Raw genomic sequence first — 50,496 nt, 5'->3', positions numbered from 1 at the left:
ACACACACACACACACACACACACACACACACACACACACACACACAAATATGTCTCCTATTGGTTCAAGTTTTCTCTGGAGAACTGTAATACATCTAAACCTAAAAGTAATAACATTTTGTTAATGGATTAAATATTTCATATAAATGATTGTCAGTCTAGATTAAAAACAACTGTATGTTACTTAGAAAAGCATATCTTAAAAACATGCAAAAGGGGGCACCTGGGTGGCTCAGTCAGTTAAGCGTCTGACTCTTGATCTCAGCTCAGGTCTTGATTTCAGAGTCATGAATTCAAGCCCCATGTTGGGCCCCATGTTGGGCTCAACACTGGGTATGGAGCCTACTTAAAGAAAAAAATTAAAAACATGCAAAAAGCAAGGCACCTGGGTGGCTCAGTTGGTTAAGTGTCTGTGTTTGGCTCAGGTCATGATCCCAGAGTCCTGGGATCGAGCCCCGCATCAGGCTCCTTGCTCAGCGGGAAGCCTGCTTCTCCCTCTGCCTGCCACTCCCCCCACTTGTGGTCTTTCTCGTTCTCTGTCAAATAAATAAATACATACATACATAAATAAATAATTTTTTTTTAAAAAACATGCAAAAAGCTTGAAGGCAAAAGTTTGGAAAAAGACACACTTTGTAAACACTACCCTAGAGAAAGCTGGTAAAGCATTTAAGCAAAATAAAAACTACTAAAGATAAAAGGCTCACTTAATTAATTATGAAGGTGTAAAAACTGTATATTTGTATATATCTAATAACAAAGTCTTAAAATACATGAGGTAACATTTGACAGTTCTACAAACAAATCCACATTCTTGTGAAATTTTTTTTTTTTAAAGATTTTATTTATTTGTCACAGAGAGAGAGAGAGACAAAGACAGAGACAGAGAGAGGGAGAGCAAAAGCAGGGGGAGCAGCAGGCAGAGGGAGAGGGAGAAGCAGGCTCCCCACTGAGCAGGGAGCCCAACATGGGGCTCAATCCCCGGACCCCAGGATCATGACCTGGGTCAAAGGCGGACACTTAACTGACAGCCACCCAGGCGTCCCTTGTTGAGAAATTATTTTTTTAAATTTTTAAAAAAAATTTTATTATATTATGTTATGTTAGTCACCATACATTACATCATTAGTTTTAGATGAAGTGTTCCATGATTCATTGTTTGCGTATAACACCCAGTGCTCCATGCAGTACATGTCCTCCTTAATACCCATCACCAAGCTAACCCATCCCCCCACTCCCCTCCCCTCTAGAAACTTCAGTTTGTTTCTCAGAGTCCATAGTCCCTCATGGTTCATCTCCCCCTGTTGTGAAATTCTTTTTTTTTTTTTTTTAAGATTTTATTTATTTATTTGAGAGAGAGAGTGAGAGACAGAGAGCATGAGAGGGAGGAGGGTCAGAGGGAGAAGCAGACTCCCTGCCGAACAGGGAGCCCGATGTGGGACTCGATCCTGGGACTCCAGGATCATGACCTGAGCCGAAGGCAGTCGCTTAACCAACTGAGCCACCCAGGCGCCCCCTGTTGTGAAATTCTTAACACATCTCTCACAGTAATTAATATAACAAGACACAGAAAATAAGAAAAGAAAAGGTTTGAACTTTCTATTTTGTCAAGCATTTTTATTATTTTTGGGGGGGGGCATTTATCTGATTTACCTCTTCTGTCATTACCAGAAGCTATACACTTTCCATTAGGGGAAGGACACGACATCTCAACGGCTGCCAATAGTAAATATCTGGGCCAAGCAAAGATATTTCAAGATGAGAAAGTTTTTAAAGCCTATTAGAAAGTGAGGGTAGGGAACAATGATATTGGACAGGAAGATGGTAAGCAGAGACTAAGGTCTCTCAAAAAAACCCAGAGTGAATAGTAGAAATTGGGCCTTAGCATTAGGAGGAAGGTAGAAAATTCTCTTTGGGAATGCAAATAAATTTGGTGGAAAATAAGACATTGTAACAACAACAACAACAAAATGCAATGGATTTGAAATCATCCTGGATCTTCCTTTTACTAACTCTATACTCTTGGACCAGTTATTGACATTTTGAACCTCAGGTTTCTTGTCCATAAAATAAAGATCATTCTATCTAACCCTATAAGGGTTAAATTTTCCTATTATAGGCTCTCAGAGCACTGTGTCTATTTTCCTTCAAGCAATTTATTACTGAGAGTCTACATTGTGTTAGGAGCCCACACAATGGTGAACAAAATAGATCAGGTTTATCATTATCTTCCTAGGACCTGGCAAGCTTAGCAGATAGTAAATATTCAACAGATATTTCTTAAACGATGAGCTTATATAAAAACAAAAACAAAGCCCATAATGAGTGCAAAAGTATTCAGTAAATGGCAAGAGGCTTTCTACAATAAAATACAGGTTATTATTACTTTTTAAGTAGTGTTCTTGATGCAGGAAAAAATATCATACTAAAGAAACATCCATTTAAAGGTGAATTACTGGGGTGCCTCAGCGGCTCAGTCGGTTAAGTGTCTGCCTTTGGCTCAGGTCATGACCTCAGGGTCCTGGGATTGAGCCCTGCATCAGGCTCCCTGCTCCTCGGGAAGCCTACTTCTTCCTCGCCCACTTCCCCTGCTTGTGTTCCCTCTCTCACTGTGTCTCTCTCTGTCAAATAAATAAATACTTTTGGGGTGCCTGGGTGGCTCAGTCGGTTAAGCGTCTGCTTTCGGCTCAGGTCATGATCCCAGGATCTAGGGATCAAGCCCCGCATCGGGCTCCCTGCTCAGCGGGAAGTCTGCTTTTCCCTCTCCCTCTCCCACTCCCCTGCTTGTGACTTCTCTCTCTCTCTAATAACTAAATAAAATCTTTAAAATAAATAAATAAATAAATAAATAAATAAAATCTTTTAAAAAAATAAAGGTGAATTACTTAGATAAGTAATTTCAAAAACCAAAAATCATAGGTTAAATGACAAAATCAAATATTCTAGATGTTAAACGAAAAAATATTTTTTCCTCCATTTTATTTTCTATCACATAGAATTAGATTTATGTATTATGTATAGCTTCAAACTTATAAAAAGAATTTAAACAGTATACAATTAACAACCTTATGCCCTTCATCTAGATTTCCTAATTATTAAAATTTTTGCCACATTTGTTTCCTCAATTATTAACATTTTGCTACACTTACTTTAGTGATTTGTAACATATTGCCACATTTGTTCTCCCCATCCAAGCCATTTGAAAGTAAATTGCAGACAGAAAGATACTTCACTTCTAAGAACCTCAGCAAGTATGTCCTAAGAACCAAGACATTCGACATAACCATGATACAACATTCCAGATATTTAACACTGGTACAATAAAGCAATCTAATTTACAGTCAGATTTCCCAATTGTCTCAAATTTCCCAACTGTTCATTTAGTAGCTTTTTTTGATCCAGAATCCAAACAATCACACGAAATTTAGTTTTCAATCCCTTTAGTGATCTTTATTTCAGAACTGCTCTACTACTTTTACTTTTATGATACTGCCTTTTTTTGCAGAATCTAGAGCTTTTGTTTTGTTGAATGCCCTACAATTGTCTGATTGTTTTCTCATGATGAGATTTGGGTTAAACATTCTTGGCATTTTGGCAGGTGACGTGTCCTTCTCAAATGCATCAGATCAGAAGGCATAGATCTCCTTTTTAAAGATAACTCCATTATTAAATTTTTTCTTAAGACAAAGAAAAACTCATTCACTTCAACTATCACATTAGTTTTTGGCTAGTACAACTGCTCTTTACAAGTATTCACCTGTATTCACAAAGGTGGGCCAGTGGGCACTAGTGGACACAAGGCAGGTGGCATAGTGGGAAAGACACTGGAATGAGATCTTAGGTTCAGTGTCAATTTGGCCAATAATTAGTTGTGGGTCCCTGGATACATTTCTAAAAATCTTCATTGAGAGAGAGATAGAGGACTGCGCCATATTTCCAAAGATCCTTTGAATTCTAAAATTCTATTGACTGTGAATGAAGTTATAGTAGAGACAGAGCTGGACTTGGAATCAGGAGACCTGGATTTGAGCACCGGTTCTGCCACATACCAGCTATGTGAACATGCACAAGCCATTTAATCTCTCTAAGCCTCGCATAGATTTACCCCACAGAGTTCAGAAGGATTAAGAGGGTTATTGCATGTCAAAGCACATTATAAACTGTAAAGAACTACCAGAATGTCAAGTATTATTTCATTATGTCCAGTTTTTCTTCTTTTCATCTAATCAGTCAATCAGAAAAAACGACATAAAGGGAGACAGACCTCATCAATTTAAATTTTAAAACCAGAAAATGACAGTATAATTAATTGTGCGTCATAATCAGTGTATGGAATTTATAGAATTGTTTTATTCCATAAATGCTTATGCTTCGTAAATAATGCTGACTAAAGTTACGAATAAGGTACTCACTTGTACAGGCCGGTCCTTCCTAAGAAGATGGTAATTGTTCTTGGGATCCCAAATTTTGCGGGGGCAAAACAGTGAACACAGTGTATGAAAATGGAAACAAGTATTTAGAAACTTCCTCATTCCGCGATCAATTTCGTGTTGCGCCCCCAGGTCCACCTGAGGGGTTGGCAAACTGAGGCCAATGCAGAGGGGAAGTTGTCCTGGTTTTCCAGCGAGCGGGGACAGCCCTGGGATAAACTAAGCCTCTTTGGGCTCAAGGCATGTTTTCCCCTGAGCCAGCTAGTGGGACCTGTCACCCAGGCCAGCCCTTTATATTCTTATAACTCTTAGAGTTTATATTCTTTATTTTCTAAAACTGCCCTACGGTTTCTTTCTGGCCTTTTGATTGGAACTCGGGAAACCTAGTTCGCTAGCGCACACTGGCCACATTTTTTTCGATTATTCAGCAGGACTGATAAAATATCTCCCTGGAAGAGGTTCAAGGCGCGCACACGCCCCTCGGTTTGTGTTGAGTAACGCACGAACTATCTATGCTGTGAAGTGCCTGACACTGTTGTTGCTCAAGACTCCAGGCACTGCCAGGAAATGGCTAACGAAGCAGCGGGAGAACGGCGGCGCAGAGGACGTTGGTGCGGTTGGACGTGCCTGACCTCCCAGCCCACGCAAGGGGTCGCGCCGCCCAGGTGGCCGCGGCCGGCTCCGCGGAGCGCGCCGGGCGCCGTCCCCCGCGCCAGTGCGCACGCGCGCCCGTCATCCGGGTGCTGGCTGCGGCTGCAGGTTGCGCTGGGGTGGCGGACAGGGGGCGGGGCCAGCGGCTCATTGTGCGCAGCGCTGCGCGGCGCCGGCGGCCGCCGAGGCCTGGGTCGAAGTTGGCGCTGCTGCCGCCGCCCTGCAACCCACTCGCTGCCTCGGCAGCGCGCTGCTCTTCTAAAATGGCTGCCGCTACCGGTGCTGTGGCACCCTCGGCCGCCTCGGGTCAGGCGGAAGGTAAAAAGATCACTGATCTGCGGGTCATCGATCTCAAGTCCGAGCTGAAGCGGCGGAACTTAGACATCACCGGAGTGAAGACTGTGCTCGTTTCCCGACTCAAGCAGGTGAGGCCCGGCGAGGTCCGGGAAGGGGAGCTTAGGCCGCGCCTCGGAGCGCCCACTTCCGCCGCAGCCCCCGGCCGCCCGCAGCCGCCGGGGCCCGTGGGGCTGCGCGGTGGGGAGGCCCCGGGCGGCGCCCGCGCGCGCGAGGAGGGTGAGGACCCTCCCGCGGCGCCTCCGCCCCCGCGAGCCTAGCTGGGCCTGCGAGGGGCCCGCGAGCCGCCCGGGACTGGCCGTCGCAGCTGAGGGCGCCCCTGCCTCCCCCGGGACGTCCCCGCCAGGCTGCGAGGGCTGCCCACGGCCGACGCGGCCTCCCAAGGGCGATCGTGGAGACCCGGGAGGCGCTCGGTCCCCAGTCTTTAGCGGTGGTGAGCGCGTGCATTTCTTGGCCTCGGAGGGACTGGTTACTTTGGTGACTTCTGCGAAGTTACCGTTTAATTGTGCCCAACCGTTTCCTCCCCATCTTGGGGGGGAATTGGTAGTGGGAGTTGACGGGTGGGTAAGAGAGAGGGTTTGTTTTCCGCTGGGTTTTCAGTTTTTGCATTAGAGCAGTAATCTGCTTTTTCATCCCTGATTATCTTTCTGATTTGAGTGAGCGTTGGAATTGTAGTAGAGGAGAAATAAGTTTGCATTCTAGAAATCAGGAAAACTCTTTTTAGTTATTTACTTTCATAGCTAGCAACTTTTCTGCAGTTGAGAATATTTACTTTTGTTCAGTATGATAATATGTGATATTTAATTATCTCGACTCGGTAGAATTTAAAACTCCAATGTGATTTTCATACCTAATGATATTTCCCCGTGAAAGTTTCTTTCACTCGTGTAGTTTAATTGCTCTTTTTGAAGTCGGTTTATGAAATGACTGGCAATTCTAATGTCTTGAGGCTTGAGGTTTGCTAATTTTTTTTTTCATTTTTATAAAATAAGTTTAGATAGATTGTGTAGCATATTAACTTCTCTTTCTAATGTAGGCTATTGAAGAGGAAGGAGGCGATCCAGATAATATTGAATTAACTGTTTCAACTGATACTCCAAACAAGAAACCAACCAAAGGCAAAGGTTGTTACGAGTTATGAACATATTTTAAAATATATTTTGGTTATATAACTTGCCTCTGCTCTTGTGCCACTTGCCCTGTTTATATAGTGCTACTCTTTGCTATTTCCCTCTGGCACTCTGCCTTCTTGGGTCAAGGAAGAAAAGTTACTGTTGCCAGGCTCTGGGTAACTTGTAACCCTTAAGATTTGGCTGAAGCTGACCTGAAAGAGACCAGTTCTTTATTGCTTCCAAAAAAAATCACAAAGTCCAGTTTCATAATGTTTCTTCCTTCATAGAGCGAAGACCTGAAGAATAAAATACAGTTTAATACATGTCTACCTTGCCCCATAATTGGCAGAGTATTGATGGAATTCCTTCCGAATCTTTCACCTTGGCTCCTGCTGTTTTTTCTAGTATATTAAAATTTTATAACCTTTATGTTTAGTATTTTGTTTTACTTGGTGAACTTAATTTCCATTTATGCTATTATACATTCTAATTTTCAGTGAAATTCAAAAAGACCTCACCAATCATACTAACAAGGTAGGGAAAATCCATGATTAATTTAGCTTTAAAAAAATTATAGGGATATGTTAAAGATTTTAATTTTATAATTTTTAAACTAGGCCAGAATATATTCCTAGGATATGGTGATTTAATGAATAGGGGAAAGTGGTTTTAAATTAACATTTTGACAATATAAATGGGACTTAGATATTTTTTTAAATGTTCTGGTAATTGAATTCTTGACTTGAATAATTATAAATTTCTCCCACCCTCTCATAAGGACAGTGGCAGAGGGTGGACATGATGTGGGTATCTGGATCCTGGTACCTATTTACAAGTTCCATGTAGAGTGTGTCATGGACAGCTGCAGAATTTTTAAAAATCTAACTTTCCTTACTACTTTAAGTATCCAAATACTGCTCTGCCTGCCGTGGACCAGATTGATTGTAACTAGGTAAAATGATCGAATGGATTAACCTTGAAAAGATGGGAATATTAACATTTGATCTTAAGCAATCTGTAGGTATTAGGACCAGGCAGATCTCGATGCCATTTCACTATTTGAGTCTTCAGAGGTTTGCAAGAGTCCCCCTTTTGTGCCAGAGGAAATTGAACAGGGCTAAGGAGTATTTCCTGGGTGGGATGGGAATGACAGAGGTGGACATGGAGTTTAGAGGAATAACAAAGTTATCTTGAAGATCTGTGTCTTACTTAATGTAACTCTGACTCAGTGTATCACTTTGAGAGATACATTTCCCTGGGTTGAGAGAAGCTTGTGCTGAGAAGCCTATGCTGACAAACCAGAGGTTATTTCAAAATGAAGCATAGAAATTCTGGAAATAAATATATCAGGAATTAACCATTTCTTGTAGTGATTTTGATTCATGTCATTTATTTAGCACATTGAGATAGTTTAACAGATGCTGTGTATTAATCATAGTACCAGATTATTCAAGCTGATTATCAATTTTAGCATTGAAAGTAAACCTCATCTGATATCGTCACTCTCACCTATTTTTAATTTCTCTCTTTTTCAGTTATTAGGAACTTCATTTGTCTTACCCTTAGAAATAATTTCAGCAACATAAAATTTTAAGAAGTTTTTTCTTTTCTTTATCTATATACAATGTGTGTGTGTATATATATAATCAGTTAATTTTTTTCTTTTACGTGGATTATTAGGATACTTGAACTTTAATTTTTCCATAACACTGATATTAAGGTGTCTTGTGGTCTTTAGAAGTTGTAACATTTAATCATTCGTTGGTAGCAGATTACTACTGAGTACTTCATGAGACTCATTCTAGGACATGCACGATAAATAGCTCTTGTCTCCTTAAATTCCATTTATCATTGTTCTGAAAATTCTATGAATTACAAAGAACATGCTGTAAATCCCAAACTGAGAACCTGGTTTGAATTAACATGCAATTAAAGATGCTTATATATAAGATTATTTTAAATTAAGTTTAAAAGTAATGTTAAAAAATAAAAATTATAAAAATAGTAAAAATCAAATTTGAATATGGAAATTTAAAAATAACTAAATTTTAAAACCAAGCATTCAAGAAATTAAATATTATTTTAATGTGATGTCAGTTTTTTAGTCTAATTGCTGAATTACTACATTCCAAATCTTATTTTGCTCAACAGTATCGACCTTGAAAATAACTTCATCTTGGTCATACCACCTTTCCTTCAGTGGTCTGTTTCCTTTTTTTGTAAAATTGGAATTTTTACTAGATCATCTGTAGGACTCTTAGTTCTGAAATTTAATGATTATATATGGTTGGGAGTCAGAAGAAAAATGCTTTCTGTTCAACTAAAATAGATGTATAAGGAAGGAACTGTAAAACTCAGGTGCTCAGTCAGTATAAATATTCTTTAGGACAGATTATTAGAAAAGGAAAACAAAGAAAGGGATTACTTAGAGGTGGTCATGCTGACATCAGCAAGATACGGCATATAATAGCTTGTCAGGAAAATAATTCTTATGGTAATCTTAAGGTATCAAGTAAAAGTTAAGTGATGTTAAGAAAGCAAGAGAGAAGCTTAATGGGTCTGGATAAATTACTTAGGTGAAATATTAACCTTATTCTCTTATAAATGCTGGGTCACTATTCTTTAAAAAATTTATGTTACAGTATTTGTGTTTAGAATAGAGGAAAAGGGATCTGTATTCTTAACTATATTTTAGAATATTTTTTAAAACAAGTTTGTGCTTATAATGTTGATAGTGTTATAGTTCTAATATTGTTTATAAAATCTGTTTGCATGCGGTTAATATGATGAAACAGTTTGTAGCTTATATTGGTTGTCTATTCTGAGTCTTTTTACAGCTTTCTTTGCTATGAACTTTTTTTTTTTTGCTATGAACTTTCTAATAAGTAGCATAGAAGAAAGCTTTATACCGGGAAGATTTACTGTCGTATTATTTGGGTGTGTGTTAAGAAAGCAGTTAAACAGGTAGAGCTAACTCCTCATTAACTTGTTTTAGAGATTATAGATTTAAGGTTTCTTTTGCTTTACCTGATGATGGCATATCATATTCTTTTGATTTTCAACCTTTAGAGTCACCTGTAAACTTCAGCAAAAGTTATTTTATGTGGTTAATCAGTATAGTATTCGGAATTACATATGACGCAGTACTTATTGATGTTGAAATGTGTGCAGTATATGCAAGCTTAGTAAGGTTCAAACCACTACATGAAATCTGATTTTTTTCCTCCTGTAGGAACAAGTATAATTTGGGGTTATAGGTTTATCCAAACATCTAATGCCTAATTTTATGTGGAAAATACCTCTGACAATGTAATTAATTGTATGTTTACTGTATAAAGCTTCCTAAAATTTGTGTCTGGTAAGGATATAGTAAACCACATAAAATGCATTTAACATAATACATTATTTTAATGGACTTTAATTCTTGCCTTTTTTTTTAACTTGGGTGTTAAGGAAACTAATCAGATTGTGGCATTGAGAAGAGCTTTGGGGACAGAATTGTCATAAATATTTTTGGATACCCACTAGGCTAGAAAGTTTGTGAGAGTAAGGACATAGTCTTTTGTTTACATTAGTCTCTGTAATGCTTAGCACGGTGCTAGGCACATATTAGGTACTCAGAAAATATTTGTTGAATGAATCCTAAGGGCCATATGATGGCTTTCTTAACTGCTTTTAAAAATACATCTTTTGGTGCTTATTTTAATTGCTTATTTCTTTGTTGGAAGCTCGTATATCAGAGATTAATAGTCTGTTATCTTCTAGAGTACCTTTCTCAATGGCACTCGTGGCTCCTCCTTAGGCACTGATGTGTAAAGCATCCTCACTCTTAGAACACAGAACACGTGAAGCATTGCAACATCCTTTTATTCTTTACCACTTTGTTGCTGGGTTGGAAATCCTCATAACTTTTGCTGGAATATTACCCAGCCTCATTTTCACATTACCAAATCAGACCTTTCACCTCTGCCATTAAAACCTGAAGCTTGTTTTCTGCAGTTTATCTGGTGGAGTATATTTATCATCAAAGCACTCATGTACTTTTTTCAGCTGTTTTATTGTGTCAAATGTGATGTGTGTCAGGGTAGGGAAAATTTTCTAGTACTTTAAGACAGTGCGCTTCTACCAAGTTAGTCCTCTTCTAGGCTTTCTGAATTAGGAGCAGAGGGCTTCAGACTATCACCTCTTTCACAAACTCATGTAAAATAAGGTATGAATTGTCCAGGAATTAGGGGAAAAAGAAATATTAGTTGGTGGCATCAGAAATGACTTTAATGAAGAGGTTGAAAAATGGTTTAGGGTATAAGGGTGGAATTTACTGGTTAATTAATCAACTATGCTATAGTTCTCACATATATGTCATATAAAAGGGCCTCAAGGTTCTGCGGTTCTAGGAGTTAAATACTCACATCCTGAACTCCACAGCCTGAGTTGGTCTTACGTAGCAGATCTGGTACCCTGGAATAGTAGTTTGCATGATGGCTTTACAATGTTGTTTCCAGATTATAAAAGGGAAATACATTCATTAAAAAATTTCATAATCCAGAAAGGCACTTTAGGTGAAAATTGCCCGTAATTCCATCACCCTGAATCTATCACATGTGTTATTTGTTGATCTAAGTTGTATATGTACATGTGCATGTACTCATAGGAGATTTATGTTTACGGATTTTTTTTTCCCCCTTTTCAGCAACTAAAACAGGTTCACATCATACATGGTGTTTTGTTAAAGGCAGATAGAATTGAAATTTTCTCTAGTCTGGAGAAGCTGAAAACAATAATCTTCCTTGTACTTTCTTTTCATTCTACCCTCGTAGTTATTTATGCTCAGTCATCCTAGTGGTTCTCTATGGTAGAGTCACTTGAGTTCTTAAAAATACAGGTACCAGGCTCCTGCCTCCCCAGAGGTTTGGTTTTGGCTGCTCTGTTGGGGGCACAGGCTTCATTATTTTCTAACAGTTCCCCAGGTGATTCTCACGCAGGTAGAGTTAAGAACCACTGACAGCTCTAGACTGGCATCATTTTCATTCATTTCTTTCTGCTTGTCAGTTTGCAAATTGTTTCGTATACTTTACATTTTCCAAAAAACTTTCACATTGCTTTATTTGATTCTGACAATGAGGCTTAGGGTCAGCTGGTAGTATTTTCTTTCTGTTGATGGAATAGAAGAATAACCCATTAAAAACTGAGTTACAGTTTTGCTGCCTTTTAAATTAAAATCTTGTGTGTACACGCGTGCATGTATTTTGTGTGTGTGTGTGTGTCTTTGTTGAGTTTGGTTATCTTTAGACAACAAAGTTAACAGATTTTTTGAAATATACTTTTGGGGGGTGCCTGGGTGGCTCAGTCATTAAGTGTCTGCCTTCGGCTCAGGTCGTGATCCCAGGGTCCTGGGATAGAGCCCCACATCGGGCTCCATGCTCAGCGGGAAGCCTGCTTCTCCCTCTCCCACTCCCCCTGCTTGTGTTCCCTCTCTCGCTGTGTCTCTCTCTGTCAAATAAATAAATAAAATCTTTAAAAAATAAAAAATACATACTTTGTATTTTCTAGATTTATTACAATGAGTGTGAATTATCTGCAGTAGATTTTAAAAAATATAATAAAACGATCTATTGGATGATTGCAATGTTTAAGACAACATACAAGGTCATTTAGAAAGATTTCAGTAGTAAAACATCAGTTTAATAGAAGAGATGCTAAAACCACATGCAGTTGTATGCAGACAACACAAAGCATAGTCTGATTATTTTAAGATACTGCATGCAGTTGGGGAGAGGTTGTTGCTGGAAACATTCATGTTCAGTTTGGCTTATATTCTGAATCTTCCCCCCTCCCCCCGCCCCCCTTCTCAAACAGCAATTTTTTTGGTGTTGTTACTATTATTCTTTAAATTTTATTTTATTATGTTAATCACCATACATTACATCATTAGTTTTTGATGTAGCGTTCCATGATTCATTGTTTGTGTATAACACCCAGTGCTCCATGCAGAATGTGCCCTCTTTAATACCCATCACCAGGCTAACCCCTCCCCCCACCCACGTCCCCTCCAGAACCCTCAGTTTGTTTCTCAGAGTCCATAGTCTCTCATGGTTCGTCTCCCCCTCCGATTTCCCCCCCTTCATTTTCCCCTTCCTACTATCTTTTTTTTTTAACATATAATGTATTATTTGTCAAACAGCAATTTTATGACTAAACATTTTGTACAGTTTATAGCTTTGTAAATGTTTATGGGGAAGAGTTAATCAAGTCACAAAGTTTTTGGGCAAAATTACTTTAAATCTGCTTTTTGAGTGGAGTTTTTTGTTTTGTTTTTGTTTTGGACATATTTCTGAACTTGAAAAGGAAAATTGCAAATCCTTAGAAGGACCTTTTGCCTTTGGAGGAGAAAACCAGTTTATGACCTAGAATCCTTTATTCATAATTCTGAAATACAAAAGTTCTGAAAATTGAAAGTTTTTTCTTAAGTTTGTTGGCAAAAGTGAGGCTATTTATGGTCTTGATTTATTTATAGTCTTGATTTATCTCATTTGGCGTGAATATGCATGTTTCATTGCACAAATATTTCTGTGATTGATTGAGAGACCCTGTTCCAGAAGCCACTGGGAAATTTAGATTAATAAATGGTGTATATACCGTCATACTCTTCTAAAATCTGAAAATTCTGAATTATCTTTAATTCTAAAAATTAAATACTTGTGGACATGTACACATTTATGTTGCATAAATAAGGAAGTGTTTCTAGCATCATCTTCCTTTGGTGTATACATTTTTGCTTTGCCATTTTACTTTAGACCCTAAAATCACGCAGAGTATTGCAGTATTTTTATGTGGAGTTACGTAATTTCAAAAATAGCCATGTGTTACTACTGTGATAGTTTAAAATGTGATAAGTTAATTTTGCTTCCATTTGTATTTTGTTATTCAGACTATCTTTACTGCTCAGTTTATTTTCTAGTTTTGTTTCTCAAAGCATTAAAGTTAGGCTTCAGGGGTGACTGGCTGGTTCAGTCGGTGGAACATGCGACTCTTGATCTCAGTGTTGTGAGTTCGAGCCCCATGTCGAGTATAGATGTTGCTTAAAAATTAAAAAAAAAAAAAGTTAGGCTTTGGTTACATTAAACTTTTAAGTTAGCACCCTCATCCTGGTCTTACCACTTTCCTATGCACCAACTCACATTCCTGTGGCACATGCCTGAGTCCTTGAAGGACTGAAGATTAGTTGATTGATTTGCTGTAGGAGTTTTGATAGCACAGGCTTAAATGGGAGCTGGAAATAGAAATGGTTACTGACTGTACAAAAAAGAGCCAAAGGTGGTTGGTGTTGCTTGTTGGAGTTTAAGGGGGATTTGGTTTTTCTTTTAAGTTATTTCTCATCTGTGACATAAGTTGGGAATCCATGGAGGTACTCTAGCATCATTGAAGTTGGGAGTTTACAGACTTAGTACTGAGAGGATGGGGCTGCACATGGTGCTAGTTTGGCTGGCATGTCACCTCTTCTTGTCCCATTGAGGGCTGAATAGAAATCCAGACCTTGTTATATCCAACCTAGGGACTTACTCCATTATCAGTCAGGAAATCTGTCTGCTCATTTTATAACATTGTACTAGGTTCTGGGCTAGATGATGATCATCCGAATTTTTTAAAACATGAGTTATATTTTATATGGGGGAAGGATGATACTTTTTTCATAAAAGAAGAAATTACAACATAGGTTCTAATTCAACAGGTATAAATTTAAGCCCAAATTTACAGATTATGAAAGCAGTCAAAAGCTAGAGTGTAAAATTTCAGGGGTTTTTTGTTTGTTTTTTAGAATGATCAAAGACGTCTTTATAAAGTTTGTTCATGACTTCATTCTAAATATGCAGAATAAAATATGGTGTCAGCTCATTCCTGAGACACCAATCAGAATTTTCTTATACTCTCTCAAAATTTAAAGATCAGTTTCTGAAGAGGGTAAAATTTCAGTTTTCTTAAACACTATGTACCTAACAAATTATTACTACAGTTTCATCACTGTATGTTTGAAAATCTTGTCCTCATGGTTTTTATGTTTACAAGCTGATACATTAAATGTCCAGTGCTTTCGTGTGATACGGCTGTTTATAAGAGTAAGGCATAGCACAGTTGCACCTTTTTGTGCACTTCTGCCTCTTGTGGTCTGTTTGTCATGGGGCAGGTCACATAATCTTGGAGGCTTACCTTTAAACATTTTATAGATGTGACTTTTGGAGCCTCTGTTTACATTGAAAGAGATAGCATTAACAACTGGCACGTTGTAGCCACTCACAGATCTAATGGCTTTGTGGATTTTGAGAGGTGGGAATAGGCCTGGGTTTAAATTGAAACACTGCTGGGATGCCTGGGTGGCTGCCTGGGTGGCTCAGTCAGTCAAGCATCTGCCTTCAGCTCAGGTCATGATCCCAGGGTCCTGGGATGGAGTCCTGGAGTCGGGCTCCCTGCTCAGCGGGAAGCCTGCTTCTCCCTCTCCCTCTGCCTGCTACTACCTCTGCTTGTGTGCTTGCGCTCTCTCTCTGACAAACACATAAAATCTTTAAAAAATAAAAATAAAAATAAATTGAAGCACTGCCTTTACTAGCTTGTAATCTGATTAGCTTTTGAGCAACAGTTTCCTTTTTTATAGACTGGGGATAATAGTTTCAGAGTAGTTAGGACGATAAACTAAATAAATACATTACTGTATATAAAACGTTTATCCTAGTGCCTGGACCATGGAAGCCACTTAAGCAGTGATTGTGACTGCCAGTGTTGTTTTTGTTGCCGTGGTGCAATTTGGTTTTCCTTTAGGTAAACTAAAGCAAGTGAAATTCACCACGGAGTCTGCAAAGTATATGTAGTTTGTCATTATGCTGAAGGCTGCCATTTCAAAGATAATATCTTTAAACTGAGTTAATGAACCACGCCTTACTAGGATAATGTCTTTTAAGTAGGTCATACTGGGATGTAGTGGAAAGAACTTAGGACTGGAAATGAAAAGCCTTGGCTTCCAGTTCTGACAGTGCCATTTACTAGCTTTGGGCAAGCTACTTAACCTCTCAGGCTCATTTTCTCTTTCCTAAGATTGTGATTACCTGCCCCAAGTACCATAGGGTGCTTGGGAAAATCAACTGAACTTTTTTTTTCTTAAATGCTTTGCAAATTGTAAGGCAGTTTATAACTGTAAGGAGTAAATACTATTTGCAAATGAGTTCCCCACAAAGCTCTACTCTGTAGATTACTTGGTGGTGTGTTTTGGGGTCTTATATTTTTAAAAAGCTTATTTCTCCCAAAAAGAAGCATCTTTAAGGTTTTATACCATGGAACTTCCTCTAAATGTGATGGAAGAATTTATTTATTTATTTATTTTTGTGATGGAAGAATTTAGTGAGCTCTTTTTCATCTGATACTGTTTTCAGGGAAGGAACATCTTCACTTTTTTTTTTTTTTAATATAGTAATAAATGCTTTCTGACCAGCAGACTTTGCTAATTGTCCCTATAGTAACTTCTAATTTCTATTTTCCCTAAAATACACACACCAACATTCCATATGGGAAACAAATACCACACAGGCTCCACACTTTCTCTTTTGATTCACATAAGCCCTTAAGAGACAGGGACAAGCCCTCTTTTACCTCAGTGGGTTAAAAAAAAAAATCTCCACTCTTGATTTTGTTTTTCACATACCTGGAAGGATCAGAATCTTGTTGCCTTTTTATTACTCCTTCAAGGAAAGGGTTTCCAATTGGGAGTACATGGAAGATAGAGGCTGTTGAGGAGACTAGGGAAAGGAAGGTACACTGACTTTTTTTTTTTTTTTTTTTTACAGCCACCTTAAACCTAAACTCTCTACCGTGAGAGTCACAGAAGCTTGAGATAGGTACATGGCAGTCCCTGTTTTAGACAAAGGGAAAAGTTGATGATTAGTTGGCCTCAGGAAAGAAATCCATTCCCATTTCAAAATGAATTAAAAAAAATACATATTAAAGTTTCAGCAGCTGTGTTTCCAGCATTTCTGATGCATGGTTTATTCAGTAGGTTTTTGTGAAGTGGCCTGAAAACATAAACTTTTAGCATTGGCTCTGTGGAAAATACATATTTCCTTAACTGTGGAAAGCATTTTTAAAGTCCCAACCACTGATTTGTAAAGTTTGAAGATGTGAGTTGGGTGGGGGAGGCCTGTAGTCTATCTGGAGGCTATTAACAGTTTTCAGTCTGAAGTAATTTCTCCTTGCCTTAAATCAGTTAAATCAGTCATTTTGTTAAGTGCCCAGCACCATTTATATTTAGGCCTTTGGAGAAATACCAAAATAAGCTAAAAGCAGTCACTTGTACTAAAGGAATTTTCTTTTCTAAATGGTGAAGCAAGATGTAATTGAGAGTACAAGGCAATATATAATCAACTGATGGACTGTAAGGTGTAGATTAAAGCATGAGAATTTTATTTCAGAGAAAGCTTGTTGAAGAGTAGTACTTAGGGATAGCTTTGTGGGGGACACGAGTCTTGAACTTAGCTGTCAGACATCTGGTGATAGATTCAGAACACCATTGAAAGGTGCTGCTACTTCTGGGAGAATTGAAGAGAAGAGAATTTGAGTGGCATAAAGAAAAATGTATTATATATATCAAGTCAGTTAAGATGGTGGGTTTGTATTAAGATTACTTGTGCAGTTTATTTTAGTGAAGCAGCATGATGTTCTTAAAAAAGGTTTTTTGTTTGGGACAGCTATGAGCAGGTGGTTTACAAGCAGTTTGCATTAGTTTTGTCAGATGATTTGGGAGTAGAGAGTGATCAATACCGTGGGGTAAACTCTTCTGAATGTTTTTTACTCTTAAAGTAATAAAATATTGGTTGTTAGCCCATTTTCCTTCTTTCGCAGGTAAAAAACAGGAAGCAGATGAGTTGAGTGGAGATGCTTCTGTGGAAGATGATGCTTTTGTCAAGGTAAAGTGTTAATTACTCAGGTTAAGACGTTTATTTTGCATGATGAATTCATGCATTTTACTTGAATAATAGATCCTGAAGTATGGAGGTAAAATAAAGATAGAGACTTAATGTAGTATTGTCAATCTCATCATAGTTGAGAAATATAATAAATGACTTTGTCTTTAGTTAAATGAGACATAGAGCTAAAAATAATGTTTGTCCAGGCCTTGAAGTAGAAATCAGATGTAGGGGCCAGAGGAACAGCTGCAAGACAAATGATATGTTAGTTCCTAGACAAGGTACCGCAATGAGGGTATTGATAGTTTATTTTTCATCTGCCGATTGCATTTAGCTTCTTTATAAAATATACAGAACTTAGATTAATGTAGTCCTTAAAATGGAGAGAGAAGATTGCTGATGTGTTGCTACTTAGTAAAGAGCAAATTAAGAAATTTGTTTTGCCCTTTAAAGATAAATTTAAGCCAGATCTTTTTTGGCTGCAAATGAATGTATTTCAAAACTGACCAGCCAGAAAAATAATGTGTACAGTTTTAACTGCAGTTGTGGCAGTTCTATAAGTTATTTTTAATCACAGGTTTTTTGTTTTTTGTTTTTTTTACTGATGTGATCTGCTACTTACTGATCATTAGGTCTTAAGTAGTGTGGCATTTGCAGGAATTATTTAAATGAGCACAGTTCCTCCTACATCATGTACATTTATACCCCATATATTCTGTTTTCTGTGTACAGTTAAGTCCATGTGGTCATAACATCTCTGGATGTCTGTGTGCTCTACCATGAAGTCAGCTCATGTCCATTCACATGGCCATCTCTCCTACTGCTTAGCTCTCTACCCTCCCCACGTTACATGCACACACAGACCACAGAGTGTACCACACGTCCCACACTTCACACCTTGCACTTTGAGGGTACATACGCACAGAGAGAAAGAAACGTATGGTTGAGGATTTAACCCTGAAATCAGATAATTTTAGGAAATCCTTGCCCAGGGAGCCGTTAAAATTGATGATTGCTTGCCTGTAATCAGCTTTTGTTTGAGCCTTTCAGAACTCTCCAGTCTCTCTATTCTGTTATCCTTGTGATATATCTTCCTTTAGGTTTGTTCCTTTGCTCTTATTTTCTCCAGGTGTCTTCACTAGTGAGTGTATGATTAAGCAAAAATTATTCATAAGCTGGAAAAACATTATGACTTAGTAAAAACATTTTAATTTTCAAATGTCTAACTTTTAGCTCTTCAGTTCATAAAAATCTTACATTCATTTGAAATGTTAGGAGGTGATATATGCTTCTATTTAGCATAATAGTACTGTCTCTTGTATGTGCTGCAAAGGATACCTTCGTGTGATTATTAAATGAGCCTGGTCATAATGTCTAGAAGAACAAAAGAGCTTTTTTAAAAAAAAAATCTGATTTAAGTAAATCTTCAGTTTCTTCTTTCTACTTCCTTTTTCACTTTGGGGAGGTACTGGCATATGTGATGTATTTGTTAGAAAATAAGTGAATATACTTATCTCTCAGAATTGGTAATTCTGGAATTTATACAGTAGTGGTGAATAAATATCACCTATTGCCTAGACATGAATAGTGTAGTAATTGCTTTCATTTATAGGTGAGGAGAATGGTCAGAGTTGGCACTTCAGAGTAGATAAAGTTCCCTTGGTGATTTCCCTTGGTTGCTTTTTTTTTTTTTGCATTAGTAAATGCAAAAAGTAGGGACTGTTAGACAGACCCCTACTCCGTTTTCAACCTCCAGTGTTCCCTTACTCATACTTGGTGAGGTGGGTTAAACCTACTGTCCCAGAGATGCCCTGCTCCCAAGCACTCCACCTTCCCATACAATCCTGTTCCTTTTCTTTGCCCGCCTCCCCAGAAATTTCTGTTTCCTCACTGTAGTTCAGCTCTGAATGATTAATAGTCATGCCCCTACCCTTTTCCCCTTTTAACCCAGAAGGCTTTTCTTAAATCTGTTATATTTACTGTAGAATAAGGAAGGGGGAAGAGTGTTCATTGCTTTCAACCCTTTCTTTGCAGTTAAAGAGGAAACTAACTAGATTGCTGCTTTTCTTTGTTTCTACTGAAGCACTGTGTGTCCATAAACTTTGAAGGGCAAGCAGAATTCCTTCACCGAGACAGTCCCAACCTGTGTTCCCCTGCCTAACTGGGATTGTGGCACAGTGATAGATTTTAAAACAAATACATTTAATTATTTGCATTTTTTTCAAGAACAGAATGTAACAGTTGGGGTGCCTTATTACTAATTAGAAATAAACTTTGTTATAATATGTAAGACTTGCAGAGTCTTTGAAGTTAAATCAAACTATGGCACATGGAGAAATCAAGTCATTTCTGTGAAGCCTTATCTTCTAGGACAGCTCCTGGAATGTGACTTGGTAAATATTAAATAACTGGAACTTGAGACCATCTCTAGTAGCAATCTAGTTAGTGCGTATCTCAGTGTGAGAGATTTGGGAACTTAGATGCATGGTTCAATGACTTTGGGATTTGACTCCCTCTATTTTTAAAGACACAGTTAATATGTAGGGTCAAATGATTGAACTTTGGGAATAATGTCAAAATATGGTAAAATTTAAAACATGTAGACATGTAAATTACCAAAAAACGTTTGGTGGATAGCCTGTAGTACTTTGCCTCTAGTTGTACCAAATTTTCTTACCATTAAAAGGACTGTGAATTGGAGAATCAAGAGGCACATGAACAAGATGGAAATGACGAACTAAAGGACTCTGAAGAATTTGGTGAAAATGAAGAAGAAAATGTACATTCCAAGGAGTTACTTTCTGCAGAAGAGAACAAGAGAACTCATGAATTAATAGAGGCAGAAGCAATAGAAGATATAGAAAAAGAGGACATCGAAAGTCAGGTCTTTAGACAGTTTTTTTAAAATGTGAACAGATAAATTAAGTAATAAATAATAAAAAGTATTTCTTCTAGTTCAATGTGGAAGTCTGAGAATTTTCAGAAAATATATTTTTGAATTTATTTATAAGTCACTTGAAATCCTACTAGCTTTTAAATTTTGGCTTATGATCTTCCACATTTGTATATATTTGTACAGAATAGTTATTATGCCTTTAGTTGCTATTTGTTCTATATAATGTTTTCATATAATGTATCATGATAACTTCATAATGCGTGTGTTATACTGTAACTTACTAGACTGAATAGCCACTCCTTTGATTTGGGACATTTACATTGAAGTTGTTTTCTGTTCCACTATGGATGAGTGTATCAGTTCACTCTGATCTTGCCAACAGTACTGGATGGTAACTTTTTATCTGTTGCTACTTTAGTAGATCTAAGAGGTTAACTTGCATTTCTTTGGTTATTATCAAGGGTGGGGAATTACTTAGGAAAGTTTAATTTAAAGACTATAATTTAAAAGATACTTTCTTTGACTGAAAGAGACCATTTGTCCTGCTTTGAAATATGTTAGTATGTCTTAAGAAAACCAGTGGATTAGGGAGCGAGTCAGTACAGTTAATGATCATGCTTAGAATACTTCCATTCTACCTAGCTTAATAAACGAAGGGCTCAAGAGATTTTTCTAATTCTCTCTCAATGTGACTACTTTTATGTTGGCATAAAAAATATAGTCTGCATTATTAAGCATTGACTTAGTACCCATGGTATCGTAGACACTGTACAGAACACAAGGCAAGTGATAATTAGATAGAGCATAAAAGCATTCTCATGTTACCCAGATATTTTGTAAAGCAAAGCTATTGTATACCCTTTTACTTAGGAAATTGAAGCTCAAGAAGGTGAAGATGATACCTTTCTAACAGCCCAAGTAAGTTTATATTTAGTCCTATGAATATGATATTGTGGGTGGAAGGGCTTGGAAAAGGAATCTTATTTTGACTTCAAAATCCTCTAATTCATAAAACTGCCTTGAACTTAATACTGAATTATTTATGTGGTATATACGAAATACTTAAAATTGGCAGCTGAAATTTCTGTTGCCACAAAGGTAATTGAAAGATATTATAACAAGGTTCCTACCCTTTTCAGAAGAAAAATAAAAATAATCTATCCTTTATGTTAAAAAAAAAACAAACCAAAACTCTGGTTACCAGTCTTTTGAGAAGTCTACACTCTCCTTGATTTTTTTTTCCTGTCACTTTGTTAAGAAGTAAATCATTTAGAAGTACTAATATCCTTTACAAAGCTTTATTTAAGATTTTGCTAATTTAACACACCTAGGATGGGCATAGTGTAAAAATGATAAAAATCTCTGTTCTAGAGATTTACTCGGGTGTGTGTTTGTGTGTGTGTATGTGTGTAGAAAATGAGTGCTCTTCTATTGCGTGTTGTGTTTTTTTGGTATATATGATTTATATAATGTACATTTTAAAGCATGGTTTACAGGGGCTATAAACACATTTATATAACTCAGTTGCTACAATGTTTTCTTTTTAGTTTATCCTTTGGTTTTGTTTTGTTTTGTTTTGTTTCCATATCTATACTCAAGAAGCCTTGTTCATGTACCTTCTTTAAATAGTATGCTTTGAAGTAGAGATAGGACTTTCCTCTGTTTCCCAGATTTAGAAAAAAATAGTGATCAGGTCTATTATTTCCTTAGTTAATATTTGCTAGAAGAGTATGTAGTGGGGCTCATATTTATGCACTGCTTAGCTGATTGCCTCTGGTCACACACACCTTCTTTCCTGCAGCTCTCTTGCCTTTGAAATGATGGTGAGCCACAAATGCTGGTGAGGTTGTGTCTTGGCTTTCTGCATTTATTGCAGTGGGAGAGAAACTGCATTTCTGGGAGAAATGTGTCTGATAATTTAGAATATTCAGGAAGGAAATGTTAGGACTGTGAAAGTCTGTAGATTTGTTCCCCGTGCTAGCTACAAATAAGTTCATTTCTGAGTGATAAAGATTAGTTGAGGAAAATTAACTTTCAAATTGGGGGGGGGTACCTTTTTTACATTACTAATTTGCAAAAAGGTAGAGTTGACCTCGTCATATTCTTTAGCAGTTAGCTTGTTCATTTCCACTCAGGCCACTCCTGTAGTTGTGCAGGTTGTAAGTTGTGTAAAAGCACCAATCATATCTAAGGGGCCCCATTCACATAATAAACTATATATTTATTATAAAAATTAAACAGATGGAAGTAAAGTATCTTAAGGAATGGATACCTTTTTCTAATTTTCACAACATGGCCTGGAGAGGGCCTTGCTCCCCTTCTATCCTGATAATGAAAGAACAGTTATTTCTCATCAAGGGGCAAGTATTGCCTTATTGTATCAAAAGATAGGGAGGTTACATCTTCAGAGAAGTTTTCTTTAAGTAAAATGACCTTTTTTCTCCTTCTAAGTAATGTACAGTGGAACATCTAGCAACATATATAAATGTGTCTGCGTTTCATTGTGTTTTTATTATCATTAAATATGCAATTAGTATTCAAATGTTCAGTTGTGTATAGTTTTTGTTTTTTGTTTTGCTTTTTGTTTTTACAGGTTTTGTACAAATACGATGTTCCCGTTCTGGTTGATTGAAATGTTTATTAGGTCTCTTAAAGGTTTTTCCCTCCACTATTTTATTTGTTGAAGAAATTGAGTTGTGTGTTCTGTAGAGCAAAGGTGGTTGGTAGAGTTTTTCTTAATGGGACTACGTAGAAAATATTTTAGCTGTTGTGGGCCATATGATCTATGTTATAACTATTAAACTCTGCCATTGTTGTGTAAAAGCATCCATAGACAGTGGGTAAATAAATGGATATGGCTGTTTCAGTAAAAATATTTACAAAAAGAGGCATCTAGCATAGCTTGCCAATCCCTGCTTGTAGGGTTTCCAGAGTCTAGATATTGCTGATTACATTTCTGTGGAGTCATTCAACATGATTCTTTGTTTACTGTATTCTCTGTAAATGGGTAAGTTGGCATGGGATCTAGAGGCTTGCTGTCCGATTCAGGGCACCCCACCCCCACCCCAACACACCCAACTACTTCATAGATAGTATTGTGTTCTTCCATTTGGCTACACCTAATGTCTGGTTGTATCTTCTCGATGATGGTACCAATCATTGATCCATACCCCTTGGATCAAAGTAGTGATATTCTAATTCTGTCATTTCTTCCTTATTTATTAGCTGGAATGGTCCTAGAAATAGAAATATCTCCTACTATTTGGTTACTCAGTGGTACCATTTACAAAGGAAAGCCAGCATATGTATTTATTTCTGATGCTTTTCCTTTTATTTACCAATTTTTGGAATAATGAGCCAGTTCATTACTATCTTTAACAGTGACTAATGAGTTTTTTATTTTTCCTCCCTTAGTTTCATTTTGAATTCATAGGTTTAAATATATTTAATGTATTTAAGTCCATTGTAGTTATCGTTGTTCAATGTTCAAATTGCCCCATCTGTAGCTTGTGAGAGCCTCTTCATTTCAACATGATCCTAGTAGTCTTTGATTGCTTTCTGGTATGTAATGATGTTCCTTTTTCTTCTCTAGACCTAATTAGCCATTGTTTCCTTTTGGTGGTAAGTGGTTTTCAAGAACCTGGTCTCGGTGGTAGGGGTGTTCATTGCTACTGGGTTTTCATGCTTTCTAGGTCTTTTCTTTCAAGATACAGTGCTAGTGAATGTGTGTGGTTTTTTGGTTTGTTTTTGCTTTTAAGTTAAATAGATTTTGAGGTCATAGGGATACTTCTAAGTTAATCATTTTCTTTGTCTTACAGTATACCTACAACAGTCTTAGAAACTTAATACCAACACCACTATCAAAAAGATTACTGAGAAAAAAAAAACAACAGATTACTGAAAATGATTTAAGATTTTTTCCCCATTATATCTGTCCTAAAGATGTACCCTTCTAAAAAAAAAAAAAAAAGATGTACCCTTCTAGGAATGAACAGTTACTGCATATTAGACTAGTTCTGCTCTATATGGTTATAATACCCCAACTCATACAGATTTAGGTTGACGTGTTTCATTTTATTTTCAGTAATTAAAGTATTGCTTTTAAAAAAATTGAATCTGTAACTTCTTGTGAGTATATAATTCAAAATAGCTAGAAAATTTAATCTGATTTTATAATTTACAATATTTACATGGTTTCAAAATCAAAGCTATGAGAAAAATGCATTCAAAAAAGTCCCTTCACTCAAGCCAGTTTTCAGGCTTACTTGGATTTTAAATATTTGGCCTTTAAGCGTTAGCCTCTGTTATACTACATAGAATTTGGTTCAAATTGTGCTTCTATTAGTTACCTATAATATTATGACTTTGGGCAGATTCTGTTAGTCAGTTTCTATGTCTGTAAAATGAACATTGTAATTCCTACCTGCTGGATTGATGTTAGGATTGATCATAGATCCTGGCTAAGTACTAAGAGTACCTGTGCAGTCTGGTTGTGATACTGTTTTATTAGCTTGAAGATACCCGTTCCTTGAGAAATTTGGGGAAATTTTTCTCAAAAATGTTTATGTTTGCTAGTGCTGTAATTCTTAAAAATTTCCTCTAATCTCAGTCTCTTCAGTCTTCTGTGATCACACCATGTATATTCCTTTTTCTATTTGCCCTTGCCCTTAATGTTTCACTAATTTGATACCAGTTTTTTGTCATATGAAGTCTGTGTACCTTGAAAGCCAGATTTATCTGTATCTCCTCCATAAAACTTTCTTTAGTATCTTTTATGTAGTGCTTTATGGTTTACAGAGAACTTTTTATATCCATTATCTTATTTAATTATTTGTATTCTATTTAGGTCATATGTTATCTCTATTTTATGGGTAAACTTCAGCTAAGTGGATAACAATACCACAGAGTAAAACTGTTTCAGTGGTAAAGATAGGATAAATACCCAGGTCTCAAGATGTCTAGTTTGGTATTGTTTTCACTAAATAAGTGCACACTAGTAAATGTTTTCTGAATTTCATTGTACTTACACAGTGCTGCAGTTAAGCCCGTTACATACATGGAAATGAGCAGTTCACTCCTTCCATCTAAAAATAGAAGTGTCTCACACCACATTTATTCAGTAAAATCATTCAACAAATATTTATTGAGTACTTATCTTGTGCGGGGTATTTTGTATTTCCTATGACCTTTAGCATATTGCATAGATAGCAGGCAGTTGGTGGTTTAAGGTTATTTTGAAGGTTTATTTTAAATCAGGCTGAATATACTCTTTATATACAAGTCAGGGGAAAGGAGACTTTCCAGAAGAGGTCTTCTTACGTAGCACATGTATGTTACATTATCTCACGAGATTAACCTGGGGGAAGGTAGAATGAGTGTTAGTGTATATACATATATATACACATATGAGTATGTGTATCCTTACTGTATATATAATAAGCACTTTATTAACTGAAAAATAAGTCTTTCGCTTGTCTTTGTCTCTTATCATTGCTGCTCCTAGGATGAAATAAAAATAGAGAAGCTTCATATATGACTTTTGGCATTTGACTAAGGATTGTAGATCCTGCTACAAAGATAAACAACATGAATTCCTACCTTACAGGGAGCATTTGCTTCATTTTCTTATGTGAAATATTACATTTTTTTCGAGATAAACTCAAAAAGTAGTTAATATAAGAGGATGCTTTACATTGTTGTTACTGATTTAGTATATTTTTCATTTGAAAAAAACCTGTTTTCAGTGGAGGAAAATTATTTTCAGATAAGGTGCATATCATTTGTATCATTTAGACAGGAAAAATTTCCCATTGTCTTTCTTGTATTTCTTGTTTTGTTTCCTTTTTATGAGGACTTTTAGGCTTACGTAGGGCCAAAGGTTTGACTTTAGTAGTGCTTTGTTTACTGCACATACTGCACAGCAAAGTCTGCACTGAACTGTGGCTCGTCTTTCCTACTAACCCTAGTGGTTTCTGTGCTTCACCCCCAACTGTAGTCGGTTTTATTTTCTAAAAGCCGGGTCAGACTCTTCTAGGGGCATTTAAATATATGTAGTAAAGCTAGTGTTACCTCTAATTTGAGAAACTAATGTTATGAGTCCTTTCAGAAGACATGTTGAGTAATTAGGATAAATATCTAAAAGCTCTTCAGCAAAGTAAGGCAAACCTTACCAGTTATTTTAGCAGCAAGAAATAACATTTCTAATTGGTAGAATTACAGCAGAAAGGATTTTGTTTTTTACATTATAGTTTTTAAATTTTTTTTCTTTTTAAAACAGGAGATATGGCCATTTTTTTTTTTGAACCTGTCAATATGGCAACTCTAAGAGAATAACTGGGAGGTGGTGTGCTGTTGGTAGATAAAGAAACGGCAAGTTGCATTCTTTAAGTTCATTTGTTCTCCTGAGTAAAAGTTAAGATATTCCAGTTTGTTTATCCCCCCCCACAACAAATTACTGGACTAAAAGAATTTGGAAGAAAAAGATAAATCGACAGTTCATCCTTTCTTTGCTGCCATTGCCTGTCACTCCATCCAAGTGAAAGCATTTTTCTTTCCTTTCCAGATGTTGCAGATTAGAAACAATGACTAAAACTAAATTCTGGTTCAACAGAACAACAATAAAGAGGTTATTAGAGCATAATATAATGGACTTATGTGATAATACGATTCACTTTGCTATCAATCAGTAATCTACTTGTTTTTGGACTCTTAATTCCTAAGCTTGTGGTTTAGTTGTTTCAGTGTTTTTAGTTTCCTTCATGTTTAGTGTGTAAAGCAATTGGGCATTCCATAATTTGGGGGCACTTACATGTTAGCTTAAAGTCGAAAAATCCTTTAAAATGATTTCTTAGAAATAATGGTGGTTATCAGATGTAATTTTGAGCATACGGTAAAATATTTGACATTTTTAAGGAATGCATGCTTTTTTGGAATCTAAAATTATGTTATAAGATAAATACACCATTTAAACTTTTGTTTACAGTTCAATTTTTAAAGTCTTCTTTCACTACTAGGCTGTCACTCTAAGGCAGTAGTTCTTAAAATGTAGTCCTTGGACCAACAGCATCAGCATCACCTGGAAACTTGTTAGAGATGCAGATTCTCAAGTCCTGCCTCCAGATCTGAATTAGAAACTCTGGGTTGGTGCTCAGCAAACTGTTTTAACAAGCCTTCCAGGGGATTCTGATACAGACTCAAAGTTTGAGACCCACTACTCTAAGGCTTTGTATGTGGTAGCTTCATACCACCTTGACTGAAAATGATCTACTTCGACTCAGCTTTTATTTTAAAAGTTATAAATTAAAACATCCCTTAACTTTTTTTTCCTTTCCCGAGATTAAATGAATATTTGCTTATTCTGATCTTTAATTTGGGGAAAATGTTGGTTTTTTTCTTGGTGTGACTTTGACTACCTTCAGGGGTTTTTTGCAGTATTTGCTGGGTAGAGAAAAAGGGAAAATCCCTTTGCAGTATTCCTGTTTTCAGGCTAGCACATGCTTAATTTTAGATTAAGCGAAGAGATCACATATTAAAATTAAAATCAGTCATATTTTTAAAACAGTGTGAGTTACTATTTTGATTACCTGTAGTGCAAATACCATTTTTAAAGTGTCTGACCACTAGGGTATATGTGACCACTGTGAATTCATTTTCAACAGAAAGAAGGGATGAATTATTTGAAAATAACTACTCTTGTAGTCACTCCTCTTCTGAGATGCCTAGAAAGGGTTTTTGTTTGTTTGTTTTATTAATATGCATTTAAGCCCTTGAAAGTGTATGTCTTCACAGTATACTTTCTCATACTGTTTTGAATAGCACGCCCTAAAAGTGCTTTTGAACTGAGTCACATAAGATAATGAGGTCAGTCTTTTGGCAACTCTTTGATGTGAGTAGGATTCAGATTCTATAAACTAGTTTTGAATACTGAAACTAATCCATTTGATTGTTGATCTAATTACTGATAGATTTACCTGTTTTGTCTGAGACCACATCCACCAGATAATGTGCCACATTTCTCTAAATGGGCTCTGGTTCTGATCGGAATAGCCTATATTTGTTAGTGATAGGTGTCCCTAATTAATATTATTAAATTATATACCAGTTTAACCTCACTGCTTTTGTGCTATTACTAAAATCTAGTTTTAAGTGAATTCATTTTACATTTGATTATTCTTTGAATTTCAGGATGGTGAGGAAGAAGAAAATGAGAAAGGTATGTTTGATGCCAAGTAGAGTTTAAAAATTGCTGACATTTAGAAAAATAGTAAATTATGTGAAAATAAAACATTCCTTATTTGAAATCTTATTTTTGAAATGAGTTTATTTTCAAATTTATCAATTTAGTGAATTAAGTTAGCATCTTGATTTTATTTTTCAATTGGTTTTAATTTTCTTTTTAACATTTAAGCTATGTTCTAACTTAATGGTACATATCAGTTACTGTAGTGGACATTGCCATATTTTATTTAACCCAATTTTAATTTTATGTTTTAAAATAACTTCTAGCATACGGTAAGTCGATAATGTCCTTTAAGACTGGCACTGCAGTAACTCATACGTGCTTATTGGGGTCCTAGAGTGTAACAGATAATTAATTGTACAACCAGTCCTAAAAATGGGTGACCGGGAGACTGACTTTTTGTTTGCTGCGTAGAGAAACTTTCATACAGTCTTCCGACAGTTTTCATAGTTTAGGAGAACTGTCTCATTCAATACAATTACAGGGACATCAGTAGTAATGCATTGATCAGTACGAGGTTATGGAAGAGTTCTTGGATGGAAGTCAAAGGATCCTCCTTTGGACTAGAAAGGACATGGAGCAGGGTTCTAAGCAAGGCAGAATAAAAAGCCCAAAAGTGATGACGAAGTAAAGCTACTGACTGAAAATCTCACATGCCCGAAGCCTTTCCATTTTGGGGAAATGCAAGACATCTTCGAAAATGGTAATTTCGGGACTGGCTGGACAGGATGAAGACTGGAAATAACCAATTTCCTGAACATTATGGAGCAGGACATCTTTGGAGCCTTCTGTAGCAGTTTTCCATACGATTCTGGACTACCCAAGAATTGAATCAGAAGAGTGAAAAGGATGGGGCCCTGAAAAACTTTGAAGACTGATTGATATCCTCAGACTGTGACCTTTCAAGACGTCACCATGGGAGTTCCGAAGGTCACAAGGGTTAAACCCAAGATGATTTGAACATTGAATAACAAATCTGCACATCTGTCACTATCTCATCGAGGGAAACAAAATCTTCCGTTTGCCATTAACTTATAACCACAAACGAAGAGCTGGTATCCTCAGGATGGAACCACTTCCTCACTTTTGTTGTTTGGTATTTGTATGTAGAGATCATTTTTTCCATGAAGAATAAGTGATCCTGGGTAAAGGATTGTTAATGTTAGTTAATACCCTTGTGTTTTTTTTTTCCCCTAACCTTCCATCAGTGCTAATAACTGGCTTTATATTTTCTAGGTCCTATTCTAGCTTATGAATATGAAATTGTTTAAACTTCTTGTTTTGCCATATTTATTCCTGTTAAATCCTCTTAGATATAGCAGGTTCTGGTGATGGTACACAAGAAGTATCTAAACCTCTTCCTTCAGAAGGGAACCTAGCTGAGGCTGATCACACAGCTCACGAAGAGATGGAAGCTAATGCACCTGTGAAAGAAGCTGAGGATGACAACATCTCGGTCACAATCCAGGCTGAAGATGCCATCACTCTGGATTTTGATGGTGATGACCTCCTAGAAACAGGTAAAAATGTGAAAATTACAGATTCTGAAGCAAGTAAGCCAAAAGATGGGCAGGACGCCATTGCACAGAGCCCGGAGAAGGAAAGCAAGGATTATGAGATGAATGCGAACCATAAAGATGGTAAGAAGGAAGACTGCGTGAAGGGTGATCCTGTCGAGAAGGAAGCCAGAGAAAGTTCTAAGAAAGCAGAATCTGGAGACAAAGAAAAGGATACTTTGAAGAAAGGGCCCTCGTCTACTGGGGCCTCTGGTCAAGCAAAGAGGTTTGTTTTTCTATGTCAGTTCTTTACGATACTGAATTCCAGCATTCAATAAGATCACTCTACATTAAGGGGGTGGCTTCAAGACCATGTACAGTAATTAGTACTTATGATCCTGCCTATAATATTTTTGACCGTCATAAGTTACTTTTAAAAAAATTTCAAGATCTTCGTAATATGCAGTGTGTCCTACTGATTGCATTGTCGCATTGTCAGCATATATTTGGTTTTTTTTTTTTTTTTTGGTTGTTTTTTGTTTTTTGGTTTTTTTTTCAAATTGACAATTTTTTTGTGTTTTATTTTTAAAAATCCTTGTGATGATGGTTAATGAACAACTATCAGTCCTAAGAACACAAAGTGAAGTCAAGTCCCAGTCCTCAAATCTGGAGAAGATGGCCATATATCCACTGAATAGAATTGTCAGAAAATCTAGCTCTTCAGGCATCTTGGGGAAAATCAGTGCAAGAATCCTAAGGGAATCATTTGCTCAAATAACCTAATCTAGGCCTTTGGAATTGTTAATTTGTACGAATAGTACTAGTGTGAAATATGGTCAATATCAAGCTGTTCGATTTTTGTTTTCTTTTGTTTTTTTTTTTTTTGTTTTCAATTTTCTTCTGGTGATTTGCTTCTTTAGCTCTTCAAAGGAATCTAAGGAGAGCAAGACATCATCCAAAGATGACAAAGGTAATGAATTTTTTTTCCTGTTTGTTTCAGTGGTAAATGGTGTACTTTCGTTAGAAAGTAATAATCGTCTGGGGTTTCCTTTGACCTTTAGTCATTAAAAATTGACATACTAAAAATGTTGGGTGGGCCTCGGTGTAGACTATTGAGTTAAACAGATTTCTACAAATTCTGGGTGTGATTGAAGCGTTATGCTTTAATTACTTAATTTGTAAACTGGTTTGAGTATGCTAAAAGTATGTGTTTTTCCCATTGTGTTCTATGCAACTGTATTGACTGTTAATACAATGGATATTTCATTTTCTTAACATTATAATTTTAGAAGTATTTTATCTTTAATTATAGTCATTTGCAACCCTTATGCACCAGCACAACTTTTCCCCTGTTCTTGTAGGAAATGTACTCTAAATAGTAATTGCCTCTATTTGTGGAGTCTAGCATTTAAAAGAAAATCAGTCCTAACATTTGGTTTTACTTCTTTCATTGTTTAAACCAGGGCACACTTCTAGTAACGTAGCCAATATGTAGGAGTTTGATTCTTGAAGACTTACTTCTTAATTTGACTTATTTTGGGTTACTGGGAGTCTTGTGTTGGAAATTAGTTTTATTTGAAATTCTTGTAAGCTTAAAGATGCAATATTTGATGTTGGGATGTCTGGTTATCTCATGGCTGTGCGCTATCGTCTCCTGTTGTACATATGCCATCTACTTGAAAACATTTCTTGTGTTCTAAAAAAAAGCATTTTAAGGGAAAAATAACACCAGGTACTGCAGAGTCCTAAAATGCCTCTTCAGGGAATGTTAATCTGTATTGTGGTGCATTTAGTGTTATTTTGTTGGTACGTTTTGTAGCTGGAAATCTTAGTGATTGACTTACTAATTGACAATTAATTGCAATACTTAGATGCCTTACAGTTTTGGTTAATGGACAAAATACAATAACTTTATTAAGTGTTAACCCTAAATTTAGAAACTTGGTGGTCTTGGTTAAATGGTAACTTTTTTCTATTAGCTAAAAATTTTTTTTTTGTAAGAGAAGTACCTGGGCCCAAATGTTACTGGTAATATAAAAAAGATACACGCGCTTCTTGTTAGCATTTCATAAAATAAAATCGATCCTTTGATAAATGTATTTTTTAAGAGTAGAAATGCAGCAACCATTAATATTTAAAATATTTGAGTCGGGTAGGTGTTGTCTCCTCATATAAGTCTACACTGACAGTAATTTTTCAACTAAAACTTGTGGAATGTAATATTCGAAAGCATTGAAATTTTTACTCTTTTTACTCTTTCCACATACTCTTTCCACCTGAAGTTACAAAAATTGTTACTTTTAATTATTACATACTGTTTTTCTTAAAGTGGAGTAAGAATTGTTTTCCAAGTAAAGTCAAATGAATGAAGGCTCCCCTTTTAGAATAGCACGTTTGAGGAAAAACCCTGGAGGGTGACTGAGTAGGCCTGTATTCTAAGAAATGGCATCTCTGTGTATGAAACCATAATTTGTGATGGAATTAGTGCAAAAATGATTCATATAACATTATATTTACCTATTCTAAAGGATTTTGAGGTTTCTGATTTTGAATATGTAATTAATTTGTCTTAGAAGATTGTCTTTTATTAAATCCAGAGTTAACTAGCTGCATATAATTTCTTTTTTATTCTTTCTCTACCAGAGAATGAAGATGAGCTGTTGGTTAGTCTTTGTTATTAAACGTTTAAATTCTTGGAAATAGTTTATCCCTTGCTTTGACTGTTCCCTCTTGCACTCCCAATTTCTCAGGATCTAAAGCCCAGAACAGATGAGGGTAATTAAGCAGTCTGTACGTTTTTTGATGACTGCTTTCTGGTTGTGCAGTGGTAGAGTATAAATGATTAAACTTAACAGTGAAAGTCCAAGACCTGTAGTTGATGTTTTACCCATTTTGATTTTAAACTCACACGGTAGGAAGTATACAGATGTTTAGACTTGTTTCCTTACTTAGCTGTATTGTCTAGTGTATTTGATTTTAATAATAGCAGATTCATAGGATTTGGATACAGCAAGGTTGTACTATCATAATTTAACTAAGTTAAAAGAGGATTTTATAATTTTGAAATCATATGGACCTAATAATTTTGTTAAAAAATAAAATTTCCAATTAAGACACTAAAATGTCTGATATTAAATCTATTCTAGGAAGTACAAGTAGTACTAGTGGTAGCAGTGGAAGCTCAACTAAAAATATCTGGGTTAGTGGACTTTCTTCTAATACCAAAGCTGCTGACTTGAAGAACCTCTTTGGCAAATATGGAAAGGTACAATTTTTATCTGTCTTTCTAGTATCTCCATTTGAAATGGGGATTATATTCAAAACGGTATTACATAAAACCTTCCAATTTCTTGTTTTTCTTAGGACTGGTATAGGCATAATTATTGAGTTCTGTGGTATTGGTGAGTTTCAACATAAAATCTCATCCTGAGCCCTGGGGATCTTTTTATTAAAAGCTCGTATTTTGAGCTCATTTCAGCCAAGGACTGCATTTTGTTTTTCACATTTGTCATGATTTTTCTAGAAACTAGAGTATCTGAGGCTGATCTGGTCATTTGGAAAATATAGGTAGACTAGTATTAGATGATGGGACATAGAGTTTGGGGGTGGGGTGGGAGCTGATGTCCCTGTCATCATACAGATTCTCGTACAGTAGTGGAGAAAAATGTAAAACTGGTAAAAATATACTTAATCAGAAGTTGTGATATGTGCTATGATGGAAAGAGTTGCTAAGAAAGGAAAAAGGGGGGGGCGCCTGGGTGGCTCAGTCGTTAAGCGTCTGCCTTCAGCTCAGGTCATGATCCGAGGGTCCTGGGATCGAGTCCCACATCGGGCTCCCTGCTGGGCGGGAAGCCTGCTTCTCCCTCTCCCACTCCCCCTGCTTGTGTTCCTGCTCTCGCTATCTCTCTCTCTGTCAAATAAATAAATAAAATCTTTAAAAAAAAAAAAAAGAAAGGAAAAAGGGGAGGGTTTGCTATAGTTGGTTCATCAGGAAAGGTTTCCCTGGCATATAAGGGGAAGACCTAATAGAAGAGAAGAATAGTCAATAATTAAATGAATTAAATAGTCAGTTAATAGTTGTTGAATTGAATTATAGTCGATTTGTATCCCTTAAGGCACTCACTACTTTCTACCTTATATTTTTGGTTTTCATTAATACATCGTATGTAATCTACACCAGTGTAAGCTCTTTGATACCAGAGGCTTTATCTGCTGTACTTTGTGTGCACACAGTAGGCTTTGGAATATTTATTAATGACTAGTATTGGTAAATAACCAGTAATGAATGTTACAAAAATCTATCCTGTTGATTTCAGGAGTCTTTTTTTTTCCTTCTAATATAGAGAGTTGCCTGAGTGTTAAGGATTCTTGTAGGTGTCAGATACAGAATACTGAGAATTGTAGTCACATGATTAGCCTTGGTAATTTGTTGTTAGAGATCCAAAACCAATATTTTAATGCTGGCATTTCCTGGGACTAAAACTATATAAAGGACACCGTTGTAACAAGAAGTTGGGCTTAAAAATCAAGTTGCTGTTGGGGCAAGTCTGCCTTTCCCAGAGTTGAGATAAAAGCTGATAGTTTCCAGCCATTCACACCACACAGCCTCCTAAATTCCGTTTACCTTTTCATGGCATTATGTCTGTCTTTCTCTTTGTTCAGCACTAGACTGTTCTGTCACTTTTCCTCTTACTCACCCATCCCTTGTCTCTCTTAACGATTTTATAGAATTGAAATTATTTGTCACTTTGATATTGGTATAAATTTTAAAAGCACAAAACAAAGTGTGTCTCTTTAGAGTGTATTTTTGTAGGGTTTGTTTTAAAGACTGCTTTTTTATATGTGGATGATTCTTTATTCATTTTTTGAAATTTCTTGTAGTTACTCGTTATAGAAAATTGTTAACACTCATTTAGAAACTTTCTAGAAAGTTACCTTTTTTTTTTTTTTTCCTCTAAGAGAGTCAGGGTGGACTTATGGTAGGGGAAGTTTGGCCCAAATCTAATTGAGAATATTATTTCTTTGCTTTCATTAATTGTGCCATTATTTCATTGATGTGACTGTGTTTTGGCTATATATTTGAAAAAATTAATAAGAAAAAAATAGGGGCACCTGGGTGGCTCAGTTGTTGGGCGTCTGCCTTCGGCTCTGGTCATGGTCCCGGGGTCCTGGGATCGAGCCCGGCATTGAGTTACCTGCTCAGTGGGAGGCCTGCTTCTCCCTCTCCCACTCCCCCTGCTGGTGTTCCTTCTCTCACTTTGTCTCTCTCTGTCAAATAAATAAATAAAATCTTAAAAAATAAATAAATAAATAAATAAATAAAAGTAGGTTAAATTGCTTTTTTTTTTTTTTTTTTTTTTTTTTTTTAAGATTTTATTTATTTTTTAGAGAGTGAGCGAGAGAGAAACAGCATGAGAGGGGAGAGGGTCAGAGGGAGAAGCAGGCTCCCCGCTGAGCGGAGAGCCCGATGTGGGACTCGATCCCAGGACCCTGGGATCATGACCTGAGCCGAAGGCAGACGCCCAACCATCTGAGCCACCCAGGCGCCCTAAATTGCTTTTTGACACTTTAAATTGTTCCCGTGAATATTTACTAAGTACTTACAAGCAAAGTAGATAGTGATCACAAGAATATGAAACAGAGGGCGCCTGGGTGGCTCAGTTGGTTAAGCGACTGCCTTCGGCTCAGGTCATGATCCTGGAGTCCCTGGATCGAGTCCCGCATCGGGTTCCCTGCTCGGCAGGGTGCCTGCTTCTCCCTCTGACCCTCCCCCCTCTCATGTGCTCTCTCTCTCTCATTCTCTCTGTCTCAAATAAATAAATAAAATCTTTAAAAAAAAAAAAAAAAAAAAAGAATATGAAACAGAATAATACATATCCTAAATTTATCCTTCATCATGAATTTCTGTATCCTGAACATACCGTTTTATTTGAATAGTCTTACTTGTGAAGTTTGACTTACTCAGAAATGCATGTAGTTGTAAAACTTTGTAAAGTGTTATTTTATGTTATAGGTTCTGAGTGCAAAGGTAGTTACAAATGCTCGAAGTCCTGGGGCAAAGTGCTATGGCATTGTAACCATGTCTTCAAGCACAGAGGTGTCCAGATGTATTGCCCATCTTCATCGCACTGAGCTGCATGGACAGCTGATTTCTGTGGAAAAAGTAAGCTTGCCTAATTGTATATAAGAGGGAGGTTACTTTGAGGGCCAGTAATGCTCGATTTAAAGATGTTATACCAGTAGGGAGTAGAATTTGGTATAATTTTTAAGTATTTATTTTTAGTTTTTACTTCCAGATTTTCCAGATTTTTTACTTCCTGTTTTCCAGATTTTGTTCCAGCAACATAGTTGTTATGATCATAAATGTAACTTACTGTTTTTTTGTTTTGTTTTCCTATCTAAACCTTTCAGGTTAAAGGTGATCCTTCTAAGAAAGAACTGAAGAAAGAAAATGATGAAAAGAGTAGTTCAAGAAGTTCTGGAGACAAAAAAAATATGAGTGATAGAAGTAGCAAGTAAGGATTTATTTTTTTGATAAGCACATAGACTTTGGGAAATTGATGAAGTAGTTCTCATTTTGTTGTTTTCTTGGGTGGTGTGGTCAGGACACAAGCCTCTGTCAAAAAAGAAGAGAAAAGGTTGTCTGAGAAGTGTGAAAAAAAGGAAGGCAAGGAGACTAAGAAAATAGAAGGTAAAGACGAGAAGAATGATAATGGATCAAGTGGCCAAACTTCAGACTCGATTAAAAAAAGTGAAGAAAAGAAGCGAATAAGTATGCTATATGTATCTTTCTTCTTGATCCCTTTTCTAATGCTTTCTACAACTTCATTTTTACAGTGGAAGGGAAAACCTGAGATTACAGTCCGGATAAATATTTAAATTTTGTTAGATGTCACTGTGGTAGAAAGGGAGGTCCAGTAGCACTAGTTGTCGTCTTTTCTACTCTTGGGAAACAAAGGTGTTCTTCCAGCTGAGCCCCTTTACTGGAAGACCTGGGCTGGTTGTAAACGGCCATTGATTCGTAGTTGTGTAAACTGAGTTGGGATCTTTTGGTATCACAGAAAGTATTTATGTTTGTGGATTGAGTTATTTTTAAAAACTATGTGCAACTAAGTTCTCATAGAATAAGGAGGTTTTTTTATTTCATGCACTGGTTTCTGAATATCTGGCTATCTAAGAATTCAGCATTTTTACATTATATTGATTGTCTTTTTTAATGAAATGTTTTTTAGGCGTTTGTTTATCTACTTTTTTTTTCTCTTAGGTTCCAAGAGTCCAGGACATATGGTAATACTAGACCAAACTAAAGGAGATCATTGTAGGCCATCAAGAAGAGGAAGATATGAGAAAGTAAGTCTCTGGACGGATGCTGTATCCTGTTCTCCCTGTTTCTAAAATAAGATAATTTAGTATCTCTGTAACCATTTTTTGCATACTTCTGTGCTTGAAAATCTAAGAAAAATAGAATGTCATTACTCATTTAACCTTTTTAAATGACCAGCTGAACTTGAAAACCAAAACCCCGAACTGTTTTAACTTCTAGTCCTGTTATAACCTTTTTTTTTTTCTGTAGATTCATGGGAGAAGCAAGGAAAAGGAGAGAGCTAGCCTAGATAAAAAAAGGGACAAAGACTATAGAAGGAAAGACATCTTGCCTTTTGAAAAGATGAAGGAACAAAGACTAAGAGAGCATTTAGTTCGCTTTGAAAGATTGCGACGAGCAATGGAACTTCGAAGGTAGGAAAAGAGTCTATTTTATACCTGTCTTTAACTATAGGTACATCTTTAACGCTAGTTACAAACCAGATTTCTGGAAATTGTATTCCCACAGAAAGCTATTGGCCACTTTTAACAAGTGCAGTAAAACCTAATGATTTTCTTAAGTTTGCATAGCATTTTATAATTTACAAAGTACATTTCCATCTGTTATCTCTGTCTCAACTGTTCTGTAAGATTAGGTGAGCCCATTATATAATTGAAAAAATGGAGGCCCAGAGAGGCTAAATGACTCTTCCAATGCCACATGGCTAATGAGTGGCAGAGTCGGGACTCAGACCCAAGTCTTCTGACTCCAAGTCCAATGCTCTTTCCTCTACTCCAAAGCTGCCGCCATGAAAAACATGACTTTAAAGGAAAAAATGATGTTGAGATAAGATAGTATCAGTGTAAGCTACAGTGTTCAAGTAGCATGTTGACATTTTAGGAAAAATTGATTGTACTTTGGATTAGAGCCCAAGTGAAGGAAGATTCGCCTTGTGAACCTTATTGTGTTCAAGCTCTATCTCGAAACAAGCATTCTCTTTAAAACAAACTGAGAACAAAACAAAACATTTCTATTTTTAGTGGCAGTGTCTCAACAGTTCACCATGAATGCCACCATTGCTTTCCTATGTCAGTTTTTTGATGCCACTTAAAATATTCTTGTGAAAGTGTTTTGTAATATAAATTTCCAAATATTAACCTATCTCATTGAGAGGTCTTTTATCATGGGATTTCATCTATTCATTCACAGGAGTGTTAGGAACAACCAGACACATTTGACAACTTAAATAGTACTATGATTGCCACATACTTTATTAGAAGGAAATAATCCTTGCATTACTCAGAACCCAGTTTTTTTTCTCTTTTTGATGAAGTCCCAATATACTGAGATTCCTATGTAGATGATAAATCAGGATGAGAGCGGGAGCTCCTAGAGCAGTGATTCTCAGGTCTGTCAGACCAGCACCCCTTTATATATATATATATATAAAGGGTATATATATATAGAGTGTGTGTATATATATATATATATATGTGTGTGTATATATATATATATAGTCACAGCATCCTCTTTACTCTGCTGAAATGTAATTGATGCATAATAGGCCTACAAATGCATAATATGCCTATATAAATAATTTCCAAAAAACCAATATAATGCCTTAACTCTAATATAAAGAAGAAATAAAAGTAAATTATAATGAAGCATATATTCCAGATATGAATGTTTAGGCACGACTCTCTAGAAGACCTAATGAAGTAGTCAGATGTTTACAACCCTCTTTAGACTCAATGAAAATGTGACAGCTACAAATGCAGACTGATATTGGTGTGTCATTTTGGTAAGTCAAATACCAGGAGTGGTGTTGACATTACTACATGATTTCTGAAACGGTGAACAGCTCTTGGTGAAGGTCTTAAGAAAGTATCATTTTTCCTCTTATTTACATGGAGTTGCATTTCTAGAAATTTTAGTGTATATAAAACCATGCCAAAGCAAACAAACTGACCTAGCATTTATTAAAAATGAGTCAAATTCTAGGCTCCAGTTTTTTTTTAAGGTGATTTTGTTTTGTTTTAATGACATGAATGTCCATTATGGCATTTGAAAGGTGTAAGTGTTGGACAGTTTTTTGTTGTGCAGAACTATCCTGATTATTCCATGCATCATAAGATATTTAGAATCCGTAGTCCCCACTCACTAAATGCTGCTAACAGCCCCCATGGTCATTGCGATAATTTAATATGGCCCTCAGATTTCCATGGGAGCAGCACTGAGCCACTGAGAACCACTGGGCTGCTAGAAGAAGACATGGTGATAGAGTACACGAAGGGCCTTAGAGTGAGGGGATGACAAAAACGTGATTAAAAGTCCCAATACAGTAACTTCATTCAGTTCAGCAAACATTTGAACTGTGTCCTGACCCAAAGAAGCATGGGCCGGTGAACACCAAAAAGGCCCTTAAAGTAAGGCCACATTTTATTTTACGTAGCATTTGCTATAATTCATGTTGATGGGTATGACCCCAAGTCATCAAAATAAGGTATACCTTGCTTAAGGAGGTAGACCATATACTAGATACTGGAAATTTTCCTCTCAAAAACAGTAGAAGTTGTAGTTTTGGAAATTCATATATGTAGAATATCTCCTTTTTAAAATGTCGATTCACTAATGGGCTATTATTATGGGATTTTTATTTAAACAGGAATCCTCTAAGAGGCAACTACTTTATAAAATTCAGCTCCTCAGTTGACAGTCTTAATAAATAAGTGACAGCATTGGAATCTGTTTAAAGTTTTATTTTGAGTTCTCTTTCCAATTACATTAAAACTACTTAGGTTGAGTTGAAGTTTAAAATTGCCAACCTCAAGGAAAAATTCAAACTCAAAAGCTATTCTCTTTCACACAGTGCTAGCATAATTTAAGTATTTCTAAATACTGATTTTTGTTAGACGAAGAGAGATTGCAGAAAGAGAGCGTCGAGAGCGAGAACGCATTAGAATAATTCGTGAACGGGAAGAACGGGAACGCTTACAGAGAGAGAGAGAGCGCCTAGAAATTGAAAGGCAAAAACTAGAGAGAGAGAGAATGGAACGCGAACGCTTGGAAAGGGAACGCATTCGTATTGAACAGGTGCAGTCAGAAAATCTTTTCATCTTAAATAACTGACCTTTTTCAAACCCTGTGATTTTTGCCCTAAAATTTGCTTTACTTGTTGTAAAGCTTCTGTAGAATGAGTTCAGCTAATGAGCATTTATTAAGGTGTCCCTGAAAGATAACAATCACTTAGGTGCTAGTTCAAAATACATTTAGTAGTGACTTTGTTCTAGCCAATTGGTAATAACTCAAGCTCTGCAATATCATGGCAGCCTAACAGTCTGAGCATAGGACTATGAGTCCAGAGTAGTTGTAATCCAGGCTCTGTCACTATCCCAGTCTCAGCAAATAATAACTTATTTCCTTACATAGTAGAGTGGGAATGATTTCCCAAGGCTGGAAGGAAATAATGCCTCTCTTTGCAGAACTGCATCCAGGGTTTAAGCACTTTAGTTTCCAGACATATTAAGAACTTTATATCTAATTCCCTTTAGGTGCTTTTGTTTCAGTCAAATGATGAAACTAAATCTGACCTTCCCAATTACCTGCCAACTGCCACCACCCAATCTCTGTTATTTTTAATGTTGCAGAACAATAGCCATAGCCTAGCTTACTGATTTCTGAAGTCAATTTTGTTTATATATTTGTCCCAGGTATGTGTTTTGCCCGGTGCTTGCCTATGGTGGTTTCTTAATGACAGGATGAAACAAGGTTGCGCATGTACTTACCTTGTGTTTTCATTTTGCATTGGTTGGTTCTTCCTTCTGTGTTGTCTGAAGGAACGCCGTAAGGAAGCCGAACGTATTGCTCGAGAACGAGAGGAGCTGAGAAGGCAACAGCAGCAGCTTCGTTACGAACAAGAGAAAAGGAATTCTTTGAAACGCCCACGTGATGTAGATCATAGGTAGTTGCCTGCTTTCTTCTTTAACAGTTAACACTTGCTATCTTATGCCTTTCAAACTAAGACTGATTGGAGGATTAGCAAGTACAGGCAACCATCACTGGAATCAAAGGTCATGATCCAGTAGGGATGGGTATGATTGCAGGACTGGAGTGGATCCAGTGCATCGTCAAGTAGGCAGAGTCTGCTCTTTTTTCCCTTTCCCTTCCTGTTGCCAAATGTTTTTCCATTATGACTGGAAATACATCACCATAGTAGGCTTCCATGATGGTTCTCAAACTCAGACCCATTTTGAAAATTCTGACAGGGTAGTACAGATAAACTTGGAAGTGACAGACTTGGAAAGAGGGCATTGTGTGTTTGTGTTCATGCTGCTTAACAGATACCCAAATGCAGTCATTTAATTTTCTTAATATAAGTTCTGTGAGATTTAGTTGATTGTGTTGAGAAATACATCGAATGCATGAATTGTGCTTGGGACTTACCTGTCTAACCTTTCCGAAGTTAGTGTGACTGAAAAGGTTGTGGACTGTTGGTTAGAATTTTATTATAAAATGGTAGCTGTCTTTTCCATTTACGAATTTTAAAACAGACCATTTTTCAACTATTTCCTCTCCTGTGAAATTCCTCTAACACTATATGACTTAATGCAATCTGATAATTAATTCTTTGCTAGCTTGTTCTTGTAACAGAATGTTTGATGTCTTGAGTTTATTAGCCCTCTGTATCCACAGTTCCTAGCATGTGGTATGTATGACTCCAAGTAAGTGTTGTTGGAGTATTATAAAACTAATTTATATAAATGAGCAAATATTTCTCTTCAAGGCGAGATGATCCTTACTGGAGCGAGAATAAAAAGTTGTCTCTAGATACAGATGCACGATTCAGCCATGGATCTGACTATTCTCGCCAGCAAAACAGATTTAATGACTTTGATCACCGAGAGAGGGGCAGGTTTCCTGAGAGTTCAACAGTACAGTCTTCGTCTTTTGAAAGGTAGATAGATACCTTGAAAGTTGTTGCATTTGGTGGGTGCCTGGGTGGCTCAGTAGGTTAAGCATCTGCCTTCAGCTCAGGTCCTGATCCCAGGGTCTTGGGATCGAGCCCCACGTTAGGCTCCCTTCTCAGCCGGGAGTCTGTTTCTCCCTCTCCATCTGCCTCTCCCCCAGCTCATGCTCTCTCTTGCTCGCTCTCTCTCAGATAAATAAAATCTTAAAAAAAAAAAAAAAGAAAAGAAAAAAAAAGTTGTATTTGGTACATGAGCCTTGCTAATGATAACTTTGGTTCGCTATTAAAATCTTAAGTACTACAGCTCAGATCTGACTGTTCAGAACAAATCCTATGTTTGGTTTTTGTTTTTATTAATGTAAATGTGGTTCAGTATTCAAAATTAGTTTGGGGCACCTGGCTGGCTCATTCGGTAGAGCATGAGACTCTTAATTTTGGGGTCATGAGTTCGAGCCCCACGTCAGGTGTAGAGATTGCTTAAATAAATAGACTTTGGAAAAAAATTAGTTTAATAGGCCACCGTAACAAGGTTAAGTAGATTGGCTTTATCTTCTTAACCTTGTTTAAAACTAGGTGGGAATACTGTTAGCTTTAGATGTGCTTCAGCTGTTTAGAACACTAGAATATCCTTCAGGTCGGTAGTCACTTGAGTGTTTGATGTTAATTCCTCCCAGATGCTAAACAACAATCTTCATGCCAGACATTTAGAATATAAGTTATTTTAATCAAAGTTGTGGCTTTTTTGGTGGCTTTGCCTTCAGTTAATTTTTAAAGAAGCTGTGATTTTTGTAAGTTATGCAAGTACAATTAAGAATAAGGCCAAGTAAGTATATCTCAGGACTTCTGTTCTTTGTTCTCAATAATCAACAGGCGAGAACGCTTTGTTGGTCAAAGTGAAGGGAAAAAAACACGTCCTGCTGCACGAAGAGAAGATCCGGGTTTTGAAAGGTATCCCAAAAATTTCAGTGATTCCAGAAGAAATGAACCTCCACCACCAAGAAATGAACTTAGAGAAACGGACAGGCGAGAAGTCCGGGGAGAACGAGACGAGAGGAGAACCGTGATCATCCATGACAGGCCTGATATCACTCACCCTAGACATCCTCGAGAAGCGGGGCCCAATCCATCCAGACCAACCACCTGGAAAAGTGACAGCAGCATGTCCTCCGACAAACGGGAAACAAGGTATCTTGAGTAGTTACCAGGGCCCAGACGGTGGCATAGAACGCATTTGGGTTTAAGGACAAAAAGGTGTCATAAAGTTTTGATTGTCGATGTCTTTGGGTTTTGTTTAACAGAGTTGAAAGGCCGGAACGATCTGGGAGGGAAGTATCAGGACACAGCGTGAGAGGGGCTCCCCCTGGCAGTCGCAGTAATGCTTCGGGCTACGGGAACAGAGAGGGAGACAGAGGTGTGATCACAGACCGAGGAAGTGGAACACAGGTAAATGCTTGAGGATGTATTGTCACCTCTTCAGGAATAAATTCCGAGGATTTACCATTTTGATGTGGCCTTGATTAGTTAGAGTGGAATGATTGGGAGACGAGGTTCTTATAAAAGATCTTGATGTTTTTCATATTTTACTGTCAACAATTGAGCATTAATAGTCTAGGGGCTCCTGGGTGGCTCAGTCGTTAAGCATCTGCTTTCAGCTCAGGTCATGATCCCGGGGTCCTGGGATTGAGTCCCTCATCGGGCTCCCTGCTCGGCGGGAAGCCTGCTTCTCCCTCTCCCACTCCCCCTGCTTGTGTTCCCTCTCTCGCTGTGTCTCTGTCAAACAAATAAATAAATCTTAAGACAAAAACAAAAACATTAATAGTCCAAAGAAGTAGGATGCTAGCCCTGAAATTCTTTTTTTTTTTTTTTCAAGATTTTATTTACTTATTTGACAGAGAGAGATGCAGCGAGAGAGGGAACACAAGCAGGGGGAGTGGGAGAGGGAGAAGCAGGTTTCCCTCTGAGCAGAGAGCCCGATGTGGGGCTCGATCCCAGGACCCTGGGATCATGACCTGAGCTGAAGGCAGACCCTCCACGACTGAGCCAGCCAGGCGCCCCCCCAGGAGCAGAACTTTTAAGAGGGGTCTGTAATCCAGATATTCTGCCTTAGTCAGAGTAAAAACTCATAGACTGGGGGCGCCTGAGTGGCTCAGTTGGTTAAGCGACTGCCTTCAGCTCAGGTCATGATCCTGGAGTCCCGGGATCGAGTTCCGCATCGGGCTCCCTGCTCAGCAGGAAGTCTGCTTCTCCCTCTGACGCTCCCCCATCTCATGCTCTCTCTGTCTCTATCTCATTCTCTCTCTCAAATAAATAAATAAAATCTTTAAAAAAAAAAAAAAAAAACTCATAGACTGGCCCCTGCATTCCGATATCCACTTAGAAAAGGTATCCCGAGGAGGAGATCCTGTTCCTCCCTTGAAAATGCTGTTTTTCCTAATATAAATTGTTTTGCCAATATTATATCTCTGTACAGTACCTTCAGCTTTATTTTCTGTAGACTAAGTGTCATCACTTCTGACTCTGCTTTCCTTGGATCTTTAGTTCTATGGCCTTTGTTTCCTTAGGTTCATTCACTCTGTTTTTCATAGTCGTGTATGTAAGACCTTGTAAGAATCTTAGCAATAATGAGTCCTATGTGAAATAGGACGACAACCACCGTGTCTGTATGCTGTTTGCACGTTGATCCTACACCCTACCCTGCTTCGTTGTACTGTTTTGACCCCTCACTGTGCCTTCTTACACATCTATCCATCCAGGCATCATATATGGATCTAGAAATACTCGAGGGTCAAAAAGTACGTGCATGCTGAAAGCTACGGAAATAGAAATTACATTGCCCCCATACCCTGCCCTGAAGCCTGAGCAGCTTCTCAGTACAAAATAGCTGGAAACTCTTTGCATGTGCTCTGGTATTATTCACCCCCTTTTCTTCTCAAACGCCTTATTGATTTGTTTCAGACACTTAAGAGCACACCAGCATAAGTGAGTCGGCATGAGGCTGCGGGTGTTGTGACTTTTCTTTTAATATGTGATTCTTTAGCACTACCCTGAGGAACGACATGTGGTTGAACGCCACGGACGGGACACAAGTGGACCAAGGAAAGAGTGGCATGGTCCACCTTCTCAAGGGCCCGGCTATCATGATGCAAGGCGGATGGGTGATGGCCGGACAGCAGCAGGCATGATAACCCAACACGCGAGGTAAGTACCCGGTTAAGACTTTTCTGCCGGCATTCATCCAAACCTTTATCCTTTCCTTAAAGGGCAGGATAGTTTCTGAGAGATTGAATGGCAGCTAGCGGTCACAGTCCTAGCTTAGCCTACACATTTCCCCATGTTAACTCCGGATCTCCCAGAGATTATATGCAGGGCAGCGGATGTTAATTTGTTAGTTTATATTCCTCATTGTAAGTTCACTGATTGGCATTCTGCCCCATGGGTTGAGATACAGGTATGTGTGTGTGTGTGTCATAATCCAGTAGATAAAGAGCACTAACTTCACGTCTGAACCGTCATCTTGTTCACTACCTGTCACTCCTAAAAGTCCTAGAAAGGAGTCCTAGAAAGGAAGAGGAGACTGAAAGTACGTTCTGCTCCCTCCCTTTTCCAATAGCTCTAGCAAAACTGTTGCACATTTAACTATCCCAGAGCCTGTTCATATCCTCAGAGGTTAGCTTTCTCTTGTGCACCAGCATCCATTGTGGCCCCTCAGCTGGCGAGTCTGGTCTCCCCTTCTCTTCTGTGCCCTTCTGTCTTTCCCATTCCCCTGTCTTAGAAGCAGGGTGGGCTCGCTGATCCAGCTGACTGCTGTGCTGGTCAGTTCCACCGTCAGACTGGAGTGAGTGAGTGTTTATTATATCTGTGTCTGCATGGTCTTGGCACTCATTCCACCTTTGGTTTCAAAGGTTACCAATGCCTTTTTTCTGGATATGTTTATATTCCTTTATTTTCTGAGCTCTCAGTGTCCTTGGTGGTTAAGCACTATTGCTCACTGTGGCTTTTCTTTTTCGGGGGGATACTCCTCTGTTTTCTAATGTATCAGACTTTTCTTTCTGCTCTTTTGATTTCCTTTGCTGGCTCCTTCAGATGGTTGAACTTCAGATACTGCTCTTGATATTTAGCTCTATATTGTGATCTTTATGTAAATGTTTTGCCGTCTCCATAAATTCAGGGTCATAGGCAAACTCATTCTTCTCCTGTTTCAAACCTTCATGCTCCACGTGTTGCCTCTAGCTTCTTTTAATTTGCCAGTGCCACTGTGCATCTTGTTCACCCAGACTGGGCCTCATCTTTTATCTTCTTCCAGCCCTAGCAAAAATTTCTAAATGTGGTTCCATTTTTAAAAAATAATTGTAATAGCTATGCCTTCTTCCTCATTTCAGCTTCTCAGATTAGTCTTTTACTTTCTCTTACTCACACTATTTATAAGTTTAACTCTTAGAACTGTTTGTTATACTATTATTTGCTCCAAAGCAATGAGCCGCCTCTCTGGTCACAGATCTAACCTGCCATCCTCAGTCAGGCATTTGAACTTTTATGTAATCTTATTCTACTTAAACTGTTTCACCATGGGTTTTTGTCTCCCAAATTGGTTGTAGGGTGTTTTGGTGGGTCTTTTTTCCCGTGCCGCTCCTTAGTACCTACTACGTTGCCATTACACGTATAAAAAATCCATCCTCCTCCAAAAGAAATCCAAAAATAATTCTGTGATGATGTCCTCTAGCTCAGAGGTTCAAGTTCCTAGGTGATACTGATGCTGCTGATCTGGGGATCACACTCTGAGAGCCACTGCTTCAGTCCATTCATGTGCATCCCATTAATTGGCTTACTGTGAGGCAGAGACTTTGAAGTGAGAGTGCCCAAGTTCAAATCCTTGTTCCGTCATTTATTAGCCGTGATCTTGGGCAAGTTACTTAACCTTCAGATCCCAGTTTCTTCATCAGGAAAGTGGGATTAGTAATGGTCCATACCTCACACAATTGTTGAAAAGAGTCAGTTATTTAATATGGGTAAAGTACAAAGAACAGTGCCTGATAAATGATAAACACTTAATAGGTATTAGCTGTAATTTGTTTTTTTGTTCTTGACAATTTTTTCTTTTAAACCTTTTTCAGTAATGCATCCCCAATTAATAGAATTGTACAAATCAGTGGCAATTCCATGCCAAGAGGAAGTGGCTCCGGATTTAAGCCATTTAAGGGTGGACCTCCACGACGATTCTGAAAATTAGCTCTCTGCCATGGTTTCAAGATAATTTATTGAAATCTCCTGTAAACTTTACTTGACTACTTATGAAGAGGACCTCTGACTTGCTTGAGAGTTCTGTCAGACTTTTCTTTTTTTCTCTTTTTTTAAAATTTAACATGATTGCTTTTCTCAATTTTGGAGAAGATGTTTAAATAGTTCCGTTGTAACTTTTAATAGTTTTGTGTATCATTCAACTTTTTTTCTTGCAGCACCGAGACACATTTGAAAAGATGGAATCAAAACCATTTTGTTTAGCGCTGTGTGAATATAAAGAGTAGTTCGCAGCTGTGTGGTAGTAGTTTCATTTGCAGCATTAGCTCTGTGGTGTCAGGCTCTGGAGTTTCTTGTCACCAGGCGTTTTCAGCCTCCATTTTGTAGGCTGTCTAAGCTTAAAAAAAGTCTGCTGTCTAATTTTTAGAGAATAAGATTGTTCCTTGCATTTCTGAGTATTATGTAACCTATTTTTGCAGAAGGTACTGTTACATTAAGTGCATCTGTGTATCCTGGTTTAAAAAAAATGTACTCTTTTTTGAAATAAACCTTCATATTCTGTATAGTTGCTAAAGCGTTGAGAACCTTTTTAATTGTAAAATGAGAGCCGATTTTCAGGTTAGTGTAGCAGCACACTTGTTCGGGTTTGCATGGTATGAAACCAAATAGATTAATGAAACCTTGGCCATGAGGTTTATATCACTGAGGTTTTTAGACTGAGTTGTGCAGGTAAGTGCACTTTTATTAGGTAATCTACACTGTTCGGTGGATAAATTCCATCTCTGGGAATTGTGTGGGTACAAATGTTTCCATGTTCCCAACTATGTTGAGAACTGGAAAAAACCCAGGTTCTAGCTTGGTGAATCAGTTGGGTTTTGTAAATACTTGTATGTGGGAAGGCATTGTTGTCTCTTTGTGAAAATAAAAATCCACGCCTGGAAGTGTATGTGTCTTTGTTTCCAGCTTTTTAGGTGTCAGTCCTCCCCTTTCTGGAGTTAAACCCAAAGTAAGTGACTAGGTTTAGAGCTATGAAGGCAGTCTTTTGGTCTTTATTCCTTGGAAATAAATCTCACTTTGATTTTCACCTCAGTAGCTGGGTAGCACGCTCTGGTGAAGTGTTGGTGAGTTAACCACAAATCTTACAGCTTGTTTTTTAAAGGCATCTTTTCTAGGAAAGCCCTTCGAGGTGAATTCTGAATACCACCTCTTAAAGCCTCCCATATTCCTTCCTATAACTCAGTGATGAATAATCCAAATAGTCTAGATTGTTGGATAATTCAACAGTCTGGGTGCTCTTATAAAGGGAAGGATGGGAATAAGGGGTCACCCTGAGGCCACCTTTTGATTTGGGAAGTAGTCTTTGTAGAAGTTCTTGTAAATGTCCATCGGTGGCCATGGTGTCGGGCTCATGAGATGACTCAGACTTCTGAGTGGCGTGGGCAGCCACAGTACCCTGGTCTTTGGCCTTTTGGGGAACTGGTGCTTTTGTATTGCTCTGGGTTTCGTAACCTTTTTGGCCCTTCTTACCCCACAACTGATGATTTCCGTTTGTAAAGGTTGCTGGTTAAATAGAGAATCGCACTGGTAGAGCTGCCAGCTGGACAAAATTGGAGGTCTCCCTGGGTGAGCTAGGGCAGTGGTTCTCAAGCCTGGCCCCACCCCCCAGACATTTCCACAAAAGTTCCACAGAAGTTCCCCCAGATGATTCCTATGTGCAGGTGGCATTGAGAATCACTGATAGAGTCCAGAGTAAGTAAAACCAAATGCTCTCTGAAGAACAGCCAGTGATTTTGTGGGTAGGAGAGTTTTCCTCATCACTGCTCAAACACATTATTTCAGTTTTAGAGACCCCATCTTTTGCCAGTGGGGATGAGGTGCTCTGATTAATTGAATTTTCTAGTTAACTGATGATTAGTAACTTTATGTCGTTGAACCACTCAGGAATGGACAAAGGAGGACTTGTGCACCAACTTTAGGAACTTGTGTCCATAGCTTTCAGAACTGTCCTGGTTAAGCTGTGAAATCTTAATATTATTAATATTATATATTATAGTCATTTGTTTTCATTCTGTTAACTAGAGAGTCCCCTCTGAGAAGGGTTTAAAAGGGTTTTAGCGGGGTACCAAGATTGAGAGACTAGAGCAAGAGAATGTCTTGAGTCTTCGTTCTGATCCTACTAGCTGAAGCATATAATTTAATCTTTATGGACCCCAATTTGTTTATCCCTAGATTTATCAACCTTTATGATTCCTACTGTCCAACTTCCATTATAATAAAAATTCAAAATTTAGGCAGCTCTGGGGGTATCTGGGTGGCTCGGTAGGTTGAACGTCCGACTCCTGATTTCGGCTCAGGTCATGATCTCAGGCTCATGAGTTTGAGCCCCACATTGGGCTCCGTGCTCAACGGGGAGTCTCTCCCTCTCCCTCTGCCCCTCCTGTCGCTTATGCACACGCTCTCTCAGTCTCTAAAAAATAAATCTTTAAAAAAAACATAGGCAGTTCTGATCATGGAATCACAGGAAATTAAAGGGAAAAAATTTTTCTCACACAATAAGGTAATTAATATGTGTATTTTCCTCATATTTAATCTATGTATTCAACATATTTCATTCAAAATGCCAGCATGCTTTTTTTTGTAGAAATTACCAAGCTGATTTTAAACCTTACATGGAAGTGCAAAGGAGTGAGATTAGTCAAAATAATTTTTAAAAACATCAATAACAACTTGGAGGAATTACATTTCCTGATAACTGTGTCAGGCATGTTAAATATGAATGAGTATGATTCAGAGTCATCACAGAAGTTATTGTTTATTGAGTATTTACATGTGCTAGGCATTGTTACTAGGTAATTTACATGCATTAAC

At 37.4% G+C, this 50,496-nt stretch overlaps 1 protein-coding gene across 3 annotated transcripts; it reads left to right on the top strand.

The window, feature by feature from the left end:
• The first annotated feature begins 5,282 nt into the window (after positions 1-5,282).
• Positions 5,283-48,561, top strand: SLTM (SAFB like transcription modulator). 3 transcript variants are annotated; one of them, XM_021693759.2, is made up of 21 exons: positions 5,283-5,506; positions 6,472-6,559; positions 17,429-17,493; positions 20,180-20,377; positions 21,260-21,307; positions 28,574-28,601; positions 29,942-30,410; positions 31,045-31,094; positions 33,271-33,389; positions 36,138-36,287; positions 36,536-36,639; positions 36,730-36,896; positions 37,389-37,474; positions 37,698-37,861; positions 40,340-40,520; positions 41,264-41,388; positions 42,211-42,381; positions 43,264-43,578; positions 43,692-43,836; positions 45,431-45,591; positions 47,505-48,561. In XM_021693759.2, exons 1-21 carry the CDS (start codon positions 5,345-5,347, stop codon positions 47,611-47,613), a joined length of 3,105 nt encoding a protein of 1,034 aa, XP_021549434.1. In that variant the 5' UTR covers positions 5,283-5,344; the 3' UTR covers positions 47,614-48,561. The 3 variants fall into 3 exon arrangements, with proteins under 3 accessions (XP_021549434.1, XP_021549435.1, XP_021549436.1); XM_021693760.2 differs by having other exon boundaries at positions 5,303-5,506; positions 29,996-30,410; XM_021693761.2 differs by lacking the exon at positions 42,211-42,381 and having other exon boundaries at positions 5,303-5,506.
• The last annotated feature ends 1,935 nt before the right edge of the window (positions 48,562-50,496 follow it).

The sequence above is a fragment of the Neomonachus schauinslandi genome, chromosome 9 (genome assembly GCF_002201575.2).
Source record: "Neomonachus schauinslandi chromosome 9, ASM220157v2, whole genome shotgun sequence".
Lineage (NCBI taxonomy): Eukaryota > Metazoa > Chordata > Mammalia > Carnivora > Phocidae > Neomonachus > Neomonachus schauinslandi.
The sequence above is the reverse complement of the archived record's forward strand: the minus strand, read 5'-3'. Positions and strand labels throughout refer to the sequence as shown.

Bases quoted from the DNA above. Each gene is read 5' to 3' on its own strand.
- SLTM (XM_021693759.2), top strand. From the start codon at position 5,345: ATGGCTGCCGCTACCGGTGCTGTGGCACCCTCGGCCGCCTCGGGTCAG. The intron at 37,475-37,697 runs GTAAGTCTCTGG...TTTTTTCTGTAG, and splicing joins GAAGAGGAAGATATGAGAAA to ATTCATGGGAGAAGCAAGGA. The intron at 43,837-45,430 runs GTAAATGCTTGA...GTGATTCTTTAG, and splicing joins ACCGAGGAAGTGGAACACAG to CACTACCCTGAGGAACGACA.